Raw genomic sequence first — 72089 nt, forward strand, 5'->3', positions numbered from 1 at the left:
GTAGATCTGAAATTTCTGGTAGGTCTGCAATCATTCCACTTTTATGCATCTCCTTCAAAAAACTAAGGTTTAGATGACCAAACCTCTCATGCCACAGCTTAGTGTTCTTCACATCCGCTCAAGCACTGAAAGCTGAGAGTTCGTAAATGTTGTTGTGTCATGTACCTTTACCAACGACTTCCCTTGAAGATCGAGAATCTGTGCACCATTCTTATCAAATTGAACTTTGAGGTCCCGATCCGTGATCGCAGAAATGGACAACAAGTTTCTCTTGATATCTGGCACATAAAGAACATCGGACAACTATTTTACAACTCCATTTAACTTGAGAGCAATCGTACCTTTTCCTTTTGCTGGACATTTTGCATCATTGCCGACTGCTACCATGATGTGATTCCCTACCGGCTGTAGAGAGGTATACCAATCCTTCCGACTGGTCATGTGGTGCGATGCACCACAGTCAATGATCCAAGGTTCATCCGCAGGTACATGAACTGCCTCCGTGCAAATCTCCTCAATTGCTATGAACAGCTCTATTGAAACTGCTTGTGCACTGTTGCTGGACTCTTTCTTTACTCTGTTCTTCTCATCTGCAATCTTCTTTCGGCACTCATTCTGCTTGTGCCCTGCCTTGTTTCAATAGAAGCACTTGATCTTCTTCTTTCTCTTTTAATCATCAGAAGAAGATGGGTTACCAGAGTCCTTACCCTTACCTTTCTTTGATCCGGTCCAGAAAGCCGAATCTTCTCCAGTCGTTGTCTTTTGACGCATCTCCTCCTCCAGAAGCATCACGCTGAAATCCTCAAAGTTGAGGGGCGGATTTTTGTTCTGCGTATTCAGTGCCGTAACAAGATCGTCGTACTTTGGTGGGATAATCCGTATGCACCTTCGTGCTAGATTCTCGCTGGTGATGGTGATGCCAATCACAGTCATCTGATCGCGTAGATTCTTCACCCTAGTGATGAACTTCTCTACCGCTTCAGATTCAGATAATTTTTCGTTCGCGAGTCTCTAGATTCTGAATCCACATCTGATTCATGGTCTCGTACTGATTTTTCAAGACCGTCCATGCCTCCTCCGCTGTGGTGACATGTTGAATTAATGTCATGATGGAATCACTAACACTGCAGAGAATAGAACACAATGCATCTGCATTTCTTCTTGTCCACGTGAGAATCTCATCCGCAGTTGGTACTATCTGTTGTCCTACATCGGCTGGATCTGGCCTCAGAACCGGCCTCACGTCCACCCCAGTAGTAGTGTCCCAAAGCTCATATGTGCTTAGGATGGTCTTAATCTTGAACTTCCAGAGAGGATAGTTAGAGCCATCCAACTTTCCGCTTTCGCCGAACGGTGGGATTCACAGTCTTGTGGGCTGGGCCATCTCTCACAATCTGCTCGCAAACAGAAACACACTACCAAATCTTCTTACTAGAGTCCAAGCTCTGATACCATGTAAGAAAATAATACAATGTCTGTGCTCAATAGATAACAGGATCTCGTATGCAAGAGAGAAAACAAGATAGTAAGGAGAATCAAAAATTTGATTACTGTAGAACTGATACAATAGATGGCACTGCCTCCCAACCGTGCGCTTCTGTGAAAGAAGCTTCGATGGCATGCTAGAAATAGTAGAAGACAGAGGCTGGATGCTAAGGAATCAGGGTTGCTATAGCCAGTGATGAAATGGGCTTCACGAGCTTGCTCTTATATAGCCACCAGTCGTAGTTAGGCTCAATTGGGTGGCCGACCCAGTCCACCCAAAATGGTCGACTGGGGGTCGGTCCCAAAATAGGCCACCGACCATACGATAGAGCTAGTGCGCAAAATAGAGCAACTAACCTATGGTCACCGTTGGCCCACAGCCATCTGGGATCATCTGAGGCTCCAAACGGGCCTCACAATCCGAGAGTGGGCTACCGTAGGAAATGCTCCATCTACCCTCAGTGCGGTCAGTCAAGGGATCCCTTCCTGCACTTGCATGTAGCCTAGTTGGCAGTGTGCCAACTTTATCTAAAGCCGTCCAACCATCAGGCCACACATGGCCCCCATCTGGTGTCTAAATGAGGACCTACCAGATAACCGAGTTACTTAAATGCCTTCTCCTCATATGGGGGGCTTACAAGTAGAGTTAGCTGGTTCCTGCGTAGTTATACGAGAGTGGAGCATTGATATCTAACAATTGCAAGATTGTTGACTCAGGTTAGCAGCATTGCAAAAATGGTGTGGAATACACAGAGAGGCGGTGCGACTTCAAGACAGCATATTTTAGAGATCCAACTGGTCACAAGGGTCGCCCAAAAGTGCGGAAGATCTGGCTAGAAGGGCTCCTCAAGATACTGCATGGATGGAGAGATCAGAGCTTTCAAAGCTCAAGGTAGAAGAAGGAGGCATTTTGAGAAGGAGGAATCTTGATAGGAATCTCATTCTAAGGCACTAGAATCTTCATCAAGCTATGATATCACATGTTAGCTCATAGATGGAACAATGAAGCAAAGATGAAACACAAATGGACATGACTTTATTCATGAGTGGTTACATATATAGGCAACTGCCTCCATGTAGGCAGATCCCAGATCCACAATCATCTCCCTGATTATCTCAATCAATCACCTCCTATGATCACTCACTCATCACACCAACCTAACACATCTAACTAGAACCTTCTAGCACACCTACACACACACTTCTTGCATAGGAATCCAAGCCCATAGGCACACACACACACACATCAATTTGCCCCTTTAGACACTGTCACATGCCCATTTAGGTCTCTAAACACCTCCCTTCCTCCTATAATTTTCTTCAAGAGGAGAGCAACTCCACCCCTTCCCCTTAACATGGAGAATTAACATAAACATGAAAGCACAACTTCATGAAGGCAATCACACACTATCATCTTGACCACACTTCTGTGTTAGATATCAATGCTCCACTCTCATGTAACTACGCGGGAACCAGCTAACTCTACTTGTAAGCTACCCATATGAGGAGAAGGCATTTGAGTAGCTAACTCTACTTGTAAGCCCCCCTTTCCTCCTAAATCTTCTGACCTTTTTCTCGTTCTCTTGGCCACTGGGATCACCCTTCTCCTCAACATGTGTGGCTTGATGGCTGGATGGCTTTAGATAGAGTTGGCACACCACCAACTAGGCTACATGCAAGTACGGGAAGGCATCCCATGACTGACCACACTGAGGGTAGATGGAGCATTTCTTGAGGTAGCCCACTCTCGGGTTGCGGGGCCCATTTAGAGCCCCAGATGATCCCGGATGGCTCTGGGCCGAACAGGAACCATAGGTAAGTTGCTCTATTTTGTGCACCAGTTCTATCGTGTGGTCAATGGCCTATTTTGGGACCGACCCCCAGTCGGCAATTTTGGGCGGACTGGGTCGGTCACCCAATTGGCTCTAATCGACTACTTGTGGTGGCTATATAAGAGCAAGCCTGTGAAGCCCATTTCATTATATGGCTATAATAACCTTGATTCCTTAGCATCCAGCCTCCATCTTCTACTGTTTCCAGCATGCCATCGAAGCTTCTTTCACAGGAGCGCACGGTTGGGAGGCAGCACCATCTATTGTATCAGTTTTATAGTAATCAAAATTTTGATTCTCCATACTATCTGTTTTCTCTCTTGCATACGAGATCCTGTTATCTGTTGAGCACAGACGTTGTATTGTTTTCTTACATGGTATCAGAGCCTGGACTCTAGTAAGAAGATTTGGTAGTGTGTTTCTGTTTGCGAGCAGATTGTGAGAGATGGCCTAGCCCGCAAGACTGCGAATCCCACCGTTCGACGAAAGCAAAAAGTTGGACGGCACTAACTATCCAGTCTGGAAGTTCAAGATGAAGACCATCCTAAGCGCATACGAGCTTTGAACCAGAACCCACTTCTTTTGAGCAAGCCATGGGAAAAGAAAAATGGGAGAAAGCCATGGATGAAGAAATGGATGCCTTGGAAGGAAATGATACATAGGAATTGGTGCCTTTGCCTAAAGACAAGAATGCAATTAGCTACAAGTGGGTTTATAAGGTGAAGCACAATGTAGATGGTTCTGTGAACAGATAGAAGACAAGATTAGTTGTCAAGGGGTATGCATAGACATATGGCATTGATTATGAAGAAACATTCAATCTGGTTGCAAGGATGGCAACCGTAAGAGCAGTCATTGCTATGGCTACATCAAAGGGATGGTCTTTACATCATATGGATGTAAAGAATGCTTTCTTGCATGGTGATTTGCAAGAAGAGGTCTATATGGCGCAGCCACTAGGTTATGTTCATGTTGTTCATCCTGAGTTTGTTTGCGGGTTGAAGAAAACCTTGTATGGCTTGAAGCAAGCACCCAAAGCATGGTCTGACAAGATAGGATAGTATCTTGTCACTATTGGCTTTCAGATTTCCAAGGCAGATTTCTCACTTTATGTGAAAAACAGAGAAAGGTATTATGTTGCTTGTCATTTATGTTGATGATGTGATCATCACAGGTGATAGTGATGAAGATATCATTCATGTGAAAATGCTATTGGAGCAGAAGTTTGAGATGAAGGATTTGGGAGAGCTACGTTACTTCTTCGGCATTGAGGTGATTAGATCACCAAGTGGGATATGGCTCTTGTAGAGGCAGTATGGATTAGACATGCTGTCCAAATATGGGATGATAGGTTGTAAGCCTATTTCAGTTCCTTTGGAGCAAAATGTGAAGCTGAGCGCAAATGCAGGTGAACTTCTGGAAGACCCTACTATGTATAGATTCATAGTAGGAAGTTTGATTTATATGACTATTACCAAGCCATATTTGAGCTATGTTGTTGGATTGGTAAGTTAGTTTATGTAGGCTCCAAGGAAACCACATTTGGATGGAGCTATGCTGTTGGATTGGTAAGGGATGGTCTTTACATCAAATGGATGTAAAGAATGCCTTTTTGCATGGTGATTTGCAAGAAGAGGTCTATATGGAGCAGCCACTAGGTTATGTGCATGCTGTTCATCCTGAGTTTGTTTGCAAGTTGAAGAAAGCCTTGTATGGCTTGAAGCAAGCACCAAGAGCATGGTCTGATAAGATAGGAGAGTATCTTGTCACTATTGGCTTTCAGATTTCCACAGCAGATTTCTCACTTTATGTGAGAAAAACAGAGAAAGGTATTATGTTGCTTGTCATTTATGTTGATGATTTAATCATCACAGGTGATAGTGATGAAGATATCCTTCATGTGAAAATGCTATTGAAGCAGAAGTATGAGATGAAGGATTTGGGAGAGCTGCGTTACTTCTTGGGCATTGAGGTGATTAGATCCACAAGTGGGATATGGCTCTTGCAGAGGCAGTATGGATTGGACATGCTGTCCAAATATGGGATGACAGGCTATAAGCCTATTTCAGTTCCTTTGGAGCAGAATGTGAAGCTGAGTGCAGATGCAAGTGAGCTTCTGGAAGATCCTACTATGTACAGATGCATAGTATGAAGTTTGATTTATATGACTATTACCAGGCCAAATTTGAGCTATGTTGTTGGGTTGGTAAGTCAGTTTATGCAGGCTCCAAGGAAACTGCATTTGGATGCAGCTAGATGCATAGTGAGGTATGTGAAGTCCACATTGTAGTATGGACTATTTTATGAGACTGGGGTTCAGATACAATTGCATTGATACACTGATGCTGATTGGGCTGGTAGTATTTCTGATAGACGATCTACTAGTGGATATGTGTTTTCTTTTGGGAGTGCTGCAGTCACTTGGAGCAGCAAGAAACAGCCTACAGTTGCCTTGTCAAGCACAGAGGCTGAATACAGGGGTGCAGCAATGGCTGCATGTGAGGCGGCTTGGTTGCATAAGCTACTTTATGATATGCATCAGTTTATAGATGGGCCAGTTGTCATTTATTGTGACAACATGAGTAGTATACACTTGGCAAATAACCCAGTCTATCATGTAGAACAAAGCACATTGAGGTGCATTACCACTATGTATGGGAGAAGGTTCTAGTAGGTTTTATTGATCTAGTTTATGTCAGCACAAAGGATCAGGTAGCTGACATATTCACGAAGGCATTGGGCGTAGAGAAGCTGTGCAAGTTCAGAGACCTGGTTGGTGTGCAGGAATTGGGATTGAGCTTGAGGGGGAGTGTTGAGATATCAAGCTCCGTCGTGATATGCCAGGGTGACCATTGTGCATTTATGTCACCGACTTGTTAGCTGCAGATGCAGTTGGTACACCACCCATGAATAATAGCTAGATGACAGCTATCTTTATGTACTCTAGTTAGTGGCTCAGTTAGTATGCCACCTAGGTTAGTTGAGTTTGGTTTGAGACCCACATTTAGGGTTCATCTATTCCTTTTTGTATGAGAGAGAGTTTTTTGGCTTTCACAACTAAGAAGAGGAAAACTGTTTTCAGCCTCCACCTTTGTGTGTATTCCCCCATTGTGTATGTGAGAAGGCTGCAAGTGAGACTCCTTACCTCTCTCCCGCTCTCTTCACATGTGTGTGTGTGTTTATGTGTGTGTGTGTGTGTGTGTATGACTATAGTAGGGCTAGGGGAAGATTTGCCCTTATTTGCCCACATATTTATCCATAAGACCATAGATTGTCAATTATTATTGTAGGATAGTAGCCTCCAACATATGTTATTATCATGAGTTTTAGCAATCTTTTTTAATTATTCATTATCAAGAAGATCACATCTCGACCCTAGGAGGATACCTCAAACTTATTAGGCAAGAAAACCGTTAGGCAATAACCCATCTGTGTGTATGACTAGGGTAGGGCTTAGGGGAAGCTTTTCATGAGATTCAGATTTTAATAAATACTTATGACCAGGAATTTGGCATAAATAATCATGTGGAAAGGAAAAAGGGACATTATAAACAAGTATGGAGTAGCCCATGTATGTCCTATCACAAAATAATTATTAATAGTGCCAAAAAGTACATATTGAGACTGCAGAGTTATCCCAAGTCTAACCAAAGAGTATGAGTATGTGCATATGCATATGTGTGTGTGTATATGATGGGGTACAGTTATTGTGTGTGTGTGTGTGTGTGTGTGTGTATGTAGAGAAAGACTTGGATGATTGAATGTGTGTGTGTGTGTATGTGTGCGTGTATGTGTATGTGTGTGTGTGTGTGTGTGTGTGTGTGTGTGTGTGTGTGTGTGTGTGTGTGTGTGTGTGTGTGTGTGTGTGTGTGTGTGTGTGTGTGTGTGTGTGTGTGTGAGTGAGAGAGAGAGAGAGAGAGAGAAAGAGAGAGAGAGAGACAGGGATGATTTTTTCGAGTTAGTTTCATTAATAAGCAAAAGTTTTATATGGCTTGTGAAAGTTTATATGCTTTTATAAAAATAAAAGCTTGGTATATTTGCCACAATTTGAAACTAAAATTAAAAAAAGAGCTAGGTTTAGCCTTTAAGATGATAAAATTATAAATAAAGTCCATGAAAATTCACCAAAGTTTTATATAATAAATAAAATATATTTGGAAACTTTCACCAACATATTATATATACAATTTAAAATTTTGGCTAGATCTATAGAATTAAGCACCAAAAGAAGACTTGTGCAATCAAGAAGACTTATGCATACCCTTATATCCAACGTACATTTGGCTAACTTAAGCCTATGGTAGGCCCATCATCAGCAATATGTCTACCCCTCCTCAAGTCATATAGTAGGGATATATCTCTTCATGCTTCTATCTTCAACAAGAACATGGAAGGACACTACATACATAGGTAAACAGAAACAACAAGTAGATTCTTAGCAAGAAGAATCAAATGATTAAAATGACAAAATTAAAGAATGAAATTTTCTATAATGGCCTGGTAGAAGGTGTCTTGTTAGATATTTTATGTATTTCTTTAGTCACAGTTTATGATCGCGAAAAGTAGGTGAAAATTCAACTAAATCAATGAATAGAGCTAGAGTAGTGAATATGCAGTCACATATTTAGTTATGTGTGTGTGTGTGTGTGTGTGTGTGAAAATCTAACTTTAATTTCATCATGTACTTCTATATATTTATATATATAGAAATTTATCACAATGCAAAGAACTTGCCAGTCAATAGAGGCTTTAAATATAAATCTGCCCCTCAAGCATTCTCATACATTTAGTACACTTAAGCCATCTATCCAATCTCACAATCTTGTGTAATGGAAGACTCTATAGATTGACATCCTTTGATGAATTTGGCCACATCTCCGAAGAGCGTTGGCCACCATAGACCAACTTGCAGCCCTTCACATGCTGTAACATTGGTGACAAAATGACCTCCTGCGATTCTTGAGTGGTCTTCTTCAAGCAACTCGATGTATTCCTGTTTGCACACGCATCTTCGCAATATGCCATCCTTGCCCATGCGGTATAGTTGGCCTACTATCAACTGATATGGTGCTGCATCCTTGAGTTTATGGGCTCTATCCTTCTTAAGGTCCTGGCCTAGGGGTAGTCCATTGGCTAAGTAGTGGCCGATTTCAGTGGCCGATTCGGGAATGACATCGAGGAAGAAGAGGGAAGCATCAAGGAGATCATCTTCTACTCCCGTTGGAGCCTCACTGTTTGGGATCCTCGATAGGTGGTCAGCTCGAACGTGGGTTTTTACCTTATAGACAGCGACTGTGAAGTCGAATTCTAGCAGGATCGGCATCCACCTAGTGATGTGCCCCGTCATGCAGGGTTTGTTGACCAAGTCTAGCAACACTTGATGGTCCATGAAGAAGACAAACTTGTTAGCTAACAAGTAGTGCCTGAACTTCTTTACTGCATAGACCATGGCGAGACCTTCCCTCTCGGTGGTGGTATAAGAAGAAATGAACTAAACTAAAATGCCTCATACAATTACTTAAATGTATGTATCAATGTATAGGGGGACACTCTCTTTCTATTTTCACACACACACACACACACTCAATTTACAAGAGTCTTACACACTTCTTTTTCGATTGGGAATTAGTGACGTCAATTTTGTCTAAAGGCATTATTGGCATAGTGTTTCTTATGTGTATAAGCATTATTCTCATGTATTTTCTATGGTTTTGGACAAATAAATATTCTCTTAGGTTTATGAGCATTCTTATATTTATGGACAATTAAAGTATCCTTACTTTCACATATAGTGCACACACACCCAACCTTAATTACCCTTCACTAAATATTATACCCCTCACTACACACACACACACACTCGCACTTTGATTTTTGTCTTAATTAGTCAATTTTGATCCTTATTAGAATATTTTGTTATATTTATTAGCATAATTATCCCCCCATTTAAAAATTAAACCTCACCCACACACACTCTTACTCAAAACATAGTCCCTTAAGTATATTGCCCCCCTTCCTAGAACACATTCTTTTTAGTGGATAACGTTGACTACTCCCTTAACCGCGCCTTTCTCCTTTAATACCCCCTAAGCCCTTATGTCCCTTTACAAAACTCCCCTAGACCTTCCCCTATTACCCTTGTTACCACCGCCCCATGTTCCCTAGTGTATTGTACCACCAATTCTTGCCTAACTACCTACTACTTTCCTTTATATAACTGACCTCCAGCTATAGTCTTATCATCTCTTTCTCTTGCTTCTTTCTGTCACCTTCACTGCCCCCTTTCCCTTTGTGTTGCACCTTCTTAACTTTAGCATCTTTCTCCCTTGTAGTCTATCTCCCTTTTGTGCTTCTTTCCACTACCCTCGACCCCTTACTCACTCACAATTAATTCCATTTTATCTCATTTTTTCCTTACACTAGTTCTATTTTGTTCTTCTTAATCTTGTGGTTTCTTTACATAATCATTGTCCTCATAACCTTTTTAGTTTCTTCTTTTTTTGTTGTGGATTTTCTAAATTAAGTTAATGGTTATAATTTTATTCTAACCTGAGACAAGCTACAATTGTACACAATTTATTTTTCTTGTAATTTTGCTAATGGGCATGCCTAGTTCCCGAACACCTTTTATTAACTAACCTTGTACTTACCTAACCCCTTTTATCTAACCTTATCTCCACCTAACTATTTGCTCCACCGCTTGCCACCTATCACGTTCTCTCCACTACCACTGTTCTTTGTGTGTTATTACTCCACTTCTTATCTTCACTGTTCTTAGACCGCTCCTTTTGCCTTCCTTCGTCTCTACTTCTTCATTGCCTACTTCCCTCTTGCCCCCTCTCTCACTCAGGCTCTTGACTTCCTTTCGTAGGACTTTGATTGCCTCTTCTCGTACTCCCAGCTTTCTAGTTGCTCGACCTTTCCCACTGTTCAACTTCTCCAACCTGAGTCCATTTGTTGCTCCTCGTTCTCTCCGATCTACCTTCAAACTTCATCGCTTTATAGTTAGGTGCTTTGTCCGTTTCGCTTGATTTGCAATCCCTTTGGGTAATCTTCTTGTGTACTTACCTCGCTTGCTGGCTGCCTTCGACAGCGTGCCTTGTTACATTGTGTTCCCTTGCATTGCACGCACCTTTGTGTTATCTTGTGGCAATGGTTGCCTTTCTACTCCTTATAGTCTATTGCCAAATTTTTTTTTAGAAGGTTTCATAAATTGGCAATTTTGAGTGTATATAAGTTTTTGACCTATTATAACAAAAATGAGCATTACTTTAATGTGATATTCAATAGACCATAAGGTATTTGAATTCCTAATGAAAATTTTGAAATTTTGTAAATTGTAATATAAGGCTCTAACTTATATCTGATGACTCATGAGTCATAGGATGGGGACCAGGGTGTAGGTTGCCAGCATGCCACCAAATCAAGTCCTAAACAACGTAAAATCATTCTCAAGCTAGTAAGTGCTCACCAAATCCCCCTTTGCCTCCAATTTTCTACAACTCCTACCTACTTGCCACCACTTTGCAGTAGCATTTGTCTTGCTACTACTCTTCGCTCCATCCATCCTCCTCCTCAATTGACGTTCTGCCCATTTTCAAGCCCAAATCAAGAGCTGGGTGTGCTACCTGCCTTCAAAGTTTCGTGTTTTTGCAAACGCCTAGTGGTGAAGTCGTGACTTCTAAGGACAAGAAATCGTGTTCTTTGTGGAGATTAGTACATATGTTCTTCATTAGCTTTGGACGTGCATCCATTGAATAACAATCGTAAACATTTTTGCATCAGAGAGATGGAAAGCTTGTTGCGAGTGCATCTTGCTGATTCTTCTGCATTTGCATGGCTTTTTTCTGATTTTTGTGGGCTTACACTCTCACTAGAATGCTCTTCGCTTCTCTGGTTACCTTCCTTGGAAGCAGTCTAGTATAGAGGCAAGAGACTGGCTTGGGCTTCTCCTCAATTGCAGTCGTGCAGGAAAATGCTTGCAAGAATATCTCCCAAAGCATCTACATCATTAGGTCCAGACATTTTCTCCCCCTCTAACATTTCTCATGCCATAGATTGGTTGTGTTGTTTGAACAATGTTGTGCATCGTAGTTCTCTGATGTTGAATATGAGGCCATTTTCAAGCTCAATGTTTCCACTGAAATGCCTACCCACACAAACTGTGGTGTCCTGTTACTTCCATTTTCACAAGCAAGCCAATGGGTTGGATGTAATTGTTGTCACTTGGAGCACAAAAGAGTGAATTTTCTACGAATCTGGGTTTCTCGACGTTAGGGGAAGAATAGTAAATGGATCAACAGAGAGAAAAATCTCATTCTTGTTGAGCTCGAGTGAATCTCTTCATTTAGATTGACTAGATGGGAAAGAGCACTGCTTTACTGCTTCCTTCCATTGTTTGCAGGCTGCTATGCGTAGAGCATGTTCAGAAGAAGGGTGAGCTGGCTTCTGAACCTGGTATTTAAATACATGGACACAGATTTGAAGTACATGGATCTTCATGGACATAGTAGTAACAGCACCCAGAATCCATTACCAGTGAAACTGATTTGGGTCCGTTCAATTGTATTATAGAAGCTCATAAATTCTAACTATGTAACCATTTATACTTAACAATTCTGAAAAACAAGTAGTTTCAAGCTCTGGAATTATATATCAGACCATGGCTAATGCAAATGGGTCACAAAACAAAATTAATTAAAAATAAAGGTATAAATATGTAAGTGCATTAAAAGGGAGCATTTACAATTGTCAAGTACATGCTTTGAGTCAAGAAGGCAAGCAATGAAATGGTGGATAAGATTTAAACAAGGCAAACAAAATTGTCTATCTATCTATAAATATATAAAATATATATGTACCTAAGTATATAAAAATGTATAAGTAGATAAATAGAGGAGGTAGAACAAATTATTGCCCACAAATATGTAGATAAGTGGAATAGATCTAACTGTATATATAAATACTTTTGCATAGGCCTTGGTACTAGGAAGGACATTATATAAAATAAATTTAACGAAAAAGAAGAAGACAAGAAAGTGCTAATTAACTAATTTAAAACAATCCATCACATGGAATAAGATGGGATAGATAAAATTATAATTCAAAGATATAGGAAGAATAATAACATATAAGTACATAAATAAAGGAACATATATATATATCCACTAATGAAAATAGAATAAGTGAATATATATATATATAAAGTGCAGCTCTAGAAACATATAAGCAAAAATACATATATTAATTAAAGAAAAAGTAAAGAAGATGTAAACATTAAGAGTTCCAAAAACCAAGAAAGGTATAACAAAGATTAAGGAATATACATTATGGTCCATATATATAAACCATAGAATAGCATAAGATTATGTGAAGATAATTTATAGTAGCTAAAGAGTCAGGCTAAGGAAGAATAAAGCGAGCAACTGCACGAAACAATAGGTGACATAACATCCTTGAGGATTGAGCACACCATGCAAAAAGAGTGCAACAGTGCAGGGAGATGGTTTAATATATGCTATTGGATACTGAAGAGTTGCGAGGGAGTTGCAAGGGAGACTGGTCAAAGCTGCAACAAACAAGAAGCTATGCAAACAAGGTACGTGGAGCAAAAAGTGTCGTGTGGCGACAAAAGCTTGCAAGGCTTGTGAAACAAAGGTTAGCTTAAAGTGGCTTGGAGGAGCAAGCGCTTCGAATAGTGTAGGTGAGTGTTAGCTACAATGTTGCTATGCAAGTACCGCCAATGCTTGACTAGAAGGTGGAGAGCTAGAGAATGGGAGCCATGGTAGTGATAGACAAAGCCACCATTTTGTCTACATTGAAGCCATTCATTGGATAAGTAGATAAGGCTAACTCAAACAAAATTGTGGTGTAAGAAGAACACCGAGGTGGTAGAAGCATAAGAGGCAAGACAACAAAAACTGAAGTGCAACTGAGGTTGCATGACAGGAACAAGTCGTTGTCGGATGACGGAGGACCTAAACGACCATGAAGAGCCCCGAACTAGAGACGCAAATAAGGGCATGAATTTAAGCTCATGAAATAAGAGCAATGACAAGAACAAAACCATGTAGCTTCATACAAAAATAGTTTAAATCTTTTTGATGTAGAGCAAATGCAAGAAAGGGGGTCAGATTCATAATTAGAGAAAGTGTCAAAGGGTTTATATAGTAAACACAACAAGTTTTTAGAGTATTTCCAGCATTGAAAGTAGACAATGTTTTGTCAATGTAGAATCTTTCAAAGACTTCTAAAAATACTTTTTATGGTATAATAAAATCAAACAATTTATTAACAAAGAGAAGATGGATAAATCTTTTACTTCTTACTTTCTTTTTGTTAAGGACTAGTAAACCATTAGGTTTTTTAGTAAGAAATCTAACCTGATCATGCTCTGAGTTGAAGTCAAGTGATTTGGTCATGTCGCTGAATTCTTCAGACCCATGAAATACCCTTGGCTTCTTGGAGGAAGATGCCATAGAGCTAGGGGTAATGGAGATACTTTTAGATTCTTTGCGCTTGGTAGGCTTGAGAATTGCTTTGCTTGTGTTGGAGATTGGTGTGTTGAGATGATGAGGGAGTAGAGAGGATTTGGGGGTATTCAAGGCAAGGTTTCGGGCTACCTCTAGCATATATTCATGGAACCAGAAGTATTCCAGGAGTGTTGTACGGATCTCAGAAGGGAAGGAAGCAACCCAACCAATAAATGCATAAAGAAGAGCTAGTTCAGATGAGAATGAAAAAAAGTGGGGGAGGTTTTTGAAGACGTACCAAAGGAGATGATCAAACCAAATGATGGAGGCAGAGCATGAGGAATTGGGATTAGTTTTTTTGCACTGACTGCCTAAAGATGTTCCAACAATTTTTGAGAAACTTTTTGGGTTCATGGACTTTATCATGATTGATTGGTCCTTTGGTTCTAGCAATGAGAGCAGAACTAAAACAATTTAAAGAGTCAATATCTGAGAGTTTAATCTGTCTAAGCTCAAAGTAAAAATTATTAGAAAGAAGGTGTTTAGCTTGAATAGCAATTGATTTACAATAATCAACAAACTCAGAGGGGAAACTACAAATTAAAGCAAGGGAGGTGATAGAGAATGGGGCTCTATGATTAATAGCCTCAAAGCCCCAGAATTTATGCTCCAAACGAATTGAGTTCAACTCAAGTTGACGAGGTGGGAGGAGAGGAATGGCACCAGAAAAGGCTTGGGAACTACCTTTTTGAGAAGAAGCAGTGAGTGGTTGGGAAGTCAGAGATGCAAGTGCCTCTTTTTCATCATTATCCAAAAGATCAAAGTCAACAAGAGGCTTAACAATGTCAGGAGCGTTTCTTATTTCTAAAGGGATATGAGGGAAACTATTTAATTGAAAGAGTTTGTTAACAATAGAAGATAGGGTTGAGAAATAGAAATTGAGTTCACATGATCTTGGCAGTCTATCCTAGGAAGAGAAGAAATGAGTTTATTGAATGCTTCCAAAAAATCTATCTGATCGCGTTTTTAGGACAACTAACAAAGAAATCCAATCATTAACAGATGCAATGGTGAAGGAAGAGGGGGTATTTTCAAGAGAGGCGCTTTTTTCAAAATCTAAAAGCTTTTTGTGGAAATCATGTCCCTTGAAACAGGAAAGGATGCATTGAGTGCCAATAGGAGGAATAGGTAAATTGACATTAGTTGCAGAGTATCCCAACTTAATCAGAGAAGGAATTCATTGAGTCTGCACAAGAGGAGATGATTAGAAGAATAATATGCACAAAGAAATAAGTTAGATTAGATTAAGGGCAATAGTTAACTATTGAAAGAAATGTATGCTAGTAGTTTGACCAAAGGCTAATTGGGAGTCCTTGCTGTCGATTATTTGAGGAGGAAGGAACTATACCTGCCAACCAACCAGACAATAATCAAAGTTAGAACTTAAATGATCATTGAATGGGTGACAGGTAGCCAAGCGATCCTTCCACGCTTGTTATTGCTGTCACAAATAATAGCATGCAAATACACAAATACCTAGGCTAATATACGTTAACTAAATAAACTAATTAAAAGGAAAAAGTTACGGTTTTAGAACCTTTTAGGTGAAATATATAAAAAAAGGGGGGGTAAATGACACAAAATCAGAATTAAGAAAGATCAAAAATTAAAGTATTTCCCAGCCTTCCATCAAGGAGGCACAACATTAGTTAGCTAGTCACCCATATAAGATGCAAAAACAAAGGCAGAATTCAAAAATAGTTCATAGAGATATAAGTTTAAGAAAAAATAAATTAATTAAAAGGGAAAAGTTAACAGTTTAGAATATTTAAGGTGGGAGATAAAAAGGGTCCACTTAGAGACAAGGGGTTAATTCACTGTGAAAAAACGGAGAGGCTTACTAGCCTTCCATAGAGGAGGCAAAAAAAGAGTTAGAGAGAGAATTAATTGACTAGCCTTCCATAAAGGAGGCAAAATTAAAGGTTTAAAATAAATTAAAATATTTTCTAACTTTCCATCCAGGAAGTAAAACATTAATTAGCTAGCCTTCCATATAGGAGGCAAAAATAAAATTAGAAAATAAAAGTAAAATAATGGTTATGAAAATAACTGAGAAGTAAGGAAAAGTGTTATAGAAGTTAGATAAATTCTTAAAAGAATTTGAAGAAGGTGAAGCATGATAGACACATAAATTAATGAAACAAAGAATAAAGGTTAATAGGAAAATTATTGCCATATTATATAGTGACTGATCAAAAGTTAGTAACTAAATAACTTGCACACAGTTTATCATACCATTATAAACTCTAAAAATTTAGGAAAATGAGATTATTAGGAGGGATTAAGTAATTAGTCAAGAAGAGATATGTACTATCATCAAATATTTCCAAGACTTGGCCTTTAATGCTTCTAGCTCATAAGTATTCTTGCTAGCCAATAGCATATCATCCACAAATAGTACCAAGATTATCAGGCTATTATCCTTAGCCCTTTTAGTGTAGAGGCAGTGATCAATTTCACTCCTTCTAAAACCCTGGGACCGAATGAAAGCATCAAACTTTTGATACCATTCTCTAGGCACTTGATTAAGACCATAGAGACTTCTTCAGCTTACAAACTAAATGCTCTTTGCCCTTTTCTTCAAAGCCTTCCGGCTGCACCATGTAAATTTCCTCATGCAAATCCCCATGCAAGAAAGTTGTCTTGACATCCATCTACATAAGCTCAATATCCTTCGCTGCCACTAGTCCAAGCATGCATCTAAGTGTGGTCATCTTCACAACCGAAGAGAATATCTCATCAAAGTCCACACCCTTCTCTTGCTTGAACCCTTTAGCAACCAAACAGGCCTTGTACCTAGGCACATCATCACCTGTGACCTTCATCTTGTAGACCCATTTACATGGCAATGCTTTCTTTCCATGTAGCAAAGAAACCAAGTCCCAAGTCTTATTCTTCATAAGTGAACTCATCTCTGATTGCATAGCATACTCCCACTTGCATTGATCCTCGTGCATCATAGCCTCTCTCTAGCAAGAAGGCTCCCACAATCAGTAAGCATTACATAGTCTACCCCTGAAACAAATCTATCAAGCGGTCTAGACATTCTAGATGATCTTCTCAAGGGCATTTCAGCTTGATGTCCCACCTGCATTGTTGAGATATCGAGCTCCACTCGCGATATGCCAGGGTGACTGTTGTGCATTTATGTCACCGACTTGTTAGCTGGAGATGCGGTTGGTACACCGCCCACGAATAATAGCTGGATGACAGCTATCCTTATCTACTCTAGTTTATGGCTCAGTTAGTATGCCACCTTAGTTAGTTGAGTTTGGTTTGAGACCCACATATAGGGTTCTTCTATTTTCTTTGTACGAGAGTTCTTTTGGCTTTCACAACTAAGAAGAGGAAAACTGTTTTCAGCCTCCACCTTTGTGTGTATTCCCCCATTGTGATTGTGAGAAAGCCTCAAGTGAGACTCCTTCCCTCTCTCCCACTATCTTCACATGCATATCAGCCACATTTGGCTCATCATTTCCACCAATAGATGATCCATCATCTACCCTTGATTATATACATGTGGGAGTATTTGGTGGTACCATTTCTTGCACATTTGGTGCATGGACAGCTTGCTGTCTATCAACATATGCAGGTGGATTCACATCCTAGAAAGTGATTCTCCTCATTTCAACATCCCTCATGGGTACCTTATGCATCTTCTTCTCATTGAAGACTACATCATGGCTGCATATGATCTTCTTTACTTCTAGATCCCAGAGACGATAGCCCATCTCTCCACTTTCACCATAACCCAAAAAGATGCATTTCCTAGACTTAGGATCTAGCTTCTTTTGAAGCTCTTTTGGCACATGTGCATATGCCTCACACCTAAATATATGCAAATGAGAGTAAGAGGGCTTCTTACACTCCATGCCTCTTCAGGAATACCACCATCCAAACTCTTACTAGGTGATCTATTGATCACATGCACTGCAGTCTTCATTGCCTCAGCCCAATTTTGAAAACAGAACTGTTTGTAAACTCCACCGGAGTGCGAATGATGAGCAACATAGAAGTTTTAGGACCTCCTGAGTCCACCTGAACTGACACATCTGCAAATGGTTGCTCCAAACTTGCATTCCAACACCCGGGTAGAAAAACGTAGAAACTGACACAATGAGTCAAAAATCCAATGAAATGATCCCAGATTCAAGAATGAAGGTGTTTCCAAGCTCCTGAAGTGAAGTGGACACCAAAAGCAAGCAATAGTTGCCTCTAAAAGTCAATATGGAGTCTCTGTCGTCGAACGGAACAGGGAAAAGCTTTAAAAACGACTTTCTCTTTGAAAACACTTAATAGGCTCTCAAAACCACTTCACAAAGCCAAAGTGACTTTTCCAAAGGTTCCTCCAAAGTCTCTCCACACTCGGATGCAAGTAAAGTCACCCACAAAGCTTCCACAGAGCTTCTCCTTCCTCCCACAGAGCTGCTGAGCTTCCAAGCATTCACGCACGCTCAGCTAGATCACCCGGGGTCTGATACCAGTTAAGAGTGCTCTCAACGGAAGCAAGAACGGAAGAGGGAGAGAGAGAAACAGAGAGCCACACAAGTTTTAGTCGGTGCAGAACACCCTAATCTTCTTTTTCATTCATTTATATATGCATTTGAGTATTGTACATAACCGAGGTAAAGGCACAGTGACCTTTAACCCCCACAACAACGCCAGTACCAGGAGACGGGAAAGCGGCAGAAGATAAGTAAAGCCAACTACATATATCCACGCCAATCATAACTACGTAGCAACAAGCGACGATCAACTATAGGTAGGTAAGTCTTCAAGCAAGTATGTAAGTGAGACCTGCACTACTGTAATGCTACGTGCACACAATTGAAGCAAAATGCAACACTAGTAATCAAAGTCACCACAGCCGAGAACCCAAAGACAATCACGCAGAACTACATTCAAAGAAAACGTCTACCCATAATCGATATAAAGCGGAAATGCTTGCCAACTTCAAACAATGAGTCATTACTGTGTAGGAGAAAGAGCATGGGGATATCGAGGGCAATCGAAAAGAGAGAGAGAAAAGGTCAAGCACCTGAGTCGATGCCATCGCGTAGAAGTAGGCTAAGTCGTTGGTTGAGCTTAAAGGGGGATTGATTAGAGGCAGAGCTTAGGAAGAGAGGGAGTAAAGGTAGAGCATAGAGGCAGATATAGTAGTCGTGGCAGAAGTGGTTAGAGGCCAAGTAGGGAGTATTTAAATAGTTAGCACATAAAATAGTAAGGGCACTGCAAAGTAGGTGCATCAAACCTTATCCTAATGTACCATGGTTAGATAAGAGAGTGAGACTTTATTGTGGTGTGCCCACCCTTGTCAGGATAGGGTAGGAGAAGGTTAGGGGCATACTTTTGCATATGGATAGCCAAGCCCTTGTGATTGATAGCAGATCCTTGTGGTGGATCCAACCATCCTGGAGTAGGTTTGGCTGTCTGGAGGCTGAGCCAAGACCTTGCACATGTGCTAGGGGGTGTTTTGTGTCATATTAGGGCTGTTCATGGCCTATTTGCTTCTTGCAATGGAAGCCAATGGTGTTGGGCTACATGCAAGTGTTCCTAGGAGGGGTCTGGGTATGTTCTAGGCTCATATACTTTTCACACTTTATACATCCCATCCAATCTCTACTTTAGCCTCCTTCCCACACCAATGAGTCCACCTCTACTTCGATCCTAACTAATTTGCTATCGATCTACCTTGCTTTCTCCTCACCAACCTCAAGCAATTATGGTTCTCTTTTCAAGAGAGAGAAGTTTCTTTTCAAGCCCACTTTCTTACATCTCCTCTTTCTCTATCATGGAGCCAAATCTTGGAATGGAACTCCCAATCAAGATGTTGGACCTTTGCTCCACCAAAGATGCCAGTGGTTCAAATTGATGTGAATTTTCTTCAAAGTTAGTTCACCCAAATGCAAACTACACAATAGTGGATGTTAGTTTTGCAACAAACTCAAGAAGCCCATAAGAAACACTATGGTATGCCCTCCTTTTCTCATGAGATACACTCAGCTGACCAATAAGAGAGGACTCCAAAATATGTGCGTACCTGGTTAAACACGAGGGGAGCTCACTTCACCATCATTGACTATCTTGAAAATATTCATCCAACCCTTGTTAAAATGTATTTACAAGGGAAGGCTTTCACATCGTGGGGTAGCCTTCACATCGTGGGATAAGAGATGAAGGCAAAGAATTTTGCTCCCAAGGCTTGGGCTGAATTTTGTGAGGTGTTCACAAAAGAGTTTCTATAAGACCTATATCAAACGAGCTAGTTAGTTAGCTATCTACCTAGCTAGTTAGTAGTCTTTTAGTAGGCTGCTAAGAAGTTTCCATGTAGCACTTGTGGATTTATGCCATGATCAATCTGGCAAATTATAGCCACCGCTGGAACTATAAATAGGACTATTGTAATATACTTGTACTACATACATTTGATCATTCATATGTCATTAATGTGACTCACAACTAAGTACTTGATCAAAATGAATTCAAAGAAGGAATTCAATACTTCCTATCCTTGTGCAACCCCTCACAATCCCTATTGTAAAGTCCCCTTCCCATGATCTGCACTCACCTCCAACCTTTAACCTTATTTCTTGTTGTTTTCCGTAAAATGCTATCCTAGACAAGCTCCCCTTTGCTAATTGTGCATTTTCCAATTCAGTTTAGGGTCAATTACTATTCATTACTTGGGGATTAGTCAAGGAATAGTTTAGTTAATGGTCAGTTTAGCTACAACTAGCAAGAAATAGATTTAGTCTTGTTGCATTAGTATCAAAGCATCTAATCATGGGAAATTGTGAAAATCTCTTATCATTTTCAACTAAGATTTGAAGCAAGTAATTCTGAGCCTATGACACCTCTATACAAAATTTGGTCAATCAAAGTTGTTCCAATCTTTGATGCCACATGTTGACAACTATTAGAGAGTCAAATTTTAAATTTTTTAGATCTACCAAACTTCTACATCAATATGATCGCAAGTTCTACATCAAAGCCCTAAGAAAATGTTGTGAAAGTTACGGCCTAAAGCTACATTTTGGTGAGAATTGACGCAAGCAAAATATTGAAACTATTGTGAATTCTTAAAGTGATGCTCCAAATCTCAAGATGATTGGATAATCTAAATCACAAGCTCACCTACAAGTGAAGTACCAAGCATCGAGAAAATCACATCTATTTTGCACTATTAAGCAGATCAGATTTACTTCCTATTAGGTGCAACTATTCATTTCACCATATTCAAGCTATTTTTTAGCCTATTCGACAATATGTTGATATGTGGCTTCTCTTCTTCATTGGACTTGAATGCAAACTTTAAAGTGGTTGACTTTCTCTCTTTCTCTCTCTCTCTCCCCTTCTTTATCTTCTGAAGTCTTCCTACACACCATCTCCATCTTTAATCCCTCCCCCCCTCCCTCCCCTCTCCTTCTCTCTCTCTCTCCCTCTTTCCCCTTTATCTCCTGCACCATTTCTAGTGGATTCCTTTTTGTTTACTTTTTTTAATCTTGGGCAAGCCTTATGAATGATTAAATATCATTCACCTTGTTGTCTTCTTAAGCAATCTCGCTCTCTGCCAAAAACCATTTGAAAATCTACTTACAATATACAAATCCATTTAATGAGTTTAATTTGACTCTGCTACTACAAGAGGTAGTCGCACAGCATTTCTACCACCTGCCAGCTACCTTGGTAGGCCCAGGTGTCATTTACAGCCTTTCACAAGTAATATCTGCCACTACAACAGGTCATGGCACAGTATTTCTACCACCTGCCACCCACCCTACGAGGCCCAATGAGTCATTTTCAGCCTTCCAAAGGCACTTTAATGTGTTAATTATTGGCATTCACAATACAGAAGACCTTACTTGTAAACACTGAAATAAGTCGGTATCATCAAGTAGCTGATCATAGCCATCATTTGGGAACATCGGGGCTGAACAAATATTGGTCCTCCAATTTCTGGCATCCGGGTCTACATATAGAAGGTTCGCTTCAGAGCACAGATTACCCTGCCCAGTATTAGATGAATGCATGTAGTGCAAAACCTCTCCATCTGTATGACTATCATTTGATAGGACATGAGAACCTCTCTGTCATGTCCACCATTTATCTGCTGAGCATCCTCTGCAGTACAAGCATGACCGTTTCGCACATCCAAAATTTTTATGTCATCATCTGCCCCGAAATTCTTTATAATTTGGCTGGGTCTTGAGTTTGTTTGATTTGCAGGCATTCTTTGTGCACCCAATGCTTCCATCCTTTGCTCAAACTGGAACGAATCACCATCCAGACTATCCCTGTGACGTCCTTCTGTCACATTTTAAGTATATCTTTGAATTGTCAGTTGTTAACCAGAAATGAGGAATTACAAATTGATAAACATCTGTCAATGCATTTGCTTCAAATCGATCACGTGTTTTGGAGTAAAGTGTAATCAACTAATGGAAATGCACCTTGAGTGTGACCACAATGGTTTCACTAGTGTTCAAAATGTCCAAGAAACACCCCAATTGACAAATATAGCTCAATCTCTACTATCAGAAGACAACACGTGAGAAACCAATTTTGGATGTTGAAGTGGCTGCACCTGAAGGTTGTTCTTTAGGAAACTGTATTCCTTTTCCAAATACCTGCATATTTTACAAATTCATCAGAGCATCCATTGTATTGAGTTCAAATTATAACAAGCAGTAAAACCATTTATCGAAGCTTCACATGGACAATCGAAAGCTACCTGCTCCACATTGTTAATTGTGATGTTCAAATAGTGTGCAAATGGTGTAGGACTGAAGACAGCCACCTAACAGTGATATAAATCACAGCATAGTTCAAAAGTTGTCAGAGCTCAACTGGGATAAGTGACTTTACATTCCAATGAGCATCTAACTGAATTCATCACAACCTTACTTACGAAAATCTTAAGCTACCTGCTCTACAAGTAGTGTGTCAAATAAGCAAGCTGTCTCAAAATTTATTCAATGAGTAAAATAACCAGCATAGAAGATTTGAAAACAGGATAAATGTACCGATTCTCAGCCACCTAAGCTTTCTGAATGTGATAAGGCAAAATCTGTTTCCACACCAGTGCTAGAAAGTGGTTCAACGTCATGCCACAAAAATAGCCTTATAATTACTCACTTCCACCTTAAGATTGATCTTAAGAGGAGAAATCCCCTAATTCATCAATATTCCCCAAAATAACACTTCAACCTTGGAAGTTGAAAACTTAGAGCTGGCGCACAAGCATGACACTTCGTTCCAATGCCCTTAATTTTTTCATGCCTAGGGTCCACATTTGTACAGAAATGTTTTTTCACTAAAATGCAAACAACGTGCACAGTACATGTTCAGATGAGGTACATTGGAGGTGAGCATCCAGTGTGAGCCGTGACAGTTGCATAGCATATATGCCCTAACCACATGACAAGCTGCCACTTGTACCAAAAACTCCTAAGCCTACTTTGCTAATCACCCGGTTTCCTAATTGCTTAACTTAGACAGCCTTATACATAATTCACAGGACACGACATCATCAATCCAAGAACCCTTGCAGATCAACCTACTCTTTAAAACCTCCCTCAACAAGAAAGTGGGCACTTACACTCAAAGCATTACAACATAAGATGGCAGATGTTGCTCAGTCAGTGGATCTGAGGACAAGGCAAGTACCACAAAGGATAAAGGTGGACATTTTTGAGGTCACCAAAGGGAGCATGAGTTCAGAACTACACCGATGCACTCCATTACATTGTACTTCCGGGAGGTACCTGTGCTGCAGCCTGCAACAGCAAGCAACATTCAACTTTCAAGCTGAGTTTCCAAGGTATGTATTCTCCTTTGCTTTGGGGAAGCTGTTTGTACATGTGTTCTTACGTAAACGAAGAATGGAGGGTGAAAGCCTTCCATACAAATAGAAGAGGATTTCTCATTGTGAAGGCTTCGGTGCATCTGAAACCTTAGTGAAACCAAGGATAGAGTTCTTCGTCTCCAAGCGAGAAGATAGGGGAGGTAGTAACTAGCAACCCTAACGAAAAGAAGAATCAAAAGAAAGTAAGAAGGCTAGCTTGGTCTCTCTACATTTAGACATAAAAGTACAACAAGGCAAACTTTTATTACTACTGACATCAGCTCAGCCATGTAGCAAAAGATTGCCAACAACTTCAAAAACATGAGTTGCTCCAACATTTTAATCTTAAATAATTAAGGGATTGATCCGTCCCTCAAATATTTCCATCCATAGCAACATAAGCTCCGATGCTCGTGGTCTTAAAGAGATCAAGGATGAGCAGGATAGAAGCAATTTCTGGGATTGGCAACTGTGTTGCAATTTTATTTGATTCCAACAGTCAAAAAACCACATATGGCTCAAGACTACATTGTACTTTGAAAGGAAACCACATCTTACAAGTCACATGCATCAGCCAATCTACATTTATTGCCATGTATGGAGAAAATTTTCAACCCTCTGAAAACTTGAATTGAGAGGCCCGTGCTCTTCTAGCCACTGCACAACCTCGGAACTATGAGGCAGCCATTTCCTAGGTATAGCTTATTTGACTATGCCCTAGATGTCATGATTTGTCATGATTTGTCATTCGATTGTTGGAATGACATCGTAAGTACAGCTTATGTCCCAGAGGTCAAGGTCTTTAGCTGCATCAAAAGTATGCCAATATATCTCTACACTCCAATCTTTCTAAATGATGGCACAACAAAGCTATAGATCCTTTGAACACAATGACCATCAGTCATGTTTGCTCATGCCAAAGATTAACTATGAATGGTGCGTAGGTGTTCCCACAGATAAATTTCAAGAGCATTATCACAAGATTTGCAATGGGGACATCCTAAGGCTATTTTGAACCGAGAATGCAAGGCATGAGTGCAACAAGACTGCTCCTAACTGATAGTAAACACACCCAAATTTGGTAGAATATGCAGGAAGGTTAGAATAGAGTAGTACCTTATGTTTTAGGAAAAAGGTAGGGGTAGAAGGTCATGGGCTGGACCTGCAACAGAGACTTGTGAGGGGCTGCACAAGGACAGGAGGAAATCAATCCTTTTTAGAATTCAGCTGAGTATTGAACTCTTGCTGTAAGTTCTATTTCAGTAATGAAGTACAAGTCATGAATTGTCTTGCCAAGTACAACTAGAGCCCTTATATAGGTATGGCCCAGGGTAGTACAAAGCAGTATTGCTTATGGGATTACCTCCTAGGATGCCACGTGGCAACTTATGGTATCCCCTAAAAAAGAAGAAAACACTTACAAGCCAATAAAGGCCTTTCTACTAACTTTTAGCCTAAGTAAAAAGTAACCCTTTGTTACAATCCTCCCTCCTCAAATAGAAATTTGTCCTCAAATTTGAAAAGGCTGTAACCTGGACATACAATGCTCCTTGTAAACCTGAACAGCTCAATTCTGGTCATATCAACTGACAATGAAGTTTCTCAGTCAAATACCTCCCTTAGGCATGCTGATCTGTAAATGGATCATATTATATTCCCAATAAATCAAGCAATTGGGTGGAAGAGCTATGCTGTCCAATATAACAGATCTGATCATATAATCCAGTGAGAGACATGCTGATCTGAGACAGGATAGTGAATGCTGGCTGCAGCATGTCCATATATGCTATATAGCAAGAGAAAATCAAATCTGCTCATAAAGACTCAATTTTGGCCATAGAATTCAGCTAAGCAATTGAGGGTACTGCTCCACAATTGTAGATGGCTGCCAAGAAGACTCCTCATCAGGTAGACCTCTCCATTTGATAAGATATTCCATGTAGGACTTGTTCCTCAACACATGATCTCTAAATCCAAGAATCTTCTCAGGTAAATACTCAATTTGGCCCTCTTCATCCATGGGAGGTAGCTCTTCCATAACTTGCTCCTTAGGTCCCAAATACTTCTTGAGCAGCGATACATGGAATACTTTGTGTATTCTAGAGGACGGTGGAAGCTCCAACTCATAAGCCACTTCCCAAACTTTCCTCAAAACCTTGTAAGGTCCATAATACCTATGAGCAAGTTTAACATTGGTATTACCTTTCAAGGACGCATGCCTAGACTTATGTAATCTGATAAATACATAATCCCCTTCTTCAAAATGAAGCTCTCTCCTATGCTCATCAGCATAATCCTTCATCCTTGCTTGGGCCCTTACCATACTATCTTTACATTGCTGTAATAGAGCAGTCATGTGAGCCAAATCATCCTTGGCTTGCTAGCTTGTCAATGCTTGATCAATAATGGTTGATGGGACATGAGCTTTACAGCCAAACATGGCTTCAAAAGGGCTCATACCAATTGAAGTATGCTTGGTGGTATTATAACAAAATTCAGCTAGATGCAACCATTGATTCCACGATGCTTGGGTATCAAAGCAAAAATGCCTTGGATACTCTTCCAACCAGCGGTTAACCCTCTCTGTTTGCCCATCAGTTTGAGGGTGATCTGCTGTACTTGGGGTAAGAAGTGTTCCCATAGAACTGAAAAGCTCTTGCCAAAAATGCCCCATGAACTTAGCATCACGATCACTCACAATTTCCTGAGGGAGTCCATGTAATTTAAACACATTCTCCATGAATTGCTTAGCCACCTTGGAAGCTGTAAATTGGGTCTTAGTAGGAATGAAGTGGGCAGCTTTGGTAAGTCTATCAACAACCACAAAGATACCGTTCCAACCCTTAGAGGTCACTGGTAGGCCTGTAATAAAGTCCATGCTGATATGTGTCCATTTACCTTGAGGTATAGGTAGAGGTTGTAGTAGACCAGCTGGCCTCAAATTCAACTCCCTGTTTTGTTGACAGGGCTTACAGCTTTGAACATAAGCAAGAACATCCTTCCAAAGTCCCTTCCAGTAAAAACTCTGTTTTACCTTATCATACGTCTTGTTGAGGCCTATATGCCCAGCCATAGGAGATGAGTGAAATTCCTGTAAGATTAGCAGCTTATAGGAGGAATTTTCAGTAAGAAATATTCTATCATTATACCACAAGAGCCCATTGTGCAGCTTGAAATTGAGATATTGCTGACAGTCAGGATCTTGCAAGTCTTGGAACATAGCAGCTGCTTGAGGATCATTGAGATACTCTTCTTGAATGCCATGGATCCAATCTTTATAAACCTCAGTAATAGATGATAAAGTACAAGCCCATATCCTGGAAAGAGAATCTGCCACAATATTTTCTTTGCCCATCTTGTAATCTATGTCAAAGTCATAGTTTTGCACAATGGATAGCCATATCCTTTGCTTGGGTGATAGAGAAGACTGAGATAGAAAATATATGAGAGTCTTATGATCAATCTTGACCTTGAAATGGCTGCCATAAATGTAGTGGTGCCACTTTTTGATTGCATGAAGTATTGCCAACATCTCTTGGTCATAAATGTGGAAACTTGACTCCTTGTCATCCAATTTCCGACTTTTAGGACAGCTCCAATGCCCCTTCCACTAGCATCAGCCTCAATTATAAAAGGTTGAGAGAAATCAGGACATACCAAGATAGGCGCTGAAGTTAATGCCTCCTTTAATATTTCAAAGCTCTTATTGGCACTGTCAGACCATTGGAATGCATTCTTTTTTAGGAGATCAGTGAGAGGAGCTGCCAATTTGGCAAAATGCCTTATAAACCTTCTATAAAATGATGCTAGACCAAGGAACCCTCTCAGCTGGGTGATATTTTGAGGCATAGGCCAATCCTTTACACACTTCACCTTGTTGGGATCCACCTTAATGCCAGTACTGCTGACAATATGGCCCAAATATTTCACTTCTTTAGCCATAAAAGTGCATTTACTTGATTTGGCATACAACTGGTGTGTCCTCAATACTTCCAATACTTGCTGGACATGCAATAAATGCTCTTCTTTCGTTTTGCTGTAGATCAATATATCATCAAAGAATACCAACACAAATTTATAGAGGAAAGGCTGCAATACCTTGTTCATTAGGGCCTGGAAAGTTGCAGGTGCATTGGTTAGACTAAATGCCATCACTTTAAATTGATAAAGCCCACGTTCTGTCCTGAAAGCAGTTTTATGTTCATCTCCCTCCATCCTTATTTGATGATAGCCTGACCTTAAGTCAATCTTTGTGAAGTACTTTGCCCCTCTAAGCTCATCCAGTAGATCATCAATTCTAGGGATAGGAAACCTATTCTTAACTGTCATTTTGTTCAAATCCATGTAATCAATACACATTCTAAATGAGCCATCCTTCTTCTTGACCAATAACACAGGAGAGGCAAAGGGTGACTGACTGTGTGTAATAAATTCCTTGTCAAGGAGTTCCTTTATTTGCCTTGCCACCTCTTCCCTTTCAGCTGTAGAAAGTCTATATGGAGCTTTGTTGATTGGCTTAGATCCTGGCTCCAACACAATTGCATGATCCACATCTCTCATGGGAGGGAGATGGTTAGGAAGATCAGCAAATACATCAGAGTATTGCTGTAATAGGGACTGCATGTCTTTATCCTCCACTAACAACCCATTACCTTCTTGAGACTTGGTCAACTGAATAGCATAGACTCCACAAACACTTTTAAGGTCTCTGGCCATTCTTCTTGCAGAAATTAAGGACAATTTAGGAGATGGGTGACCCATCAAAGTGATGTGCTTACCTTCATGCACAACCTTCATATACAGCCTGTTAAGGTCCATAGAGAATTCTCCCAAGGTTCTTAACCATTCACAACCAACGACAATGTCAATAGGTCCCATTTCCAAGACAAATAGATCTCCATGAAAAGTATAGTCTTGAGAAAGTTGCACTTGAGCAGCTTGACAATATTGCTTACTGTGGGAATGCTGACCATTAGCCACCTCAACTTTGATCCCATGATCCAAAGTGGATGGGCATAACCTCACTGTTTGAAGTGTCTTTGAATTAATGAAGTTATGAGTGCTACCACTGTCAACCAAAATGTGGATTGGTTTGTTATTGATTGTTCCTTTTAACCTAAGGGTTTGAGAGTCCTTGCAGCCCATAAAAACATCAGGAGATATGCTGTACACAACTGATTGTGTATCCCAATACACTTCATCATCATCAACAGCATCATTTTCATCAGAATTTCTGATCTCATCCTCATAATCTTCAACAACTTCAATGTTCCATTGTCTAGATCTATTTGAGCACCTTGGTAAACTATCATCCCTAAGCATGGTGTCAAACATGGATAACCCACCTGGATCAAAGGGAAAGGTGGTCCCCTTTTTGGAACTATGATCCTCATCATCATCAAGGCCTTCTGAAATTCAGATTCTGCTGCAGATGTATTAGGAGATAAATCCTCATCAATCTCTAGAATCAAGCTCAACTTTGCTTCTGTTTTTGCTTTGCACACATTCCTATGTTCAGGGGTCCACTTCTCACCACAAAGGTAGCACAAATTATTCTTCTTCCTGTCATCAACAATTGCTTGAGATAACTGCTTAGCCAACTTGTTTCTTTTATCACTCAGATCATCCTTTGGAATGGGTTTAAAGGATGACTTTACATCTGTAGCCTTGTAAGCCTTAGGTTGTCCCATGCCACTGCCATACACTGTGGGGAACCTAGAAATAGAAGAAGTTATAGCAGGTGCAGGAAGTTTGCTTTCATCATTGGAAACCCCTTTGACCATAGGCTTAGTTCCAAAGTGACCAATACCCCAAGTCTTCTCCTTCCCATTGTATTTGGGTTCATAAAGCTCTGCCAACTGCATGGCCTCTTTAAGAGAATTGGACTTTTGAGCTGCAACATCTGAAGCAATACTAGGGTGCAGACCATGGATGAACTTGAGCATTCTAACTCTTTCATCAATACCATGAACAAACAGAGCTAATTTCCAAAATTGTTTGATATAATTTTTCACTGATCCTTGCTGAGTAAGATCATACCACTTACAAATATATTGATCCCTAGTAAAAGGAGATATAAAAGTTTTAAGCATTTCAGCCTTGAATTCATCCCAAGCATTAAAAGTTAACCCTTCTTGCTGTAGATGCCTCCACCAAGAGTGGGCATAATCTTCCAGATGAAGAACAGCAAATCTGATTTTACCTTGATCACCCTTTGGATATAGAAGAAAGTAGTCAAATATCTTGCTGAGCCATTCCTCCAATTCCTCAGGATATGTAGAATCACCTTTGAACTTTGGAAGTATAATCTTGTCTTTCATATCTTTGTCTTGATGAACAGGTCCTTTTGGTTCAATAGATTTAATTGTTTGTATATATTGCTGGAATGTCATTGCTGCCCTAAGGTCTGCTGGTAGCACCTTATATTCATGGAATTTTTTACACAACTCTTCAGCTGCTGAACTGTTATTATTAGGAGTCTTACCATGTGCTGAATCCTTATCCATATGAGCTGTAACTCCACTAGAGTGATAGGTCCTTCGGGCAGAAGCCATAAAACCAACCGGTTTAGTTACATGTATAGGATGATCATCATCATCATCTGAACCTGAGTCTCCATCAATTTGGGGATCCACAGGTCTCTTCCCATCATAAATTTGGCTTCTCTTGAACTGGTCCAACCTTTTATTAAAAGTGGCAGACATGTTCTGCAACCTTTGGTCAATCCTCTGATTATTGGTCTTAATCTCATTAGTTAGCTCCTTGAATATCTGTAGCATTGGGTCCATACAATTCTTTATGATCTGCTCTTGGTTAAGGGATGTTTGTACTTGAGGAGTTGCTGCCAAATCCCCTTGAACATTGCCAACATGAGATTCATTGGGTTCAGAAACTATAGTCAAATCATCAATTGCTTTCTTCTCTGAGATGGAATCAAGGATACCCATTGTCTGCTTACTAGCTTGACCTGTAGACCTCTTTACAAGCATCTTTAATGACTCGAATCAAGAGTAAATGCACCGTCTTAAGCCCTGATCAAAAACCAGTACCAAAAGCCCCAAATGCTAGTTTTGCCCTAATTTCGTTGGTCAAATTTTTCAGAAAAAAAACTTGAAATTTCCCACTTGATGAGGCGATCCTTATGCTAAGAATGAACCATAGAGCCAATCAGAAGTAGAAAATCATAACATTGCACCTGGATTGCAAGAAATTGCTAGAACATTTGGCAAATAACTGTCCTGCGCTAGCTGTTGCAACTGAATTTCGAGTTTCTCAGTAACAAAAAATCAGATCACTATCAAACTTTATCAGCTGCATCCATGGAGCTGGGCAACCATATGCACTAAGGCTGACCCAAAATGGAGTTATAAATCTGAATTTTCGCAGCATTTCTTCTGTTCCAGCCAGTCGAATTTGCTCATAGCTCCTCCAAATAGTCTCAGATCACCACAAGACTTAGGGAGCAGCCTTATGAGGTTAGGGCGAACAGAACAAGCCAAGAATGTCCTAATTTGGTGCAGGAAAACAGCAGATCGTCGCTTCCTTCACTTTCTTGCGCCAGAGAGAAAAAAACGTCAATGTTGACTCAATCCTCCTTCCTTTTAGGAATCTCACGCATAGAAATGATCAAGGAAGCAAGGGCTTTCCACTAATGTAAGAAGCCCCAAATTCTAAGCATTTCGAAAATCAGGGTTTCTCAGAGCCTGCCATGTGGCAGCTCACAACAGAGAGCACTTCTGGCGCTGAATTTTTGCAGAGAGGTAGGCTCTAGGCTCAAGAGTAGATGCTCCAAATTTCAAAGTGATTGGACAAAGAATTTCCCACCAATTCCCACGAAAAGTGCTCTGATACCAATGCAACAGGACTGCTCCTAACTGATAGTAAACACACCCAAATTTGGTAGAATATGCAGGAAGGTTAGAATAGAGTAGTACCTTATGTTTTAGGAAAAAGGTAGGGGTAGAAGGTCATGGGCTGGACCTGCACTAGAGACTTGTGAGGGGCTGCACAAGGACAAGAGGAAATCAATCCTTTTTAAAATTCAGCTGAGTATTGAACTCTTGCTGTAAGTTCTATTTCAGTAATGAAGTACAAGTCATGAATTGTCTTGCCAAGTACAACTAGAGCCCTTATATAGGTATGGCCCAGGGTAGTACAAAGCAGTATTGCTTATGGGATTACCTCCTAGGATGCCACGTGGCAACTTATGGTATCCCCTAAAAAAGAAGAAAACACTTACAAGCCAATAAAGGCCTTTCTACTAACTTTTAGCCTAAGCAAAAAGTAACCCTCTGTTACAATGAGTTTATGGTTATTCCATTTGTTTTCACATGCACTTGAGCAACACTTGACGACATCATGTTGAGAGGTTTCAAGGCTCTCAATTTTGCATCTTGAACAACATTTTAGTATTGCCAAGGAATAAAGGAACATCAAAATAGGGGTTTGAAGTGAGTATCCTTGGTAAAGAGGAGTGTCAAAATGCAGGTTGCTAGAGGAGTGTTAAAATGAGATCTCTACAAGATTACTAAATTAAAAATTCAAGCCAACATAGGCTGTAGCAAGTTCTGGCATGAAGATATGGGAATTTACACACAAACATGTGTGACATGTGGAAGAAAGGATTGGTAGATGTCCACAAGTCACTTGGGGACAACGTATTTTCTGGCCGTCATTGGAGACTTCAATAGGAAGACCTGAATGTACTTTTTGCGAAAAAGGGTGAACAAGGTGGCTGGCCACAATGAGAAATGCAACTAGGAATAAGCTAAAAGACAAATAGGGAGGTGAATTCCTTTCAACAGAGTTCAATCTGTTCTCACCTCAAGAGGGATCAAGCATCAACTTACGATGGTTCTCACTCTATCACATAATGGCAAAGTGGGAGAATGGATCCATATTTGACATGACGAGCTCAATGCTAGATAGCAAGGGACTTCCCAAACATTTTTGACCTGAGCTATCCATACTGCAATGCATCTACTCAAAGGGAGTTCAATAATAAAGGCAAAAACTCCCCACATGCCTGTTTAGGTAAAAAGCCTTTTGTTAAGCATTTGAAGGGTTTTTGGTTTTAAGTGTTTCACGACATTCCAAACCAAGCTTGAATGGAAAAGTATAGAGTTAAAAGGTTACGACTTTACAACCCAACCACCGAGAAGATATTAGTCAACAAAGACGAGGTGTTTCAAGAGAGGACACCTGAGAAGTTGAAGCCCCGATGGACATGCTGGCAATCACAAATACCAAACACAAACAAGAAGAAAAGGGGGAAGAACCACAAGAAATGGCTAAGGTTCCATGAGCCCCAACACCGCCTCTACGAACACCTCCAAACTAGAAAGGAGAGACTCCCCAAATGATACATGTGCACCTTGGAGGATTCTTGTACATCATTTGAAGATCTTAAGTCTAGCACACATGCTCTCCAGATCACAAAGGTCACAACATCATGATACAAATCTCAGCAATAATCTAGAGTTTGAATATTGAGGAGGGGTGTTGGAGAATCAATGCTCCACCCTCTCGTCATCCACTTAGATTAGATGCTCACCTCAAATGCCCCCAAATTAGGAGAAGCAATGAACAATACACAGGAGGTGGATAAATGCATAAGGCATCAGTTTCAGCCTCTATCAGTCAGATAGATAGGCTGAGGTATGGATGCTGTCTATTCAGCCACAAAACAGGCCGATCATTGATGTGAAAACCCAGCATGATGACCTAGCCAACATACGATCGCTGACATGCAGCAATGGCAAGCTGACTACATAAGGCAGTTGGGTGATGGTGGCAGGTCTGTCATGTGGCAAGTCAGCCTGGCTTAGCCAGCTCACCTGCTGGCCAGCCACTTCACTTGCCGGTTTGACAAGCCTAGGGCCATTTTTTCCACATTCAACCACCTTGCTTGCTATAAAGTTCAATTTTTCATGAGGAAAAACAGTGAATGGGTGCATTGCCTCCCACTAAGTAGCAAGAAGGGGGGGGGGAGGCTCCCACAAAGGATATGGCACTTAGAAGCGGTTGGAAAAATGATGAACTTTCTGATCTAAATTGAAGGGGGAAGGTGAGTGGGAGAAGTACAAGAGGGAGAGAGTGAGAGAGAGAAGACTCCAAAATGTGCGGGTGTGAAGTGATGAGCCACACCACAAACTCATAGGTTTTATTAGGATTAGGTTTTTCCCCCTATGACTGTCTTAAGACAGTCATAGGTGTCATATCTTTAATAAAGGGGTGGCAATGTGCCTTTACCCCAACAACCTCCCACCTAAAGGCCAATGTGCCTAAAGGGGAGAAAAGAATAAAAATTACAGCAATATACATTTACTGTATACAAGACCATAAAATAAGAGTGGTCTCATCCTAATCCCATGATGTGGCGGCAATGTGCAAACCGCTCTGTAGGCAAGCTCTTAGTGAGCAAATCTGCAGGATTATCATCAGTATGCACTTTCACAAGCTCAAGTCGCTTGTCTTCCAGTACCTCCCTGATGAAATGATATTTCACTTCTATGTGCTTGGTCTTCTGATGAAAGACCGGATTCTTTGCCAACATGATAGCACTCTGACTATCACAATGCAAAACTGGCATATCTCCTGTAATGCCCAAATCTCCCACCAGCCGAGTAAGCCATATTGCTTCCTTGCAAGCCTCAGTGGCTGCAACATATTCAGCTTCAGTAGTTGACAGTGCAACGCATTTCTGCAACCGAGACACCCATGATATAGCACCTCCTGCAAATGTGAAAATATAACCGGTAGTAGACTTCCGGTTATCTGCATTCCCTGCATAGTCTGAATCTGTAAAACCATGCACCAATGCATCTTGCCTGCCATAGCATATGCACAAGTCTTTGGTACCCTTGAGATACCTCAAGACACCTTTCACTGCTTCCCAGTGCCGCTTGCCTGGATTTGCCATATACCTGCTGATGACTCCCACCGCAAAAGCAATATCCGGACGAGTGGCAACCATGGCATACATCAAAGAATCAACTGCAGATGCATACGGAACTTTGGCCATTTCAGCCTTATCATCATCTGATCTGGGGCTGTCCTTACTGCTGAGTTTTAAATGTGGAGGCATCGGGGTACTAATAGACTTCCCCCCCTCCATTTTAAATCTCTGCAGTACTTTGTCAATGTACTCCTTCTGTGACAGAAACAAAAGTCCCTTGGACCTGTCACGAGTAATCCGCATGCCAAGAATATGATTTGCATCACCCAAGTCTTTCATGTCAAAAGACTTATGCAGTTGTTTCTTCAAAGTACTAATCTCCTGCTGAGATTTACTGGCAATCAACATGTCATCCACATATAGAATGAGTAGCATCAAACTACAATCCTTTGCCCGTTTGGTGTACAAGCAATTATCGGTCTCACACCTATGATACCCTTGGGACTGCATGAAGGCATCAAACTTCTTGTACCATTCTCTTGGTGCCTGCTTGAGTCCATACAAGCTCCTCTTGAGCTTACACACAAGCTGCTCTTTCCCTTTAACAGCATATCCCTCTGGCTGGCTCATATAGATCTCATCATGGAGATCTCCGTGAAGAAAAGCAGTCTTCACATCCATCTGACATAAATCCATGTCCTCATGAGCAACTAGAGCTAACACTGCTCTCAAAGTAGTCATCTTGACTACAGGGGAAAAGATTTCATCAAAATCAATGCCCTTCTCCTGCTTAAATCCCTTGGCAACCAATCTGGCCTTATACCTCGGTAAAGCATTTGAATCCACTTTGACTTTGTAAACCCACTTGCATGGCAAAACCTTTCTTCCTGCAGGTAGCTGCACCAAGTCCCATGTATCATTTTGAAGTAGGGAGTCCATTTCAGATTGCATGGCTTTCTCCCACTTCCTTTTCTCTGTTCTTCCCATAGCTTCCTTGAAGCTGGAAGGCTCACCACAATCTCTCAGCATAATAAAATCAGCCACATTATTGGCTCCTGGAACAAACCTGGCAGGAGGCCGTTGTACACGGGTGCTCCTCCTAACAAAATGTTCCGGATTAGGCTGCTGTCCAGCCTGTTCGTCATGCATGACGGGTGGCTGTACCACCATATTTGGCTGTTCTACAGCCCCATTTGCTGGCATATTCAGTGGTGCATCATTGGCAAAATTATCTGGCTGATTTTCAGCCTGTATACCCTCTTGAACAGGGTTATCTGCAGCAGCCTGCTGCTGCATATAAATGGGCATTCTTTGCTGTCCAACATCATCATAAATAACCCTCCTGTATTCCACAGGTTGCACAGGTTCCTTGTGTACACTATCCTCTTTAAAGATGACATCATTGCTGCGTATAATCTTCCGTTTAACGGGATCCCATAACCTGTACCCCATTTCACCTTCGTCACCATAACCCATGAAGATGCATCTGAAAGACTTTGGCTCCAGTTTGGTGCGCAGTTCTTTGCGTATATGAGCAAAGCACTCGCAGCCAAACACACGTAAGTGCTTATATGAAGGTGGCTTGCCAGACCACACCTCCTCTGGCACTTTCAACTCCAAAGCCTTGTTTGGCGACCTGTTAATAATGTGAACTGCTGTTTGCACGGCTTCTGCCCAAAAGCCATGGGGTAATGCAGCATAAGACAACATACATCGAACCTTCTCCTGAATAGTTCGATTCATCCGCTCACTTACACCATTTTGAGATGCATTATGAGGGGCTGTGAGTTCCTGTTTAATGCCCTTAGCTTCACAAAACTGTACAAAAGCATGTGACACATACTCACCCCCATTATCGGATCTGAGGCATTTCAGCCTACGACCTGTCCGATTCTCAACCTGAGCGACAAACTTCTTGAAAGCATCTAAGGCATCGCTTTTATGCTTCAAGAAATAGACCCACACTTTGCGTGTGGCATCATCAATAAAAGTAATAAAATACTTTGCACCCCCTAGTAATAACTGTGGCATTTCACACAAATCAGTGTGCACTAGATCAAGCGGTGCTCTATTCTGGGGAGTTCTCCTCTTATGAGGAGTCACAGAATGCTTACTAAATATGCAATGATCACAAGTAGGCAAATCTGAAAAAGAAAGAGACGGCAGATAACCCAAACGTGACAGTTCTTCCATTCCTTTAACAGACATGTGTCCCAACCGGCTATGCCACAATGAAACCTTTGGCAGCTCGGTTATGGCAACAACATGATTACCCGCACTGGAAACATAAAGAGGGTACAAGGTATCACTCTTAAAACCCTCAGCCACTACACCCTGGCCATCAGTAATCACCCATTTGGAATCCCCAAATGTGGTGTGGTAACCACTGTCATCCAACAAGCCAGTGCTAATCAGATTTTTCTTGATTTGCGGCACATGGCGAACACCATCAAGCATAAATGACCGTCCATCAGGGAATACTATCTGTATACTGCCAATCCCTGCAATCTGACATGCATAGTTGTTCCCAAGATGAACAACTCCATGAGTACCTGTATAGGAAGTAAACCACTCCCTATGAGGAGTAACATGAAAAGAAGCACCTGAATCCAAGAGCCAGGTGTGCATGTCATGGCCATCAATAACCAAAGTATGTGCAATTACAGCAGAAGAGCATAAAACATCATGTATGTCACTGTCACTATCCTCTGCTGCAACATTCACTGCATCCAAGTCATCTGCCTTGGCCTTGCCTTTGCCTTTGCTTCCACTGCCTGCATCCTTTGTTTCAGCCTTCTTGGCTTTCTGATCCCGTATGAACTTGAAGCACTTAGACTTCACATGTCCCTTCTTGCCACAATAAAAGCATTCAATATCCTTTTTGCCACGGGACTGACTGCGGGATTTGGACTTACTAGCAGATCTCCCCTTCTGCTGAGTCCTGCCTCTATCCTGTACCTGCAAGGCATTTGAAGACTTGCTGCTCGCATTATTCTTCCTGCTCATCTCCTCCATAAGGAGAGAGCTCTCTACATCAGCATACATAAGAGTGACATTCGAATTAGACAGGGTGGTCTTGAAAGTGTCCCAACTCTCACGAAGGGTACACAACAAGAAAGTAGCCTTGAACTCCTCATCAAGGTTCAATCCCTGTGCAATAAGCTGTGTAAAGATGGCATTGAACTCACTCAAGTGTGAGGTCATAGCTGTACCTTCCTTCATGCGAAGATCAACCAGCTTCTTCAACCAATAAACCTTACTGGCTGAACTCTTTTGGGCATATAACTCTGCTAGCCTCTGCCATAGGCCATAAGAGGTCTTTTCAGCCTGAACATTGAACACAAGAGTATCAGAAATAGTAAGCATGATAGCTGCCCTTGCGGACAAATCAAGCTCTTCCCAATCATCATCTGCCATGTCAGATGGCTTGACACCCTTTACCCTTATGGGCTTAAAAATCTTCTTAAGCAGAAGTACATTCAAACACTGTTCTGCCCATAATGCATAATTGTGTGCCCCTTCCAACTTCTTTATGTTCAGAATTGATGATTCACTTCCCCCTGATGCCATATCAGATAAGGAAAGTACCTGACTCCTTGTAAGTCAAAAAAGACTGAATAAAATTCTGATTTCTCAGAAAAAACCTGCTCTATCAAGAGCCAGGAGCACTCACAATAGTGCTGTTTTTTTTTTTAACTGTCAGAAAATCTGCAGCAAAACAGAAAATTTCTCTCCAATTACTGTACCTTCTGACACACTGTACCGTGCTCAAATAGGCATAAAAACAGTAATTGCAGAATGCTGCAGCTGCTCCACAAGTGCTTTAACAGTGCATCAACAGCTGACAAAGCACACAAAAAAAAAAACACTGCTGTCCTGATCACTTCTCCCACCTCAGATGAGGTATTGCACTGATTTAATATGCATAAACCACTTGGCATACACTGTTTTGTTCACTGAAAAAAAAAGAGCTCCATACACTTCAGCCTGTCACAAAACCTGCAACAGAAAATGGGATAAATCCCAAGCAATTACCCTTCTGCCAAGGGAATAAAATGCATCTGAAGATCTCTGACAGTAACCCAAGTGCTCTCAAGCAAAATCTGGGCAAAAGCCCCTTGATCTGACACTTGTACCAAGTGAAAACAACCTCAACAATGAGGGATAAGGCATACAATGTGCAAATCTCTCTGACAAAATCAACTAACAGTGTAATGCAAATACTGCCCTGTGTAGAAATGACATACACAGATCCCAACGTACAAACACTCAATGAGGAACCTTTTGAGCACTGTCAACGATGGACAGTTAGGGACCGAGTAAACTCGATGCGCCCTGGCCAAGCGTGGCTCAACTGAGGTTCTCTGAGTGTTGCATAAGAAATGTGACCTGCAAGAAAATGTCACCTCCACACTGCGGAAATCGAGACAAATGTGTGCACTCTGGCACCACGCTACCTCAAGGCATACAAAGCATCAACTACTGGGCAAAAGCCCTATGATCTGCTCACCCGTAAACTGAGATTCAAACCCAGTAAAAGCATATATCCTCTGTCAGATGCATAAATCACGATATCTGTGCACAAGTCCTCCTCCAAGCAGGAGGGAAATAAAAGAAAAATACTTGCTGTACTTCATGCAATGCAATGCACCTCGGGTAAAAGTACTTGCTGTACTTCACGCAATTCAGTGCACCTCGGGAAAAATCCAAATCTCCTCGCTTTTTCTCCCAAAAAAAAGCTGATGTACCTGCTGTACTTTTGCAGGGTTCAGAAAAAAAGATTTCCGAAAAAATGTACTTCCCTTGCTGCAGATCTTGACGAAGGAGAATAGACGCAGATCCAAACCAGAAAATGCACCTCCCTGTCGAAAAAAAAAATCCGGAAGCAACTCCCTGTCACAGTCCGTACGGCGATCCGTACTGTACGGTAGAAGGCTGTCCGTACGGCTGTACGGCCGACGTCTGTTCGTACGGATGTACGGACGACGTACGTCCGTACTGTTGTACGGCGCGCGAAATGGCGCGATGCGCTGCCCGCTGCAGCCCGCGCTGCTGCCCTGCTGTCCCGCTGGCCCACGATGCACGCTGGCTGCTGCCCTGCTGTCCCGCTGACCCGCGCTGCCTGCTGCGCTGCCCTGCGCTGCTGTTGCGCTGCCTCGCTGCAGCCCTGCTGGCCACTAGGGCAAAGAGGTAGGGGGAGAAGTGGGTAGACGAGGGGTAGGCAGGGGTAGGAAGGGAGTGAGGCTGGCTCTGATACCAGTTGAAGGGGGAAGGTGAGTGGGAGAAGTACAAGAGGGAGAGAGTGAGAGAGAGAAGACTCCAAAATGTGCGGGTGTGAAGTGATGAGCCACACCACAAACTCATAGGTTTTATTAGGATTAGGTTTTTCCCCCTATGACTGTCTTAAGACAGTCATAGGTGTCATATCTTTAATAAAGGGGTGGCAATGTGCCTTTACCCCAACACTAAATATCTTAGAAGCTGAAAGCTTGGTCCAAGAATCTCCTCAATGAGCTCTATTCTGTCCCCGCAAACATTCCTCAAAACTCTTTGTAGAACAAAAGTTATAAACAGTTCTTCACTAGCAGCCTGTAGCAGAAAAATGAGCATAACTTCACATGGATAGCTCCAATTATCCCCAAACTTTGATAGAAATGCTGTTCTATGATAGGCTAAGGTGCCCAATTCCAACCTCAAACTTCACACAAAGCTTAGCCTTGAGTCAAGAACACTCAACCAAAACAACTTGGCAAAAGCCTTGTGGATTTTGAGAACCAATACTCACATTCTCATACTCATACTAGCAATATTCATCTCAACTTCAACAGTTTACTCAAGTGCTCTCCATTTCTGCAACTCCTTTTCTTGTTCCAACCATTCATCAAGTCTATTTGTAGAGGATTCACCTTGTACCTTTGCTTCCATCAACTGTTCAAACATCTCTTATATCTTTAACATATTAGAGCTCATTTGCTCTTTCAACTCATCTAGCTGTTGTTGTGTAGCCTTTTTTGGAGCCATGCTTAGCTCAAATGCAAGCCACAAATCCTTCAACAAGCTTTGAAAAATCTGGATCTCAACAAGGCTCTGATACCCAAAGGAAACAAACAAACAGAAAATCTCCAACTTTTTCACATTCAAACACCTTGCTTGCTTTTTCATCAGAAAAAAGAGTGAAAGGGCTGTTTTTTCATCCACTAAGATCCAAGGAAAGAGAGAAAGATCAGCAGCAGTAGGAGGCAGAATGAGCAGCGGCAGGAGGCGGAATCAACAGCAATAGGAGGCAGGATTTCCGAGGCAGCAGCTCCACGAACAGCAGCTCCACAAATCAGCAGTAACAGCTCCACGAATCAGCAGCACATGGAGAGGCTAAGGGAAGAGAGGGAAGGGCTGCCCTTTGGGAGAAGATAGCTTCCATTTCCGGGCTACCTCACTCCTAAGGTTTGCCCAAGGAAGGGAAAGCTACAAAGGGCACATGGCTCTGATACCACATGAAGGAACTGGAAGGAGGAAAGGAGACAATGGAGCTAGAAGGAAGGAAGCATAACTTGAACTGGAAATGAAATGAAATGGAAGGAAAGGCAAGAACCAAAATGAAATCACTTACATGACCAAAAGCTCCACTGAGTTGATTGATGTGACAAGTGAAGGTACAACACTCATATAGAGTGGAGAAACACACTCAAGTACCATATGTATATGGGATAACTCCCAATAGGCCACATGGCACTCTCTCACACAAAGACTCATAAAACTAGTTTCTAATACACACTAGAACACGCTCTATGACTATGATTTCTTCAGCAAAAACATCATGCATGTCAAGGAGGGAGCCGTTAGACACAAACCAGTTGACAGGATTCATGAAATACATAGGGTTATGGCCTTTGAAGCAGAACATTCTAAAGGAAGCACATTTATAGCCAATGCTGGCCATCTCTCCATCAGTGCAACCATAAAACGTCATTATTTGCTATCTCTTTCATTATGACCACTGGGTGCATGGAATTCGGAAAATGCAGAATTTCAGGGCAACAAGCATCTTCAAATTTGCAAGACACAGGGGTCCTGATTTTTAATTGTTAATGGATTGTTGTGGTTTCAATACATTTTTTACTTGGGTTCAGAACACCGGTATTACAGCACATGCAGGTGGGCTTTTGAACTTGGAAGGGAGGTCGATTATGCTACAGAATGGTGCCATGTGTCACATGGACATATACCTAGATGAATCCAGGAACATTCCCAAACTCATCCTCTTAAAACACAACATAGTGCAGTTTCAATCTCACAATAGTCACTCATAAGATTGAAAACCATAAACCCCATCACACATAGTAGGGACTAGCTACTATGACATGCTCCTTGTGCAGTCCAGCCCACCTTGGAGCACCTTGTGGAGCAGCAACAGACCTCATCCAAGCCAACCATTAGGGGTCCTCTGCAGCAGCCTGCAGCCTCTGTTACCTCAGCCCTAGATAAGAAAGGCTCCACCCCAATTATCATACTTTCATATCACAAGATGACAAACGGTCTACAGAGACCCAAAATGTACATGGTGTATATCTATTTTTTCCAGTCATGTTTGACATTTGTATGCTTTATCGTAGCTTAGCTTAAAAAGGTGAGGACCATGAGTAAATGCAGGCCCTCAGTATAGATTGAGCGATGCAAGGCCAAGCGACAAATAGTTCAGATTTCATGGATTTCCATGAGGGCGATCTATGTCAAAATTCTTGTAAATTCCTAAACAAACAGGACCTTTTGATGTCACATTATTCTTAGGCCAAACTTGCAGCCTTCCTTGGCCCTGTCTCTTTTTCTGAAAACCTTGACACACCCACAGCTCACTAAAATGATCAATTGATGCACAATGTCACATGCACCTTGATGCCCTGAATGTGGATTAGACTGTAGCCAAACTGCAACAGGGAAGCCCTGTTATGGAGTCCCTTGCACAGCTAACAGTGATCAAAAGCTGCTGAATATGTGCATTTTGCAGTCAATCTAAAGAAGACAACCACTTATTTTCAAGTGTTCCAAGAACTACTCTGCTACATAGTTAGTAAACCATTGAAATTATTCAGAAATCCAGCATAATGCTTAGTAAGAGAGACAGTGGCTTAGGGCTATATCACAGACCATGACATAGGTCCAGTCTATTTCTGTAGATTAGTCTTCAGCTAAAAAAACTCCCCTTAGAAGTATACAGACCCAGAAAAATAAAATTACCTGGTGTAACAAAATTACAGCTCCAGGTTCTACATGTCTTCCAAACTCCGTCTCTGTCATCACCCGTCTATTTATGGTACCTCCAATCGCATCAGAATGATCCTGCAATAGCGAGCCCAGTGGCAAAAGCACATACCAAAAAAGGCCGTAAGGGCAAACTAACTACTGGTCACTCTAACAGAGCATTTCGGTGTTAATGAGACATACAAACTGCTAACAGTTCTTCTGTCACTGGAGAATAGCTAGCGAAGGTCGGTTAAATATAAACCCAAAAACCAACCTTTAGATTCACGAACACGTCTCCACAACCATTGGGTGTGCAGGTTTTAATGACAGCTACAAGCTATATGAAACAAACAAACACAAATAAGAAATTCTTCAGAGAGAAGATAAAAAAGAGGCCATCTTTAATGCTCCACAAATTCCATCTACATAAGTAAAAAAGAAAATGACGTTTCGAAGTTACCTTGGGTATCCGGTTATCAATCCTAGATGTCTTTATCGCGCTTATACTGGATACTGAAAAAGAAGCCTGCCCTATACAGAACGAGAGACTTGTCTTTAATCTCAATGCACTCAGAGACACCTATTTCCTGAGCCAGGTCCACATTCATGACACGCATTAAGTAAGGTTACCCATCCAGGGGGCGAGATACAACAGTACACTGGTAAATTTGATCTACCTTCTTAACGTAGTCCATGGCTTTTAGCCAAGGCCCGCACCGAAAGTCAGCATCGTCTGGGACGGCTCCTCTTGGTTCAGCTCCATTTCGAGGTGCTGACTGCTCTCCTCTATCACTGTTCATTACCAGAGAGTGACGAGCTGTTTTAGCTAAAGCCCTCTGAATTGCTACTGCAGGACCAGGAATCTGATAAGGTAGGTCTTTCTGCAACGACATAGGCCGAGCGTTATGAGACTCGGGACCTTCACGTTCCTCTTCGTTGTTCAGGTCTGGGGGGGAAACTTCGGCGTGTGGAAGCGAACTTGTGTCCTAATTTCCGTGAGAAACGCGCTGTGAAAGTGGCAACTGAGCCCTTTTCATGAAATCCCTGCCAGACGGCTGTTCCGGGCGGATTTGAGAGGGTTGCTCAAGACGTTGTGTACCGTCCATTCGAGAAGAAGCACCTGCGAACCCTGGCAATCGATTCGAGCTTGGCTCAATTCGATGAAGAGCGACCTGGCTCTGCTGGAAAAGATCAGCTGCTCGTTCAGATGGACGACGTCCTGGGTGTCTCTATATCGTCCCTTGCCTCCTGGACATCACGAAGCTCTCCGAGCGTACTTAATTCCCTGCGAGCTGCTTTACTTGAGCAGAAACTAGTCATTCCGTCGATTTTCCGCTTCCTCACGGCGTCAAGATCAAACTCGTCGAGCGCTTCAAAGGCCTCTGGTAAGTCGGCTTCCAGATGGCGAGATGCAAGCTGCGACGGTCGGGGCTTTTGAAAGCGTCTGAGAACGCCCGATGCTAGTTCGTGCTGCGGTATCGCAAGGGGGAAGCGATTTGCCACAGGTATGGGGCGTGGCTGAGAGCCCGCTGAGGGAAATTGCGAGGCCTCTTTGCGTCTGAGCACTCCAAGGATGTCGGAGTCGTCGATATCGAGCTCATCTTCCCAGGAAGACATCTCCGACCAAGTTTCAAGCTTGACTCACGAACCGCAAACGGTCGAAGGAAGGGCGATCTCAAGTTGTTTTTTTCAGAATTGGTGTCTTCTGGTAGCCAGAAGTGCTTCACTTGTTAGAAATCCTTCCATGACGGTTAGGTCTATGCTTCGAAATCATGAATCAATTTGCTCCGACCCTGCTCCTCGCGGCTTCGATGCTTCGAAATCATCAATCGGTCCTGCTCCGCTCGGCATCCACAAGCTTCAAAATCATCAATCGGTGCTTCTCCGATCCTGCTCCTCTCGGGTTCGATCGAGATGAATGCGGTTCTGCCCTCAAATACCCTCAGATTTTTGTGTTTGCTCCCGAATGCTCGATCAACGTCCTCCATTTCTGCTAGTGATGCGAGCTCATAGATCTGTTTCTGGATGCGGAGTTTCTTACATGTTTGCAGTATGTGTCGCAAACATGTCCTTTGAGAAGATGGGATTTTTCCGACAATGTTTTACACACCGCCAAAGGGTTTCAACCAAGAGGATTTCAACCATTATCGTTGGGCAGCCAAGCTTGGCTGCCCATGGAGAGGGCAAGATGTGGACTCCACGTATGTGTAAAGAGGTGCCCGCCCAAAGCCAAAACTCAAGCTACCTATTGGTCCAAAAGAGTGCCCAGCCTTGGGCACCCTTCAAACCCGCCCTCAAGTCATTAAGAGCCCAGAACCCAGCATGGCGAAGCTGGCCCACATTTTCTTTGCTGCACAAATGCCTCTTGGAGCATTCCAAAGGCCATTGTTTGCATATCAATACACTCACAAGGCATGACGCTACAAGAGTCTATTGGTTCAAATGATTTAGAAGATCTAGGCACATCGGCATGGTACTAGACCTTAAAGCCCATGCTCTTCATGGATGTTAAGGGTCCCGATGACAAAGAAGATACCAAGGAGGTGAACAAGAATCCAATAGAAGAAGATGACACCTTAACACAGGAACCCCCACCTGACCACAACACTTGGTACTAGGCAATCACGTCCTTCCAGGTGTTTGAAGACATCTCCGATGTCATTAGGTGGCAGGGAAAGCTGCAAAGTTTCCAACTCAAGAGGAAGGATTTAATGAAGTCTCCATCCTCACCAAAATCCTACAAAAAGCCTCCACAAATGGTGCAGCTCCAACCCTCAGGATACACACGGTGGCTACATCATCCTGAATATGGGCAAGGTGCCAACTATAGACAGCAAAGCGGGGGTCCAACCTAATGGAGGCTCCCATTTTTTAAGCACGAGGTGTTTTGGAGGACGTATTGCTTTGGCGGGGCATGACCAACGAGTCAACCCTACTTACATGCCTGTTTAAAGATGCTAGATGTGGAATGACTTATCTGACCTGAAGGCCTTGGATCCTAAAATTGTCTACAACCTCCCCCAGTTTTCCAAAGGTGGCAACCTCCTATACTCTGGTCACATAGATGGAGGAGTTCAATACCACTTTTGCTGTAGTGCTTGAGCTAGCCATCTCGTGGCAACCATGCACTTTTTCCAGCTGCTGATCATTTTGCTACTATGGTCCATCCCTAAAAATGAGCGCACAAAGGAATAAAAACTTTAATGCCTCCATTTAAAAATAGTCTTTGACCTCAACACCAGCCCCCAATTCCCCCAAGTTATGCACTATACTTACGTATCAAAATTCTTCATGGTCACCAATTCCAGACCCTCGAAAACATGTATGACACACACTTTTGGCTGCCTCTTAATCCGTTTTCCACAGCTTCCAAAGACTCTTCGACCACCATAAGATAATGAACAATGCCCTCAAGTCTAACATTATGCACCGCTTCCAATCCAGAGATGGATCATGTATAGGAAGAGGGGCATGTGCCACATGGTTAAAAATGATATGTGTAGAGAATAGGGAGAGGATGAAAGGAAAATAATAGAAATCCACCTTGGAGGCATATGGACCCAAATGCCTTGATAAGAAAAAGAGAGAGAGGTAAGAAAGAATAGAGTTGGCGCTCCCTTCAAAAGGTGAAATGTATAAAAGGCAAAAGGTTTGACTTTGGTCTTCATTGTTGTATGCACATATATGGGAATACAAGCTCTCTTTCTCTTCCATGAGTTGTCTTGAGTGTTCTCTTGTTGCCTGTCACAGTGCCTTTGTGATTGCCACTCCCTCCCTCTTCCTCTCGTGGAGTCACACCATAACAATCTAGAAGCTGCTTGCATGAACAAGTGGATGATGAGCCTTCACATTGCTCCTTACCATGAGAGTGAAGGAGGGAGTGCCCTTGGCACATTGGTGAACTTCCCCATGACACGCTGATCACCGTTAAGACTACATACAATACAATACCATAATTGAAAATGTCCACCCTCATTGAAACTACATAGAGTATGCACTCTCTGCAAATGAAACAAAGAATGCACATACAATGTTAGGTGAATAAGAAATGTAGAAACTCTCTCTCTCTCTCTCTCTCTCTCTCTCTCTCTCTCTCTCTCACTCACTACATTTATAGTTAAATTGTCAAGGACTTTATGTCGTACCTTTCATTATATGCATGGCTTTTAGATGTAGTTAAGGATGCCTTTCACACTTGGATATTCTCAAGGTTGCAAGGGAGTCTCCAACACATCGACATATAGTGCTAATAGTGAGTGCATTGTAGGGAGGGTCCACATGCACTTAAATTCTCAAGATCATTGAAGGGATGAGCTAATCAAGATGGAGGGTGAGAGACACACAAGCCTTTAAGTAGCATTTCAAAACCATTCACTTTAGGGCATAGTCCAAATCATAATGGAAAGGCAGCCTTAATAAGATGTGTGCCCTCATGACAATCAAATTCAAAGATATCATGGTAATTTTTTGCAATCATGACACATTAAAAAAGAATGTGTTTTAAATAAATTCTTGAGGGATTCACAATGACTTGCATATGGTAACATCAGAGTATACATGAGGGTTTTTTTGGAAGGGGAAAACAAGTTAATACATTAGGGGAAAACCCCTTGAGGGGCTCACCATGTAGTAGCATGTGTGATCACTCAAGGTATATTTATATACCCCTTACAACCCCTACATTTTGTATATTTTGTGTAACTCCAAAAGAAAATAATACCCTTTCTGTTGATTGCATGTGCTATCTTACATAATTGTTAGTGAACTTATCGGGTTTAAACTTGTTTTATTTTAATATTAAAATTATATAGAAGTGAGGGAGTAAGCAGGATCTAGGAGGGAGTAAAAAAGGTAAGTTAATAAAACCAAGAAAGCTAGGAAAGCAAGTGAAGAAAATTGTGCAATGATAGAACTTTTTGAAATAGATCATCAAAAAATTTATTATATTTTAATGATAATGCTACAAAAAGCATTATTTTATTGATAAAGGAGAAAAGTATCTAGGTCTACATTAGCTAGGGAGAAGTGATACTAGCATGCTTTTGTTGTATCATGATGTCTAGCTTTCTCCCAATATATAAGTTCTATGAGTCCTAAAAGAGGATTCACAAGCTACTAATACTTTTAGCAATTGTATTGGCATCCTAAATTTACAACCAATTTATAATTTTATACCTACATCTACATGGTTAAATTGAGAGGTTAGATTCTAAAGAAAACAAATTTTGACTATAATTTTTTATACACCTCATAACCATTATGTTGACAACTTAGTAGTACATCATTTGTATAAGGATAGTAAACACCTTAGTAGATGGAAATTGTAATATGAACACATATTTATATGGATTCAAATACTTTTTTTGAAATTAAATAGACCCATTGGGTAGAACATAAAAAATGATACAATTTGCCTTGTTATAATGATCTAGGCTATAATCACTAGCACAAGTTATTGCGATGGGAAGGGGATTTTTTCAAGCCTACCATCTAGGCCTTAGAAACAATAAAAGAGACCTCGTTTTTAAAATTTAAGTGTTTCATAAATCCAATATGAAGTAGATCTATTTGGAGATCATAAAAAAGACACACTTTTGCTTTTACAACTCCTCAACCCAAGCTACAGAGATTAGAATTTATGGCCATGGGGAGGGGGTCAAATGTGTGAAATACACATCACTTTAAAAATGTTATCCCTTTTACTATTTACAAGGCCTATCATGAGTAGTGTTTTAAAACGTTTTGTGTTTCACATGTCTAACCTACTAGAATAGCTTTTTAAAACGTTTTGTGTTTCACATATCTGGCCCCTTCCCATGGCCATAACTTATGATCTATAGCTTGGATCAAGGAGCTATAAAAAGCTTGGACCATAGCATGGTGAGAGATTTAAATATATATTTCCTTGACATTGATAAACGGGCCTTTAAAGGAAGCTTTTGGAGATCTCCAAGCAAGAGAAATATTTTAAGTCCATACCAATGAGGCTTGAGCTACATTGGCAAAGCATGAGGCATCCATGTTTTGCCATGAGGAAGCTTCCCAATTGCAAAAGTATGCTGGGATTTTTACAAACATCAAAGTTTCTTTCTCATCTTCAATAGTGCTAAACCTCTACCATTTCAAACCCCTTCCCCCCAAAATTGAGGATTACCAAAAGGCAAAGCAAACAAAATTGAGGAAGGCTAAAATGGTGACTGAAGAAAACTAAGCAAATTTCTACTAGATCAAAATAATTTACTTTTATGTTATATGTATTATACTTAAAATTCATTAATGTCATTAGATAGAGCATAAAAGATGACACTCTTTTGCTTTTTATAGCTCCTCAATCCATGCTACAAATCACAAATTATCACCATGTGGATGGGTCGAATGTCTGAACCTTTTAAAATGTTGTCCCTTTTACTATTTAGAAGGCCTAATAATTTAATTTTACATACAGGTATCATACTTAGTTCTTTGTGGCAATGCATGATTGAGCATAGGAAATTAAAGCTACATGTTACAAAGGGAAATAACATGGGTTCTAGTCATTCATTTAAGAGAGTTGGTTGCCCAAGCATAGCAACAATTGTGGATAATAAGTAAAAGGATCTAATTAGTTTTTTCAATCCATGTTATGTTGGAGGTGATGTTTACATAATGAGCTTACATTTTCCATCATTTTTTCATTTCCCACTTGATTACCCTTGCTCAAGTTTTATCGCATATTTGCTTGTAGATGCAAGCAATGTGCTAACTTTTGCCACGTCATAAAAGCCATTAGGTAATATGGAAATTTCTTCTTGCTTTGCTTTGTTTGCTTGTATTTTGTAGCATTCTAGGTTTAATGTCAATTTAAAGTTTTACAGAGGATAGCTTACTTGGTACTTTGTGTTGGGGCTTTGATAAGGGATATGTATGTATGAAGGTCTATTGTTGACTAGATGTGAAATGGGACTACAAGCTAGCAACAAATGCAACAATTTTGATGGGTTAGAGATTATTTAAATCAATGGCACTTATCCTCTCGAGGAACACAATGGAGAAAGTTTGGATGGAATATCCTCCAATAATTTCCAATGCCTCTATGTGTGTTCCTATTCCCAAACAATAGGACTTTTGCCTATGGATCTATTGAGAAATTAGATCATCAAGATCTAAGGGTCAAAGGACACTAGTGTTGAGATATCGAGCTCCACTCGTTGTGCATTTATGTCACCGACTTGTTAGCTACAGATGCGGTTGGTACATCGCCCACAAATAATAGCTGGATGACAGCTATCCTTATGTACTCTAGCTCGTGGCTCAGTTAGTATGCCACCTTAGTTAGCTGAGTTTGGTTTGAGACCCACATATAGGGTTCTTCTATTTCTTTGTACTAGAGTTCTTTTGGCTTTCACAACTAAGAAGAGGAAAACAGTTTTCAGCCTCCACCTTTGTGTGTATTCCCCCATTGTGTATGTGAGAAAGCCGCAAGTGAGACTCCTTCCCTCTCTCCCACTATCTTCACATGGTATCAGAGCCTGGTTCGTGGTAAGGAGCTCAAGAAAGCAAACCAAGTTCACGGTGTCTTGGTAAGAGGACCAGTGTTGCTTTCCTTTTTCGAGTTTGGGAGCAAATCTCTGCAGGTAGCACAGCCGGAAGTGCAAGAGTGCACTGTCTCAAATTGAGATGCCCTTCACGGTGTGGCGAGAGGGTAGTATATGCTGCGGGCGAGGGTGAAGCCTGCGGTGACTTTATTTTTCTAATTCGAGGCCATTTCGAGGCCCGTTTTGAAGGCGGAAGTTCTTCGCAGGCACTCAGAAAAAGGCCTTGTTTTTTGCTGTGCGACCACTGCTCTGCAGGTCGGTGAAAAGTTGCCATAGAAATTGCATCGTATGCCTATGTGCAGAGATATTGGGAGTTGCAGAATCATCCTTGTTGCCTGTTGATGCAAAATCATCACTAGGAAGTGACTGTGTGGTCAAATACCACTTTCGTCAATTTTGCAGATCTGCCCGTGTGAGGCAAAAACTGTGTTTTTTGCAATAACAGAATATTTTGCAGTGTTCTGTAATGGCGTCTGATTCTCTTTCACAGATTGTCACTGAAATGCTTGACAAGAGCAACTTCCAGGCATGGAAGTTTAGAATGACGAATTTCCTTATGGGAAAAGGCTATTGGGAGTTCATTATAGGAAATGAAGAAGAACCAGTTCTTCCTAATATTCCCAATCAACAGGAAATGCAGGCATTTAAAGGATGGCATGAGAGAGCCATAAAAGTCATGTACTGGCTTTCTATCAGTATTTCGGATTCTATGATTATGCATATTCAGGATGCAAGTACGCCAAAGGAGCATGGGATACTTTGGCAAAAATGTACAACACAAATACGCAAGCCAGGAAAATGCAGCTTAAGTAGGAGTTGCACAATGTGCAGAGAGAAAATATGAGCATCAATGACTACCACATGAAGGTGAAGAAAATTACAGATGCACTTGCTTCCATTGGCTCGCCAGTGGAAGATGATGATCTAGTTTCTGTGACCTTGAATGGTCTAGGAAAGGATTATGCACAGTTCCGGACATCCATTGCCGTCCGTGAAAAATTTCCTGATTTTGAGGAGTTGTTTGCTCTTCTAATTTCTGAAGAGCAGAGAAATGGTGGTGCATCTTCTTCAGGAGGAACTTCAAAAGAAATTGTCTTCTACTCAAATGCTGGCAGAGGTAGAGGCAGAGGTAGAGGAGGCCGATCTGGAGGCCGTGGTAGAAATCAGAATATGCAGCAAACTCAAGAAAACCAGTCCTTTGGAGGAGGATGTGGTAACTCTAGAGGCAGGGGGAGCCAAAGAGGTCGTGGTGGATGGCAGAGAGGTCAAATGCAAACAGCAATGTTGAATGCTACTATTGTGGTAAAATGGGTCGTATGGCTAAAGACTGCTACAAAAAGCAGAATGACATCATGAATGGAAAATTGAAGCAAGGGAATTATGCATCTTCTAGTAGATAGGGTGATGACAGAAATGAGCATCTGTTTATGGTGCAACACATGACCAATTCTGTGACAAGTGCAGAAGAAAGCAATGATGTGTGGTATGTTGACTCAGGTGCATCAAACCACATGATAGGTCATGCAGAATGGATGCAGGATGCAAGAAAACTCAAGAAAACTAGTCCTTTGGAGGAGGATGTGGTAACTCTAGAGGCAGGGGGAGCCAAAGAGGTCGTGGTGGATGGCAGAGAGGTCAAATGCAAACAGCAATGTTGAATGCTACTATTGTGGTAAAATGGGTCGTATGGCTAAAGACTGCTACAAAAAGCAGAATGACATCATGAATGGAAAATTGAAGCAAGGGAATTATGCATCTTCCAGTAGATAGGGTGATGACAGAAATGAGCATCTGTTTATGGTGCAACACATGACCAATTCTGTGACAAGTGCAGAAGAAAGCAATGATGTGTGGTATGTTGACTCAGGTGCATCAAACCACATGATAGGTCATGCAGAATGGATGCAGGATGCAAGAAAACTCAAGAAAACTAGTCCTTTGGAGGAGGATGTGGTAACTCTAGAGGCAGGGGGAGCCAAAGAGGTCGTGGTGGATGGCAGAGAGGTCAAATGCAAACAGCAATGTTGAATGCTACTATTGTGGTAAAATGGGTCGTATGGCTAAAGACTGCTACAAATAGCAGAATGACATCATGAATGGAAAATTGAAGCAAGGGAATTATGCATCTTCTAGTCGATAGGGTGATGACAGAAATGAGCATCTGTTTATGGTGCAACACATGACCAATTCTGTGACAAGTGCAGAAGAAAGCAATGATGTGTGGTATGTTGACTCAGGTGCATCAAACCACATGATAGGTCATGCAGAATGGATGCAAGATGCAAGCAAAATGGAAAGACCAGGATTTGTGGAGACTGGTGATGATATTGCACATCCTATTGTGCAGATTGGTAAAATTCCTTTGTCTATGAAGGATGGGAAAAAGAAATGCCTGTCTGATGTATTTCATGTCCCAAACATCACCAAGAACCTGGTCTCTGTTGGTCAAATGGTTGAGCAGGGCTTGCAGGTCAGATTTAATCCTCATGGATGCTTTGTTGAGGATATGAAAAATAATGGTCGCTTGATAGCAAAAGGAAAGAAGAAGAGCAGGATGTTTACGTTGGATGCGGACATGCCTGAATTGAGTGCAGCAATGTTTGCACATGGAACCGGTGTAGTTGCAGATATTGATATCTGGCATAAACGCATTGGTCATGTTAATGTACAACGACTTAAATCAATGCAAGCCCAAAATATTGTTGCAGGATTGCCTAAATTCAAGGTTGTAGAAATGCACAAGGTATGTGAAGCCTGTCAATTTGGAAAACAGGCAAGGAAACCATTTCCTAGGCATGTTGAAGAGAATAAGAAGCCATTGGAATTAATCCACTCTGATGTGTGGACTACTAAAGTTGCATCTAATGGAGGCTGTCATTATTTTGTCACTTTTATTGATGACTACAGCAGAAAAGTTTGGGTGTATTTTATGAAAAAGAAAAGTGAAGTGTTTGGGCACTGTGACGCCAAAAATTGATATTTTTAACTTGGCATTGATATTGTTTTTCTCTATGTTTGATAAGAGTTTGAGTATCAAGTGATAGCCTAGCGGCTCTCACTTATTTCTATTTTCTATGATATTGTATGGGATTGAGAGGATGAGTGGAATGGCTCATTGTAAATACCATAGGTATGAATTATAAATACCTTGGTATGGGGTGAGAGTTATTTGCGTATGGGATATTATGAGTTTTTTAGAAAATAGGAAGAGTGAGTCACATAAAGAGGTGGGCTCATGTCCATGTGTTCCAATAATATAAGAGAGGCCACATGCCAAGCGTGTGGAAGGCATGTGGAGGAGTGTGAAGTCAAGAGGAATCCTTCTAGAACTCCTATGTGGAATAAGGAGGATGTGGACATGTGGAAAAGAGAGGGTCCCTATGGGCTCCATGTGAGGAGACTCTTGACTTTCTCAATATTTTAAGAGTCTTGAGCATCTTTTGATGGGACACATGGCAAGAGTAGCCAAAAAGGACATGGATGGTGACATACGTGCTTATGTGATTGATGGGGAAAGGAATCTACATGCAGCAATTGTAAATGGGTGAAGGAGGGTAACAAAATCTCTATAAAAGGAGCCCTCCTCTCCCTTGTTCATCAATCTCTTCCACCATTAGGCCTCATGTTGCTGTAGCCCTGGTGTCCCCAAGCCTCTTTCATGAGCCTTCTCTCCCTCTTGTAGATATTCTCTTATGTACACTCTTGAGTCCATCTCTCTCTAGTTTATTCTCTCTCTATGAGTAGTCTTGGAGCTTCCGCTCCCTCTTGTATGTATGAAACCTCTTCTTCTCCCTTGTGTTTATAGTGTTGGAGTGGATTCTCACTCTATTTGTAATGAAGGTCACTTCAGGTTCTCTCTCTCTTGAGTGTCTCTTCCCTTTTCTTTCTTTCAAAGCCTTAAAAGTTCTTTCTATTCGGCTGCTCACTGTGCACACATGGTCCCTCTGTTTCCCGAGCCACCATGCAAACTTCTTCCCCTCTTCTAGGCAAAATCTATGAGGGGTGGATCGTTGATGAAGGTGGAGTCTTGAGGGAGCATCCTGCTCAGGCGAAATTAGCCTGGGTGGAGGGTAGTTTTCATGACAGTTTGACCCCCTGTTAGTGTTTTGCTCATAACTTTCTGCTCGGTAGTCCTATTGTAATGAAATTTATATCAGCGCAAAGCTCTCTTTAAGGCGCATGTTTGTATGTGATCAGATCTTGAATCAGATACTGCTGCAAAAAGTTATGAGTCTCTGTGTTTGACAGTCTGTTTTCAATACAGTTTTTACCCCCTTCCAGTAAACTATCCATATCTCTTCAACTGTCTGCCTGATCTCAAGGCGCATCTCTTCATGTGCTTGAATCTCTGATATCGTGTCTCTACTAAAAGTTATAGGCCTCTGTGTCCAATGACAGTTTGTAGAGTGTTTTGAGCTAAGTGTAAAGGTGTCTATGAAGGAGGTGCAATGTTTCCTCGGAATCTACCCATCCGACCTAATCAGCCCCTTCAAACTCCTCGATATATATCAGTTCATGCGATGTTAAGCCGCAAGATCTTCTTTCAACAACGTATCACTCTTCTCTTTGTCGCAGACTGGCTCACTGAGATTATGGCCTCTGCTGATCCTTTCCTTCTCCCTATGCTTGATTACAACATCACTTGGGATGTTACCATCTTCATTCTCATCTGAGGGAGGAAAGTTTAGTGTGGTATCTTGGCATAAAAGCTTCTTTCTAATGTCCCATTCTCAATGATAAATATCTTTGGTTGTCAGTTCGAAAGTAGCAGGAAGTGAAGAGGTGCGTGAAGTTTATTACCCCCAACTTCATGTCACATCTTTTGGTGGAGACGCCGGGTACGTTTGGTATTGGATTCATCCCACCTTACTAAACGGTCTCGGGTGTACTTGATTGCATGTTATGCCTAGAAGAGGCATGTGTTTTGATGAGATAAAGAAGATGCCTGGAAGAACTCCGTTAGAAGAGATTGCAAATCGTTTAAGAGAACTTGAAGATTGTGAAGGTGATGCTCAAGCTATTCGCACAATCACCATGATCATATCCTTTATGTTTGCACTGTTAAATATGTTGGTGAATCGGCAACGCCGGCAGTAGGCACAATGATAGATTGGGGATTGTTCCATGCACTGGTAGCTTGGTGTGAAGAAGAGTTGAGTCTCTGGGTAGTTTTCGACTATAACAGTGGAGTGGTGATTCTTAATGCTTTCAACTTCTTTTGCTATGCAAATGATGAAGAGTACAATATCTTGAAGCTTTTATGTGCACTTCCTATTGTGAGAAGGGTGATTCTAGAATGCATGTATACACAATGTTTTCATGGTGCTGGTTGGTCACTTATTTTTGAAGATTTTGTTGAGGATCACATTGTGGAGGGTTTTCAACAAGTGGTTATGCATAATAAGTTGGTCTTGGTATACTAAGGCTCTGTGGGATCTTGTTCGGATCTTGTTTGGGATATTATTTGGATCTTGGTGTTTCCTTTTTGTGTTTCATCATGGTGAAGATTCCAGTGTTTCGAGGGACCCAAGGGGAAGACCCGGAGTCTTATCTTCGGGATTTTGTTCGAGGATGCCGGATTTTTGGATGGTCCATGAAGGATCGGGCCGAGATTTTGCCTGATTTTCTTGAAGGTGTAGCCTTGAGTTGGCATGAGACCTTGCCGGACTCTACCAAGGAGGACTGGGACCAAGTGGTGGCAGCAATGAAGCAAAGATTTGGGGCAGTGGAGTCGCCAAATGCTTTGATGTTGCAGTTGGACCGGTTCTATCAAGGAGAGGGTGAGTTGGTCTCTGCGTTGGCAATCCGATATGAAACTTTATGGACAAAGTATGAAAGGACAGCTTTGCGAGCTATGGCATCTGCATCATCGGCTCCTCAAAGTCTCTCAGGGATGGAGCACTTAAAGATGAGCAAATTTGTTATGGCTTTGGAGCCTCGTCTTCGCTCAAAAGTAATGAGTAAAGATCCAACAACATACATGGAGGCACTTCGCATTGCAGCCAAGAAAGAAGCTTCTCTAAAGATCGAATCCTCTTTTGTGTCTTCAATAGCTTCAACTTCTAAGGTGGAGGTAATGGGCACTCCTCAGGTACCAAAGTCCTTTGAGTTAGATCATAATATCTCCCAATTGATGGTAGAGTTTGCTGATTTGAAATTGCATTTGGTTAATGCACGACAACCTAGAGTACCAAAGAGTGAAGATAGGCCTCGAGATAGGAGTGGGGTCACTTGCTATGAATGTAATGAAAAAGGTCACTATCGCCCCGAGTGTCCTAGATTGAGAAAGAAAGAAGAAAAACAAATATCCTTGTTAGAAGCTTCTTCAGGGCATGAGGAAAAAGAGGTAATGATGGCTAAATGGGGGCGTGGTAAAGCAAAAGAAGAAGAAGAAAGCAAGGAAGAAGTAGATGAGAAACATCAGGAAGAGGAACACCGTAGTAAGAAAAAGAAGGCATCTAGAAGGAGAATTAGCCAGTTAGACTTTCCTTTAGGACAAGGATTGGAAGCTATGACTTGTTGTCCGACCTTAAAGAAAAGGAAGCTCATATCACCTTTGGTCAATTACTTGCTTTGTAAATTATGCAAGAAGAAAGATATTGCAGAAGGAGATTTGGTAATGAGATTTGATAGCCGTCTGGACAAGCGGCTAGACAAAAAGTTTATCGGCCGATGGGAGGGACCATATCGAGTCAAAAAGAAGTTCACGAATGGAACCTTTCAGCTTGAGGATGTTGATGGCATGGTGATACCCGGATGCACCAATGAGTATCGCCTTAAATTCTTCTATGCTCGACCACCTTGAGGGCCAACAGACCCTCTCTGTACTAGAGAGGATCTGCTGGGGGGGGAAAGATGTGATGCCGAAAATTGATATTTTTAACTTGGCATTGATATTGTTTTTCTCTATGTTTGATAAGAGTTTGAGTATCAAGTGATAGCCTAGCAGCTCTCACTTATTTCTATTTTCTATGATATTGTATGGGATTGAGAGGATGAGTGGAATGGCTCATTGTAAATACCATAGGTATGAATTATAAATACCTTGGTATGGGGTGAGAGTTATTTGCGTATGGGATATTATGAGTTTTTTAGAAAATAGGAAGAGTGAGTCATATAAAGAGGTGGGCTCATGTCCATGTTCCAATAATATAAGAGAGGCCACATGCCAAGCGTGTGGAAGGCATGTGGAGGAGTGTGAAGTCAAGAGGAATCCTTCTAGAACTCCTATGTGGAATAAGGAGGATGTGGACATGTGGAAAAGAGAGGGTCCCTATGGGCTCCATGTGAGGAGATTCTTGACTTTCTCAATATTTTAAGAGTCTTGAGCATCTTTTGATGGGACACATGGCAAGAGTAGCCAAAAAGGACATGGATGGTGACATACGTGCTTATGTGATTGATGGGGAAAGGAATCTACATGCAGCAATTGTAAATGGGTGAAGGAGGGTAACAAAATCTCTATAAAAGGAGCCCTCCTCTCCCTTGTTCATCAATCTCTTCCACCATTAGGCCTCATGTTGCTGTAGCTCTAGTCTCCCCAAGCCTCTTTCATGAGCCTTCTCTCCCTCTTGTAGATATTCTCTTATGTAGACTCTTGAGTCCATCTCTCTCTAGTTTATTCTCTCTCTATGAGTAGTCTTGGAGCTTCCACTCCCTCTTGTATGTGTGAAACCTCTTTTTCTTCCTTGTGTTTATAGTGTTGGAGTGGATTCTCACTCTATTTGTAATGAAGGTCACTTCAGGTTCTCTCTCTCTTGAGTGTCTCTTCCCTTTTCTTTCTTTCAAAGCCTTAAAAGTTCTTTCTATTCGGCTACTCACTATGCACACATGGTCCCTCTATTTCCCGAGCCACCATGCAAACTTCTTCCCCTCTTCTAGGCAAAATCTATGAGGGGTGGATCGTTGATGAAGGTGGAGTCTTAAGGGAGCATCCTGCTCAGGCGAAATTAGCCTGGGTGGAGGGTAGTTTTCATGACAGTTTGACCCCCTGTTAGTGTTTTGCTCATAACTTTCTGCTCAGTAGTCCGATTGTAATGAAATTTATATCAACGCGAAGCTCTCTTAAAGGCGCATGTTTCTATAATCATATCTTGAATCAGATACTGATGCAAAAAGTTATGAGTCTCTGTGTTTGACAGTCTGTTTTCATGATAGTTTTTACCCCCTTCCAGTAAATTGCCCATATCTCTTCAACCGTCTGTCTGTTTTCAATGAAACTTATATCAGCGCGAAGCTCAGCTCAAGGTGCATCTCTTTGTGTCTTGAATCTCTGATATCATGTCTCTACTGAAAGTTATAGGCCTCTTTGTCTAATGACAGTTTGTAGAGTGTTTTGAGCTAAGTGTAAAGGTGTCTATGAAGGAGGTGCAATGTTTCCTCGGAATCTACCCATCCGACCTAATCAGCCCCTTCAAACTCCTCGATATATATCAGTTCATGTCATGTTGAGCTGCAAGATCTTCTTTCAACAATGTATCGCTCTTCTCTTTGGCACAGATCGGCTCACTGAGATTATGGCCTCTGCTGATCCTTTCCTTCTCCCTATGCTTGATTATAACATCACTTGGGATGTTACCATCTTCATTCTCATCTGAGGGAGGAAAGTTTGGTGTGGTATCTTGGCATAAAAGCTTCTTTCTAATGTCCCATTCTCAATGATAAATATCTTTGGCTGTCAGTTCGAAAGTAGCAGGAAGTGAAGAGGTGCGTGAAGTTTATTACCCCCAACTTCATGTCACAGAACTTCAAAGCTTTTAAAGCTATGGTTGAAAAAGAAACAGGCTTGCAAATAAACTGCCTAAGGTCAGATGGAGGGGTAGAGTACCTCTCAAATGAGTTTGCAAGGTTCCTACAGGAGCATGGCATAAAGCAGCAATATTTATGCAGTCATACCCCACAGAAAAATGGACTTGCAGAAAGGAAAAACAGGCATATTGGAGAGGTATCTCGGGCCATGCTAAATGAAAAAGACCTTCCAGATTATTATTGGGTTGAAGCAGTTGCTACAGCAGTTTACATAATGAACATGACTCCCACTGCAGCAATACATGGCATGATGCTAGAGGAGATGTATACTGGTAGGAAACCATATATTTCTCATTTGAAAATTTTTGGTTGCATTGCCTATGTTCATGTGCCAGATGAGTTGAGGTCCAAGTTGGATCCAAAAGCTGAGAAGTGCATCTTTATTGGTTATTCTTTGCAGCAGAAAGGGTATAGATGCTATAACCCTTCTACTCGTAAGTTTACAGTGAGCAGAGATGTTGTTTTTGATGAGATGAGCAACTGGTATAAACCAGTAAATGTGATGATTGATGTGGATGCATAAAATGGTAATGCTGCACACAATTCACAGCAGCAATCACAAAATATTAGTGGACCTATAGTGTCCTCTAGCAGTGGTTCACATACTTCGCCATGGATAGGCAGATTGAGATCAGGAGAATCTCTGCAAAGCAATGCAAATAGTGGTATGCCGGTATCACAAAAAGGAAAAGAGAAGGTAGATCAGCCCATGTTTGATGTGAATGCAGGTCACTCTTATGTGGATGGTGAATCCAGTGGCTCAGAACAGAGCATTGATGATGAGTTGGGTATTCCTTCTGTTGTTACACCTGGAGTAAGGAAGACCAGGGACGTTTTGAGAGCAACTAGAAGTGAGCCTATTTTGCGCAAGTCTACCAGAGCTAGATATCCTGTGGATAGGTTGAAATATGATGATTTTACAGCCATTCACTATGCCTATATGGTCAAAGTGATACAGGAACCAGAACCCACTTCTTTTGAGCAAGCCATGGGAAAAGAAAAATCGGAGAAAGCCATGGATGAAGAAATGGATGCCTTGGAAGAAATGCTACATGGGAATTGGTGCCTTTGCCTAAAGACAAGAATGCAATTGGCTGTAAGTGGGTTTATAAGGTCAACCACAATGCAGATGGTTCTGTGAACAGATACAAGGCAAGATTAGTTGTCAAGGGGTATGCACAGACATATGGCATTGATTATGAAGAAACATTCAGTCCGGTTGCAAGGATGGCAACTGTAAGAGCAGTCATTGCTATGGTTGCATCAAAGGGATGGTCTTTACATCAGATGGATGTAAAGAATGCCTTCTTGCATGGTGATTTGCAAGAAGAGGTGTTTATGGAGCAGCCACCAGGTTATGTTCATGCTGTTCATCCTAAGTTTGTTTGCAGGTTGAAGAAAGCCTTGTATGGCTTGAAGCAAGCACCTAGAGCATGGTATGACAAGATAGGACAGTATCTTGTCACTATTGGCTTTCAGATTTCCAAGGCAAATTTCTCACTTTATGTGAGAAAAACAGAGAAAGGTATTATGCTGCTTGTCATTTATGTTGATGATTTGATCATCACAGGTGATAGTGATGAAGATATCCTTCACGTGAAAATGCTATTGAAGCAAAAGTTTGAGATGAAGGATTTGGGAGAGCTGCATTATTTCTTGGGCATTGAGTTCATTAGATCACCAAGTGGGATACAGCTCTTGCAGAGGCAGTATGGATTGGACATGCTGTCCAAATATGGGATGACCGGCTATAAGCCTATTTCAGTTCCTTTGGAGCAAAATGTGAAGCTGAGCGTAGATGCAGATGAGCTTTTAGAAGACCCTACTATGTACAGACGCATAGTAGGAAGATTGATTTATATGACTATTACCAGGCCAGATTTGAGCTATGCTGTTGGATTGGTAAGTCAGTTTATGCAGGCTCCAAGGAAACCACATTTGGATGCGGCTAGACGCATACTCAGGTATGTGAAGTCCACATTGCAGTATGGACTATTTTATGAGGCTGGGGTTCAGATACAGTTGCATGGATACACTGATGCTAATTGGGTTGGTAGTATTTCTAATAGACGATCTACTAGTGGATATGTGTTCTCTTTTGGGAGTGCTACAGTCACTTGGAGCAACAAGAAACACCCTACGGTTGCTTTGTCGAGCACAGAGGCTGAGTACAGGGGTGCAGCAATGGCTGCATGTGAGGTAGCTTGGTTGCATAAGCTACTTTATGATATGCATCGGTCTACAGATGGGCCAATTGTCATTTATTGTGACAACATGAGCAGTATACACTTGGCAAATAACCTAGTCTATCATGCTAGAACAAAGCACATTGAGATGCATTATCACTATGTGCGGGAGAAGGTCTTACTAGGTCTTATTGATCTAGTTTATGTCAGCACAGAGGATCAGGTAGCTGACATATTCACGAAGGCATTGGGCGCAGAGAAGCTGCACAAGTTCAGAGACCTGCTTGGTGTGCAGGAATTGGGATTGAGCTCGAGGGGGAGTGTTGAGATATCGAGCTCCACTCGTGATATGCTAGGGTGACCGTTGTGCATTTATGTCACCGACTTGTTAGTAGCTGCAGATGCGGTTGGTACACCGCCCATGAATAATAGCTGGATGACAGCTATCCTTATGTACTCTAGTTCGTGGCTCAGTTAGGATGCCACCTTAGTTAGCTGAGTTTGGTTTGAGACCCACATATAGGGTTCTTCTATTTCTTTGTACTAGAGTTCTTTTGGCTTTCACAACTAAGAAGAGGAAAACAGTTTTCAGCCTCCACCTTTGTGTGTATTCCCCCATTGTGTATGTGAGAAAGCCGCAAGTGAGACTCCTTCCCTCTCTCCCACTATCTTCAGAACTAGAGGTGGTAGGAGGCTAGATTGCCTAACCATTTAGAGTTATTCGGAATTGACTTTTGCCTATGGATCTATTGAGAAATTAGGTCATCAAGCATCTAAGGGTCAAAGGACACTAGAGGTGGTAGGAGGCTAGATTGCCTAACCAATTCAAAGTTATTAGGAATTGAAAAAACAAATAATATAATGGTTCAAAGATTGGAAAGGGAGATGTGGTGGACAATAACTAAAGTTGTGGCATTGATTATGAAGGTTAAGAAAGAATCATCAAGAGAATACTTTTGAAGCCATGGCGAGGAGGACAGACGTAAGAAAGTTTTGAGACAAAGCAATATGTATTCCGTTACAACAAAAGATGCTTTGAGACTATAAAGCTATGAGGTTGGAAAATATTGCATAACTTCTTAAACATCATAGGCCCATATATATCAACTATAATGAAATATTCAAGAAAATCACTTTGTTATAGGCTTAGATTAAGAGAGGGAGTATTCGATCATGTAGCAAAAATATACACATATCATATGATAAAGAATGACATTTGCCATCTCTCATATTTTAACAAGAAAGAGCGAGTTGAGAGCTGAGGATTGAGTGCTTTGCCTTGGCCTCTGCGCATGCTAGTTGCTGGTCCTCATCACTAGTTAAGGACTCTTAGGTGTGAAGCCAAGAGATCTTGTGTGTTGGAAATGTCTAGTGATGAACTGCCTATATGGTTGTTTTACCAACTACTACTATTACTTATGTTGATTACAAAAGAGTGTTCCACTTGGTGCTGGGTTATCCCCTAACACCTGGCACTCCCAGTGGACCACTTTTCTTGGAAAAAAAAGTGCTGACTTGGACCCCGAAGAAAATATTATTCACATGAAATATTCCTTGACATATTTCACGTCAACCATCTGGGTACACTTGATTTTAAGGGCTTCCTTCATGTTCAGCAAGTCCGCGGGTTCTACTATGGGCATCTTTGACTATGGGACTATTGCAACACAAGGTCCACTCTATTGTTCTGTCTCCATGCTTTGGTCCACTGAATCGATGCCTTCCACTCCCCCATTCGAGGTTTCCTGCTCCTCAATCTCTGCATCTTCCTCGGTCATTGCTTTAAGCTATTCTTCCACAGCTTCCAAGGCCTTGACTCTATCATTCATTAGTGTGTTCTCCACCTAGATGTGCATGTAGTCACTTGTGAGCCTTTCCAATTGTAGAAAAAATTTAGATTTCATTTCGGTAAGGTAGTTTGTGACTGTTGGGAGGCACTGTTGTTGCATTGTCAATTGACTTTTGAATAGCTACACTTGGGCCTGCTTGGCTGACACCATTGCCTCTTCATGGGCTTTTGTCTGTTTTGTTATCTCTTCTTGTAGCTTGGCCAGCTGATCACCTTGCTTTTCTAATTCTGCAATGTGGGATAACAATTGTTGTTTCTCTTGTCTCTCGGTTTGCATCTACATGAGGAATTTGTCCTGGATGTTGTTCTGTTGCATGTGAATTTGTGGACAATTCCCATTGCATGTTCAAGCTTTGCTCTAGATACTATGACGGGTAAGCCAGTATCGATTGTTAGTGTCGAGGCTACAAGCCGGGTGGGGCTGTTGGGATTTCACTACGCGTCTGGGCATTGAAAATGTGGTCTGAAGGCTAGTTGCTGCAAACTTCTTCATATTAACTCTGATCCGTTTGTCTTTCCTGGTGCTTGGTGTTTCTATCACGATGTCTCGCCCTCCAAGCGTGGTAGTTCCCACAGGGACTCTACCAAAGGTCTAACCATTTGATAAACCTGTTTGGTGCTATAAGTGGTAGCCATGAGGTCTTTCACTATCCGCCATTTACTGGCCTCTTCATCGGTATCCTGTTTGTTCTTGGAGCACACCTCTGTGTTGGGAATTTCCTTGATTCGCACACCGAGGACTACCAATGGAATTCGAAGAGAGCTAAAATAAATGGCCCGATCTTAGAGTGTTGGTTGGATGTAGATAACTCCATCCTGGTCACCTCGGCCAACCATCAACCATTTGTAGAGGACATTGGCCCATCTTTCTTTGTGGCTCAAATAAGGGTATAGCTCTCCCAAGACATCGTATTCATCTTCATGAGTAGCTGCATCCTCTCGGGATGCATTCCAACTATTGTCGACGAATAGGGTCCTCCACCTTGTATAGTAAGAAGTAGTTCTTTGCAAATTTGGGTTCCCCAAATTCCCACAGCATATCTACCTTGACTTCTTTTTCTACCATATCTTCCTCATCGACCAGAGGTAGCTTGAAAACTTGAGAGATGATACTTGGATTCACCATGACACTGGATGCAACCATCCCACCTGTTCATTGACATATTATATATTGCTCCAAGGTGCCAAGATAGCTCTTCCATACCTGCCAAGGGAATATGGCATAGTCCATCAACCTGACCGTTGTGAGCCATTCGCTATGTCTTTTGATATCAAGGCTAATGCTGAATGTTTTCAGTGATGATGGCATGGAAGTTTTCCTTGGGCTTTGCATGAATTGCTTCTTGGTGACTAGTAGCGTATCATCCTTTGTTTCACTGTCCATCAACTCGTCAACAACCGGCATGGTTTCTGCCTCTGCCTTCTTGCATGTACTGGCTCGAGTTGGGATGGTTCTAGAACTCTTCTTGGTTGGGCGCTTGCATCCCATGTTGTTGTCTTTGTCGGTGGTGGCGAGGAGAGGAGTTGTGGGACTAGGCTTGTAAGAGATCAAAGGTATTGTCCATGTGTGGAAGCAGACAATATCTCCCTATTGTGCATCGGCTTTGCTACGTGATGCTAAATTTGGTGCAAGGGAACTGGCCATTCTCTAGTAGTGTGATCAGTGTACTCTTGCAAATTCTTTCGTGGGCCAGGAGGAGGCTTTGCATGTCTATGCGAATGATGATAGAGAGATGCTGAGGAGATCTTGCAAGTTGTGAAGTATAGTCAGAGACTGGGCACTTGTAGTGGCAATGATGAGTTCTGGTGTGGTAGAAGGTGGTTAAGCATTGGTTGTGGTGGGCCGGACAGCTGTCTTTGTGTAGGAACCCCATTGTACAACTGTGTTGCAATCGAAACTATGGTGGACCTTTCATTCTATTTGTTGTAGGATCTACCTCGTTCAGTCTTGTCGCACTTGATGTTGCTGGTGCTATAATACTCCATCTGCATTGACTATAGAATTGGTTATGCAAGAAGGTTAATATTCACAGCAAGTCATCGACTCGGCATCAACTAGTCGAACTTTTGAAATGGGAGATCAAGAAATGTCCTAATATTATGCTCGGGTGACCCCTCACTTTTACTGTAGGCCGTGTCATTGTTGAGATTGATTCAGTATTGTTGCTTGTGCTCCTGGGAGGAACTTTGTCAGACTGGTCCACGGACTGTGTGAGCTGGTCAGACTGCCCCATAGAGCTTCTGCAGGGTTAGCTCGATGCAATGATGGCAACATACTTCCAACATGTTGATCTCCACTATTTCAAAGCTATGAGATTGCACCATATAGACAAGCATTGTGGTTGGATCAGGTCCAACATATGGTTTCAATCGAAAACCGTTTACTAGTTTGCCTAGTGGGTTATTGTGTAGGTCTAATAGAAGGAACGTACCTTGAGGAACCACTTCAATGATTCTGAAAGGACCATCGTACCTTAGTTTGAACTTCCTTGGTCATAGTTCTAGTTTAGAGTTGTACATCAGATTCCGGTTGACCCAGGCTTGTCTTCTTTTCTAGATGGCCTCGAAAATAGCTGAGCTATGTATTCTATCCTCATCCAACTTGAGCAATTGCTCAATGCGGTGATGTAGTGAATCTTCTTGGGATAATCCATTTTTGACAGCAATTCTAAGGCTTCCAATGATAAACTCCATTGGCACAATAGCCAGTCCCATAGACTAGTCTGAATGGTGCAATCCCAGTAGTGACTTTAAATGATGTGCGGAAGGCCCATAGCATGGAACCAAGAATTTGGTCCCAGTTTGTCAGATTGTCTGAAATGGTTCTTCTATAAATCTTCTTCATAATCTTGTTAGAACCCTCTGCTTGGCCGTTTCCCTGAGGGTAGTATGTCCTAGATTTCTTGTGAATAATCATGTGAAGTGTGTCCTAATTAGATGACCTTGTTTATGAAATGTGTGTCCTGATTTGAAACAATTTCAATTGGAACTCCAAATCTTGTAATAATGTTTTTGTATAGAAATTTGGCCATGCTACTGGCCTTGTTATCTTTGAGGGCAATAGCTTTGACCCACTTCGTGCAATAGTCAGTTATATTGGTTTTGTGTGTACTTCACTAGATGTTTTATTGGACCAATAAAATTGAGTCCCCATTTCAAAAAGGGTTTGAGTAGTTGGTGGGTCTTCCATCCCTTTGGCATAGTAAGCATTCCTTGGTGTATTGATGTGCATCTTTGCATACTATTGGCCACATAGGCGGCAGGCCAGCTTGCATAATTTTTATTCCTGTAATCTCTCCTGAGAAGTGACCCCCTGCTGTCCCCTTATGAGCCTTAGTTAGGACAGCTTTTTTTTCATGGGTAGGTACACATCTTCTAATCACTTGATCAATGCCTCGTTTATACAACACTCCTGCAATCACTAGGTAGGGTCTGCTTTATAGTACTAGTTTCTTTTCTGATCTCGGGTCAGTGATTTGGGTATGAGACTATCAGTTAGGAAAAAAAGCATATTGTCATACCAATCTGGTGGTGCTTCCATGCAGACTAGAAAGATATCTACATCAAGTAGGTCATCGAAAATACCTATGGGAGGTTGTCCCTCGGTAATCTGCTTAGATAGTTGGCTACAGCATGCTATTGCCCATGTGTATGAATGATGTGGTAGTCAAATTCTTGTAGGATGAGCATCCATCAAGCAAGTCTGCCTGCAAGCTAATCTTTGTTAATCAAATAGATCAATGCCTAGTGGTCCACATGGAAAATCACTTTGTTGGCTGGAGATAATGTCTGAATTTCCTGAGTGCATACACCATCTCTAATGCTTCCCTTTCTGTGACTGCATAGTTTTTCTCTGCACTAGACAATACTCTGCTGGCATAGTAGATTGGTCATAACCATTTTTTGAACCTTTTGCTACATTAAAACTGCACCTATAGCCACATCGACAAAAACATGGAATGGTAAGGACCAATCGGGTGGTTGCACAATAGGTGCAATGGCGAGCATTTTCTTTAAAATATCAAGAGCCTTCCTTTGACTTTCTCCCCATACAAAGGGTACATTATCCTTACTGAGCTCAGTCAATGGTGTTTGCATATGTGGGTGAGATATCTCAAGAATCGATTGTGCCATTTTATCTAACCAATGAACCTCGATAATTGCTTGACATTTTTAGGAGGGGAAACTTTATGAGCTACTAATACCTTCCTTGGGTCTATCGCAATACCTTCTTCAGAGATGATAGTTCCCAAGAGTACTCCCAAGAGTACTCCTCGTTTGACTACAAAAGCACACTTAGTAGGGTTAAGACTTAGTTGGGACATCCTGCATTTCTCAAAGCATAGTCAGAGATGGTGGAGATCTTCATAATTTTTTCCAAAGAGTGAAAAGTCATCCAAGAAATCTCTCATCAATTTAGTCGGATATGGTCAGAAGACATCTTGGATCCATTTTTGAAATCTTGGAGGGCCATTATTAAGACCATAACCCATGACATTATTGGAAAACACTCCCCATTCAGTGATGAAATGTGTCTTGTCTATCTTTTGGTGCCATTTGAATTTGGTTGTAACCACTGAACCCATCGAGGAAGCTATAGATCTCATGGTCAACTACTGCATCAAGCATAGTGTCGCAAAATGATAGTGGGAATGGATGTGTAATTGTAGATGCATTGAGCTTTCTATAGTCGACACACACTCTAAGCTCACCATTCTTTTTGGATGCAATGACAATAGGTGAGAACCATGTCACTTTGTTTAGCGGATAAATGAAACCTACACTCAAGAGCTTATCCAGTTTCTCTTTGACTTGTTTGGCATAATTTGGATTCATCCGATACCTTTGTTGCACCACTGGCACATCATCTTTTTTCAGGTTGATCTTGTGCTGATAGAAGGAGGGATCAACACCCTTCATGTTGATGTAATCCCAAGCAAAGACATCCTTGAATTCCAGTAAGAGTTTGTGTAAATTTGCTCTGAATGTTTGTTCCAATTCTGCATTGACATAGACTAAGTTCGCATCATCAGGCAAGCTTAGATTGATCTCATCTAAATCATCCTGCTTCACCCTGGAGCTCTTGCTCATGTGTTTTACAAATGCTCTTTCTGCCTCAAGAACAGCGTGGCTCTCTGTTATGTCCAATGCATTTGTGGATGCACTGGTTGAACTAGTTTGTTTGGCATTAGTACCATTTGACTTCTGAGTTTGATTGGCGGACTGATGTCCATTCTACATCTCCTTGTGAGTTTTGTTGGTTGGACTGAGGATTACTATCAGTTGTGTATTGATCCATAATCTTGATTACATCTGAGGATTACTATCAGTTGTGTATTGATCCATAATCTTGATTACATCTATCTCAAAAAGACATAATAGAGATGGGTTTCTCTATAAAAAAATACTCTTCTTCATCTTCTTCGAGCTCAATAACCATGTTAACTCCTTTGGCCTCTGGAGTGGCTACAACGTTCTAGGGATTAAACGCTTGTGTACCAATGGAATCTTGTATTTCCTCTTACCTCTTTGGATTGTAATCTGATCTACTCCCCAGTCTTAGCAGCTTTGAGCCATGGTCGTCCGAGCAGCATTGGGTAGGGGCCGTCTTCTCCTTCTATTATGAGTACTACAAAACTCACTGGAAAAGTTAGTCTATGGACTGTGATTTCTTGATTTCTCACAATTTCAAAGGTTGGATCCTTTGCTGATTTGCCATTTTAACTTGAAATGGTGCTGGGACGAGTTCACGATAGCAAAATTTTTTGTATAAAGATTTAGCTAAGATATTGACACCTGATCCCCCATCCAAAAGGACGTTGGGGATCTTCTCTCTCTTGTACTCCACTTGGATATTGGGCACTTTGTAATCCACCTCTTCTACCATGGAAACTTAAGTCTCAGGATCTTTTTGCTCAAGTGAGCTGGCAGGCTGCTCATCAATTGTGAGAGGTACTAGTTTTTCCTGCAGCTTGGATATTAAATCATCTCTGAAGGCTGGTACCAAGTTGAGAAGTTGATCTAGCATCATGCTAAGTTGGGATTCTTGCAAGGCTTGAAACAATGCATCAAATAAACCTTTGCTATTGTGGGAGTCATGTTTGGCCATGGTACCTTCAAGGTGTACCTCGGTTTGAGAGGGTATGCCCAGTGCTCTTTTTGTTGCTTTTGGTATCCTAGTCAGATGGGGTTCCCATTTGTTCCAATCATCATCAACCTATGACTAGACATCAACATTCTGGCCTGTTGGCTTGTTCATCTTGGGCTGTCCTTGTTGGTGGGAGTTAAGGGGTAAGGTATCTGTCATCTTTTCTTTTCCATGCATGGCTGCTTTGGCTGCATTAATCTCTTGGATGTGTCCAAGTGCTTGTTCTCAGACTTTCTACTACTGTACCCAATCAATGGGGTGATTTGAATTGCTTGGGGGTTTATATTTTTGTTTAGGATCCTCTGGAACTTTTCCCTTTAATTGGGTCATGACTATAGCTTCAATCGTAGGTGGGTTGGTATGACCTATCATTGGTGGAGTTCTCATGTCTTCAAGCTCGTCCCGGATTGTTTTGAGGAGGATTGCATTGATTTTGGTTGTTGGTGGATCTTGCTGCTCCTGCCTTGGTCTTTGGTTGTATTGCACTATCGGTATACCCCGTTCTCCTTTGTGTTTTTCGCCACAATTCACACAGAGGTCTCTGCCAGTGTCTTGCAACTCCACAATAAGTGCAAGGCTCATTGGCATTGGGTCTTGCTGGTGGTCCCCAATTCTGATTTTGTGGTCTTCCTTTGTTATTGCAGCTAACAAGTCGGTGACATTAATGCACAATGGTCACCCTAGCATATCACGAGTGGAGCTCAATATCTCAACACTCCCCCGCGAGCTCAATCCCAATTCTTGCACACCAAGCAGGTCTCTGAACTTGCGCAGCTTCTCTGTGCCCAATACCTTCGTGAATATGTTAGCCACCTGATCCTCTGTGCTGACATAAATTGGATCAATAAGACCTAGTAAAACCTTCTCCCACACATAGTAATAATGCACCTCAATGTGTTTTGTTCTAGCATAATAGACTGGGTTATTTGCCAAGTGTATACTGCTCATGTTGTCACAATAAATGACAATTGGCCCATCTGTAGACTGATGCATATCATAAAGTAGCTTATGCAACCAACGTACCTCACATGCAGCCATTGCTGCACCCCTGTACTCAGCCTCTGTGCTCGACAAGGCAACTGTAGGCTATTTATTGCTGCTCCAAGTGACTGCGGCACTCCCAAAAGAGAACACATATCCATTGGTAGATCGTTTATTAGAAATACTACCAGCCCAATCAACATCAGTGTATCCATACAATTGTATCTAAACCCCAGTCTCATGAAATAGTCCATACTGCAATGTGGACTTCACATACCTCAGTATGCATCTAGCCGCATCCAAATTCGGTTTCCTTGGAGCCTGCATAAACTAACTTACCAATCCAATAGCATAGCTCAAATCTAGCTTGGTAATAGTAATATAAATCAAAACTTCCTACTATGCATCTGTACATAGTAGGCTCTTCCAGAAGCTCGCCTGCATTTGCACTCAGCTTCACATTCTACTCCAAAGAAACTGAAATAGGCTTATAGCCTGTCTTCCTATATTTGGATAGCATGTCCAATCCATACTGCCTTTGCAAGAGCCATATCCCACTTGGTGATCTAATCACCTCAATCCCCAAGAAGTAATGCAGCTCTCCCAAATCCTTCATCTCAAACTTCTGCTTCAATAACATTTTCACATGAAGGATATCTTCATCACTATCACCTGTGATGATCAAATCATCAACATAAATGACAAGCAGCATAATACCTTTCTCTGTTTTTCTCACATAAAGTGAGAAATCTGCCTTTGAAATCTGAAAGCCAATAGTGACAAGATACTGTCCTATCTTGTCAGACCATGCTCTTGGTGCTTGTTTCAAGCATACAAGGCTTTTTTCAACCTGCAAACAAACTCAGGATGAACAGCATGAACATAACTTGATGGCTACTCCATATAGACCTCTTCTTGCAAATCACCATGCAAGAAAGCATTATTTACATCCATATGATGTAAAGACCATCCCTTTGATGCAGCCATAGCAATGACTACTCTTACGGTTGCCATCCTTGCAACCGGACTGAATGTTTCTTCATAATCAATGCCATATGTCTGTGCATACCCCTTGATAACTACTCTTGCCTTGTATCTATTCACAGAACCATCTGCATTGTGCTTCACCTTATAAACCCACTTGCAGCCAATTGCATTCTTGTCTTTAGGCGAAGGCACCAATTCGCATGTAGCATTTGCTTCCAAGGCATCCATTTCTTCATCCATGGCTTTCTCCAATTTTTCTTTTCCCATGGCTTGCTCAAAAGAAGTGGGTTCTGGTTCCTGTATCACTTTGACCATATAGGCATGGTGAATGGCTGTAAATCCATCATATTTCAACCTATCCACAGGATACCTAGCTCTGGTAGACCTGCGTAAAATAGGCTCACTACCAGGTGCTCTTAAAACATCCCTTGTCTTCCTTACTCCAGGTGTAACAACAAAAGGAATACCCAACTCATCATCAATGCTCTGTTCTGAGCCACTGGATTCACCATCCACATAAGAGTGACCTGCATTCACATCAACATGGGCTGATCTACTTTCTCTTTTCCTTTTGGTGATACCTTCATACGACTATCTGCATTGTTTTGAGGAGATTCTCCTGATCTCAATCTGCCTATCCATGGCGAAGTATGTGAACCACTCTTAGAGGACACTATAGGTCCACTAATATTTTGTGATTATTGCTTTGAATTCTGTGCAGCATTACC

General features: G+C 41.5%; 1 protein-coding gene across 1 annotated transcript; it reads right to left on the reverse strand.

The window, feature by feature from the left end:
• Positions 1 to 21690: 21690 nt before the first annotated feature.
• On the reverse strand, positions 21691 to 44035 carry LOC147900432 (uncharacterized). The gene is made up of 8 exons (XM_087376647.1): positions 43506 to 44035; positions 43289 to 43354; positions 43103 to 43165; positions 42823 to 42924; positions 22581 to 22646; positions 22434 to 22476; positions 21933 to 22156; positions 21691 to 21855 (listed from the first exon to the last, which is right to left on the reverse strand). The coding sequence occupies exons 1-8, from the start codon at positions 43719 to 43721 to the stop codon at positions 21691 to 21693; spliced, it is 945 nt and encodes a 314-aa protein (XP_087232773.1). The 5' UTR covers positions 43722 to 44035.
• Positions 44036 to 72089: the final 28054 nt, after the last annotated feature.

The sequence above is a fragment of the Dipteris shenzhenensis genome, chromosome 7 (assembly GCF_047967505.1).
Source record: "Dipteris shenzhenensis isolate YYH24624 ecotype China chromosome 7, Dip_SZ_1.0, whole genome shotgun sequence".
Lineage (NCBI taxonomy): Eukaryota > Viridiplantae > Streptophyta > Polypodiopsida > Gleicheniales > Dipteridaceae > Dipteris > Dipteris shenzhenensis.

What these genes read in the sequence shown, in the direction of transcription:
- LOC147900432 (XM_087376647.1), bottom strand. Translation starts at nt 43,721, where the DNA reads ATGTCGTTGCAGAAAGACCTACCTTATCAGATTCCTGGTCCTGCAGTA. An exon ending in ACGTGTTCGTGAATCTAAAG is followed by an intron (nt 42,925 to 43,102) that starts GTTGGTTTTTGG and finishes TCGCTATTGCAG; the next exon opens with GATCATTCTGATGCGATTGG. An exon ending in TCCTAAAGAACAACCTTCAG is followed by an intron (nt 22,157 to 22,433) that starts GTGCAGCCACTT and finishes AAAATGTGACAG; the next exon opens with AAGGACGTCACAGGGATAGT.